Source organism: Lissotriton vulgaris, chromosome 3_1 (assembly GCF_964263255.1).
Source record: "Lissotriton vulgaris chromosome 3_1, aLisVul1.2, whole genome shotgun sequence".
NCBI classification, from domain to species: Eukaryota; Metazoa; Chordata; class Amphibia; order Caudata; family Salamandridae; genus Lissotriton; species Lissotriton vulgaris.
Window position 1 is genome coordinate 175,473,919 of NC_141689.1, and position 72,089 is coordinate 175,546,007.

Genomic DNA, 72,089 nt, shown 5'->3' on the forward strand with positions numbered 1-72,089 from the left:
CGAGCCGACTTAGTGGATGCGTTGCCTGCACCTTTTTCCTTGGTTCTGGCTCCTCCACTGGCTCCCCCACTCCCTTTTGCACCTCCTATTGTCGCGTCTGGGTTGAGTTTGCAGTAAATCATTCAAGGAGCAGGTTCAACGGCAGGTCTAATGGCTGGGGGAGGTACAGGCACTGCCTACAACGCAACCCATGTTTCGAATACGGATTTGGTCACCACACTTCAGGCTTCCTTTCAGGCAATGTTTTCAACTTTGGCTGCAGACATTAAAAAGGGCTTTGAGACCTCTGCATCAAATCAAGCTGATATCCGCTGCTTTTGTGAATCTCTTGATAATAAGTGCTCCCTTCCAGTGCCATTACAGTGTGGGGTACCACAGGGTTCTTCCCTTAGCCCCACACTGTTTAATGTGTACATGGCACCTTTAGCAGAGGTAGTAGCCCCCTTTGGAATCCAGTTGGTAAGCTCTGCTGATGACACTCAGCTCGTGGTCTCCTTAAATCAGGTGGAACTCCTTCCGACCAATCTGTGCAGCTGCCTGGAGGCGGTTGCGAAGTGGATGGATGCGTCCCATCTGAAATTGAATGGGGGAAAAACTGAGCTGATGCTACTTGGAAAAAAAGCCACTTTTAATAACTCAACCCTGTGGCCCTCCTGCATGGGGCCCGGGCCCACTCCAAAGCCCGAGATAAAAAGCCTTGGCTTCTGGCTTGATACGGAATTGTCTTTTAAAACCCAGGCAAGAAAGACAGTGGCTATCTGTTTTGGCCTACTGAAGACAATCCGTAAAATCCTTCCCCAGTTACCCGAAGCCGCCAAGAAAACCATAGTCCAGTCCCTTATTCTATCAAGGCTGGACTATGGGAATGCGCTCTATCTAGGAGCCCCCATCTCAGTCACTCGACAACTCCAGATTGCCCAGAACTCCGCAGCAAGGTTACTTACTGGTACCAGCCGCCGTGCATCAGCTGCACCTTCGTTAAGGACCCTGCATTGGCTTCCAATAAAGGAGCGGGTCCACTTCAAGACCCTTTGTCTGGTCCATAAAACTCTCTATGGGAAGGGCCCTCCCATTCTAAATGACATGGTCAGACCATATAAACCATCTAGGGATCTCCGTTCAAACCAGCAAAACCTTCTAATAATCCCCAGGACCAACAGGGCCCGAACAGGGGGCTGTCTCTTTTCGCAAAATGCGGCCAAGTTGTGGAATGCTCTTCCTTTACCACTCTGTCAAGAACCTAACCTGCTCGCATTTCGCAAAAAGTTAAAAACAGCACTGTTCCCTAAGATTTAGATAAGCTGGTCCGCTGTACTTTAGGTTTCTGATGTCTATTTTCCTCTGTTTAATATCAAGCGCTGGGATGCTTCCGAGTAGCCATGCGCTATAGAAAAACCTTTACAATTACAATTACAATTACAATAAGCTTGGCTTCCTTACCACTAGGACAGAAGTCCTTGAGGATACGGTTACAGAAGTGACCACCAACATGGACGCTACAAAGGCGGAAATAGTGGGCCTTAGACAAGAGAATCAGAGTTTGTCCGATAGGATGGAGATGTTAGAAAATAACGCCCGGAGGAACAATTTGCACATTCTGAATATTCCAGAGGAGAAAGAGGGATCAGATATCAAGCAATTTGTGGTTTCTCTGCTAAGGGAAGCACTGCGACTAGACCTGACCGAACAGGAAATAGCCTTAAACATCCAGCGCTTTCATAGAGAGCCTTTCCGAAGGAACCCCCAGAGGGTAAAACCTAGAAAGGTTCTGGTTAACTTTCTTACCTACTCTGTCAAAGAATCCATTTTGAATATTGCGCTGAAACAGAAGGTAGTAAACGCTAAAGGGTTCAACTTTCAGATCATATCGGATTTATCCAGAACCACACTCGACAAACAATGGGAGCTAGGCAAGAGATTGGAGGCCTTTAGAAGCCATGGGGCTGTTGCTCAGTTGGTATTTCCAGCTGCATTAAGAGTTATGTACAAGAATACCATGCATAATATAAGATCAGTGCAGGCTGCAGATGAGCTTTTACAGACCATGAGTAGGGGGTCGGGGCCAGCTAAGTAGCCTGGGCTTTTTCATATCTACCTTGCTGGGTCTCTTGCAGCTTTTCTTCCTTCTTTTTCAGGTTTTGACAGGCGTACTAACATCTATTCTATGATAGATTAGAGGTTAGAGATCCTCTACAGGCACATGACTTAATGAAATAGAAATAGAAAAAAAAAAGTGGGAGATTATCAAAATAAAATGGTGGTGGGTAAAAATGTTTTAAAAAAAAGATAACATACACAATTTAAAAAAAAAATGGGAGGGAAGGGGGAAGAGGGAAGAAAAAAGGAAAGGGGAGAGAAACCCCCCCCCCACATTCTGGTTCGCACCGTGACAGGCTTGGTGGTCGCTCTAACTTAAGGGTCACATCTAGGGGGGGGTAATTTCACTTAGCATAGAGTATTATGTTTTTGGGCTCTAAATGTTTGTTTTGTTGATTCCTTCTTTGGTTATTGTCCCCGGGGTTTGTGGATGGTTTTAGCAGGAGTCCATAGCAGGGTGCTATCTCTCTGGTTTTCCAGATAGATAGGGTGGGGGTTTCCCAAGGGAGGGGGGGTTTGAGTGGGAGGGGTGTTAGGGGGGTGGAAAACTTAAAAATTGTCCTCTAAAACGTCCTCAAAAACATTTTCGAGAGGTGAAAGACAGGTGTAAGCTATTACATAACTTATGTATGGGAGTATGGTAAGATTGGTCATTGGTCCTTGTGATTTTGTTGCTCGGGTGGGAACTCTATCACAATGAATAAACTCCGCATTCTGTCCTGGAACACTAATGGTCTTCGAACTTGTCCAAGAAGAAACAATATAATGCAATATTTACGAGACTCAGCAGCGCAAATAATAGTGCTCCAGGAGACACATTTGGCAGAAGCCGAAATACTAAATCTGTTGGGTAAGAATAGGTGGATAGACTTCGGTGTTGTCACATCACAATCATCACATGTTAGGGGAGTGGCCACCCTTTTAAAAAAATCTATTAGGGCGAGGTTGGTTTCTAAGCAGGTGGACCCATACGGTCGATGGGCCATAGCCTCAGTTAATATCTCAGGTTCGCCATTTACTATAGTAGGATACTATGGCCCGAATCAGGATGATCCATCAGTTCTATCCACACTCTTCTCACAACTATACCTATTCCCAGAGCCGGTTATCTTGGCAGGTGATTACAATGTAGTCCTTGACCCTGTGCTGGATAAATCACCTTCCAATAGGGCCAAAACTTTATCTAAAACTAGGATTTGTTTGTTAGACAACATGAAAGCACTAAATTACAATGATATATGGCGGACACTTCATGGGTCTCAAAGGAGGGGTCACTTTCAGGAACTATAAATTTCACCATCAGTCTCGTATTGATTTCATTTTGATTAGTCATATCTTGGTGAAACAGGTTAAATCAGTGTGTCATTTACCTTTCCATCTTTCTGACCATACAGCCATCCTTCTTGAGCTCGAGGTCATGTCCAGGGCCTCTCTAAGAAACTGGTCCTTCGATAGATCAATCCTTGCCTCATTTGACATTACAGATGCACTAAACCAGGAAGTTAAGTTTTTTTGGGAGATTAATCAGGGTTCTGCCCCACCTGGCATCACATGGGATGCGTTTAAATCTACATTAAGGGGGTATCTAACTAACAAAACTGCATATAAAAACAAGATATACAGGGAATCAGTAGCCTCGCTTGAATTGGAGATTGAGGGAGTTCAAGCAGAAATCGACAGGTACCCAGTAGCATCTGGGGCCACATTAGAGGACTTGCAGGATAAGCTAACGGTTTTAAAAGGAGATCTTTCCTCAGTCTTGAATGTGCGGGTCCTGGAGAGATGGGAGGCCAGCAAATTGGCCCACTTTGAATACGGGGAAGGTGCGGGTAAGCTCCTGGCCTGGAAGGCGAAGACAGACAGGGTCCGAAATACTATTAGTTCCATTAGTAAGGATGGTGTAATACACTCTACTGATGAGGGAATTAGTGGGGCTTTTAGGAGCTTTTTTAGCGAAATATATCGTGAGGACAAGAATGTACAACCAAATCAAGCAATGGAATGGTTGTCAGGGATTTCCCTTCCTGCCTTATCACCAGAACAAAGAAACGCCCCGGAGTGCCCTTTCTCATTGGAGGAAGTACGATCGGCTGTTCTTAATAGCAAAAAAGGTAGGGCTTCAGGACCCGACGGGTTACCATCTGAAATCTATAAAGTAATCTGTTCAACAATTCTTCCCTATCTAACGGACCTGTTTAATAATATCCTGCTGGAAGGTGTTTTTCCCCCCACTTCTTGGGATAAGGCCTCCATAACTTTGATCCTAAAGCCGGGCAAACCAGCAACTAACTGTGGGTCATATAGGCCGATTTCAATTCTCAATACAGATTATAAAATTTTTGCATCTGTGCTAGCAAATAGACTGGGAGCGGTGGCAAATAACATCCTGCACATGGACCTGAAGGGATTTGTAAAGGACCGGCAAATATATGAGCTGACCTATGACCTCATTGGCGCAATAGACATGGCCACGTCTGCATCTCTTCCTCTGGCAGTTCTCACGCTCGATGCCACAAAGGCCTTTGATAGGGTAAATTGGGTGTACCTATCGGAGGTTCTGGGAAAGTTTAACTTAGGTGATAATTTTAGGCGGGCTGTAAAACTTTTATACAAAGACCCTTCCGCCTCATTATTGGTTAATGGGGAACTAACAGAGTCATTTAGTATTACGCGCGGAACCCGCCAAGGGTGTCCCCTTTCCCCTCTTTTGTTTGATTTATATATAGAATAGGCGTGGGCGGAAAATCCGTTCCGCTCGCGGATTTTGCGGATTTTCGGGAAATCCGCAATCCGCGAGATTTGCGAATTTCCCGCAAAATCCGCAAATCCGCGAGCAGCGGATTTTGCTCGCACTGCTCGCACTGTTCGCGTGAGTTCGCGCCCCGCGAATAAGTGCAAAATTGCAGAAATACGATCTTAGCAAAACTGAAAGTAACTACTTACCAGGTTCAAAAGTTCAGGCTCATCATTAGTAGCCATTTCCTGGAGTGCTTCCTGAGGGGCCCCTCCAGAGTTCAGTTGCCAGTTGAAACTATTATGTGACCCTGCTCTGAACCTCAGAATAGTTACACATATGCCACAAAGGTCCTGAATTACAGCTAAGGGAGACAAGCAGGAGCCAGGCTGGAAGTTAAAATCCATTAATCAGCCCCTAATTCATTATTGTCAGTTGGGGCAGGGCAGGTGTTGTAACTAATTTTGCAACAATGAAAGCACTTAGCAAGTGCAAAAGATCACTAATCAGGGCGCACTAAGGAAGCAGGTGCCAGCTAAAAAAATATTCTGTGACACATGAATCAACCCCAAATTAATTCAGGTCACTTGAGGCAGGGAAGGTGTGCTTTGCTTTGCCGAAAATAATGTACACTGGACAACCAGAGGGTGTGGTGATGAAACAGAGGGTGGCATGGGTGGGCCAGAGGGTGGCATGAGTAGTCAGAGAGTGGCAGTGGTGACAGAGAGTGGCAGTGATGAAGAAGAGTGTCCCAAACAGGCTGGACACGTAGAAACAACAAGTTCGCGAAACTTGCGACCCGACAGGTAAGTTCGCAATTTGCGAAAGTGTACAAAACCCTCGCGAACTGGCAGAAACACGGGCGAACACAAAAAAAAAAAAATCCGCAAATTCGCGGGAATTCGCGGATTTTGCGGATTGCGAATCCGCAAATCCGCAAAATTCGCGAACGCGAGATCCGCAAAATTCGCTCATGCTTAATATAGAACCTTTTGCCCAATTAATTCGTGATAACCCTAATATTAAACCTTTTATTTTTGAATGGTGGGAGCGGAAAGTCGCATTATATGCGGATGATGTTCTCATTATCTCATCCGAGTTGAGCTCGGCGTTTCCAACAGCGATAGTCATTGCAGAAGAGTTTGGGGCAGTATCCGGCTATGAAGTCAACGCTTCTAAAACCGATATCATGGTTTGGAATCATCCTGTGCCGGTGGCAGGGGCACAGCCTAGCTCTATCCTGAGGTATTTGGGTTTAAACATCTATGCAGATATTAATAAGATCGTCCCCTTAAATTTCGCTCTCGTGGCTAAGGAGTGTCGTAGGTTGATGAGAACATGGTCAGCTCTCCCTATCTCCCTGTTAGGCAGGTCTAACCTGGTTAAAATGACTATTTTACCTAAGATTATGTTTCTGTTTAGCACTATCCCTCTTTTTTTTGATCCATCCATGATTGCAAAACTCCAAGCCGAAATAAACACATTTATATGGAACCGTCATACACCCAGATTGGCCTGGAAGAAGATAAGACGTCGCCGAGAAAAAGGGGGCCTTGCGGCACCAGATTTGCAGTATTATGGATGGGCCTTTCAACTCTCTCACGTCAGGATGCTTTTAAAGACCCCTAATTGCACTGGGTGTGGGAAACTATTTTCAGCACTTCTTAAAGGGGAAAAAGTTAGGCCTGCAAATTTTTTGTCAAAGTTTGGTGACCCCAAATATTTCAAGAAAGTCAAGCTAAAGGGATTGAGGGATCTAGCTAGAACATGGGGTAATTTTAGACGTGCACTCAGACTTGATTACTATCACAGTAGGGCTCCACTTTGGGATTCTCCGGGCTCTCCCTCTTGGCTCTTGGATAGTCTAGCTCTACCTGTTAGAGAGGCAGGTCTTACATCATGGGGGGACCTGTTTGTCGAAGGCACATTATTTTCATGGGAGGCTTTGAATTCAATAATAGGAACGTGTTTCTCAAGATTTAAATACCTTCAAACTCAGAGCTGGGCTCACGCTCAAAGTCAGGGTAGGGGCAGATTTAAAATAGGTGCTGAGAGTAATCTGGTATCCCATCTGATAGATAAATTACCTTTTAAGAAAGAGATCACATTTTGGTATAACCTTATGATAGACGAGACTGATGGTGAATTTTTGCTCCCCCACTCGCTCTGGGACACATATATCACTAATATTGATACGGAGAGCCTGTGGCTAGAATCGTTTAAAATTCTGGGGGACATTGTGAAACCTTCATGGCTTCGTCACAACCATCTGTTCACATTACATAGGGCGTACTATTCTCCATTACGTTTATCAACATTTCCTAATAACGCTCTGGTTGCTTGTCCCAGATGCAGTTTGGTAGCCGCATCAGATGTACAGATGTTTTTCGAGTGTCCATCCATTCTGGAATGAGATCTGCGTGTCCCTCTCCTTGGCTGTAGGGTCTCAAGTCAGTCCTTGCCCAGTGTTAGTTTTTTTTGGCATTTTCCCAGAGCTTTGTGGCTTGGGTAAAAAATTGGTCTTCTATGGCTGTTTGTTGGCTAGAAGAGAAATATGTAAACGATGGAAAGATAAGGCACCTCCACTTCTAACAGATTGGCGTGCTTCTATGCTACAGACGTCAAAATTAGATATGATCAGAGCGGGGAACCCAAATAAGAGAAGATTTTGGCTTCTATTGAAGTGGTAATCATGGAATATAATAGCATGGTTTTTTTTCCCCCATGTCCTATGATTACGCTGCTTGGAAGGGTCTCCTCAACTGGTCCCCTTTGGCTACACATACCCTACAAGGGTGATTTCGGTTACGAAGTGGGTATTATATAGCAGCATGTTAGCCTAGATGGTACCACGTGACGAATAAGAGGTTGATGCTATGCACTGCGGGGTACTCCGGTAGGAATCGCTAATACCACCAGCCCCCCCCCCCCCCCCCCAGTATATCTGGGTCAGTGTTCCTGTCATCTCCTCTATCTTTCTGTTACTATATGGTCACCAAGGGCGAATATGAGGACAAAAAAAAAGAAAAAAAGAAAAAAAAAGAAATTGTGTTGCCCAATGCAACAACTGTAACTGCTGTACTTAAAAGTCTATTGCCTATTTGCACACTATTTAAACTAAAGTAATTCATTCCGAGAAATTATATTTTGTAACTAAATGTATAATGTAATTATAATGTAATTTAAAAAATAAAACATCTAAAAATAAATAGTTTAAAAAAACATAGTAAATCAGAATCAAAAAAATAAATATAACAACTAATACATTTAAAAATTGTCATTTACAAAATCCTTGAAATTCAGTGAAAAATCCATAGGTTTCAGTCATGTTATAGTTAGGAATTACCATTTAAAAAACCTTTGAAATTCACTGGAAATAAACAGGTTTTAGACATGTTATAGTTAGGACTTAGCATTTAAAAAACCTTAGAAATTCACTGAAAAAAACATAGGTTTTAGGGGTGTTATAGTTAGCTGGACATTTCACTCGTACAAAACCATTGAAATTCCTCCGTTATAGTTAGATCTGCTAACTATAACCCGCCCGCAATCCACTGCTGATGATGTCACATATTACAACATTCAGGACATGGTCAGTGACATCACTGATGACATCACTGATGACATCTCAAATGTAATTTTTTTAAATATAAATCTAGCTTATATGTTTGGCTCTTGGGTGGCTCTAAAAAGAGCCCTTGTATTTATTGGGAGATTTTGGTACCTACAAGTAAGTACCTATGCAGAGTCTAAAGTTGTTGAGAAAAACTCTGTTCCCCTCATCCGTGAAATGTACACCATCTCTCCTGTAGATGCCAACCATATTAAAATGCAGATTGTTGTTGTAAATGGACCCCATCCTATAATCTCTGAGATAAGCAGAAACAGCTTTATTGACATGTTTCCTAGCTTTCTCAATCTGTGGAAAAATTGATTGGACCAGTTCCATTTCTGTCTTTGGCAGATGTTAGAGTAGACAAAGGCAGTTTGGGGGAAAAGTAACATCAATTCTGCAAAGATGTCCTTCATTAGAATTTCCAGACCTACCCCAGTCAAAGTGCCTAGGTCATTGCCACCACAGTGCACGATTATGAGGCCAGGGTGTTGGAGATGCAAAAAGGATTTCACCATTGGCATCAATTGGTGCCACTTTAATCATCTCTGTCCAATCCATTTAATGTCTACATTTTGCAAAGCTAGGTCTTTGTCAATACCTCTGCTTTCAGCATACCTTTTGCGCCATAAAATATAGCTGTGTCCCACAATCCACACTCTAAGCACCTTGAAGGGAAGTCTGGATGCACTCAGAAGATGTGTGAAGCTGAAGTAGGCAGTTTGTAAAATAAGATGTTTCTAAAATGGTGGACAAAATGCAGTTTTAAAAAAAGAAGAGAAATGATTGGCTGATTGAGACCATTATACATAGGATAAAAATAGGGTGCATGTTTCTGGGTATAAAAAGCATGTTTCTTATTGTTTAATAAAAACTGTTTGAAAGGTACATTAGATAAGATAAGCTTGTACATTTGAAAGTCAAGCACACTTGCTGTTTGAATTTGCAACATTGTGTGCTGAACTTGTGACCTGTGTGTTCAGTTGAGTGTTCCATGAACTGTTACTATGGAAACATGCATTAAGGAGAATGGGGGTGTCCTTGGAAGTTACGTGTGGGATTAAAATGTATATTTCTTATTAATATAACAGTAATATGTAATTGCAGTGAGATATCCCAAGTCACTGGTATAGTTAAAAGTAGTGTGTTATGAAACAAAATGGTAACATAATTTATTATATACTTTTGAAGTCTTGTTGTGATCTGCGGTTCCATCGCTTACGGTGCACAGACCAGACGTGACTCCCAAAAATTCCAGAAGCAATTTTGGTTCAGTTAGAAGTCAGTTGGCAAGGGTTGATATGGGTTCCTATAGAAATGTGTATTAGAATTTGACTAACCTGGGAAGCAATGTGATTTGATATTTACATGTATATGTGTGCAAAATGAGAGGGAAAGTTTGCAATTGTTTGGTTATGCTAAGGGCAGTGCACTACATTCATTGTGTGCATAAGAACATCTGGTGTGTGATTCAGATGCTTAATAATCTATAAATCAATTTGAAAGGTGAGTAATTAATTTGTGAGGTGTTCTATGTGGTGCTTTTGTTTTTAATCATAAAATGTAATTAATAAAAGTTGTGATATATTTTCTAATAAAGAAATATTTATTTCAGTTTTTTGTAATGTGTTTAAATGTTGTTTAATTTACAGTTTGTATATTATTATGTGTTTTTTGCAATAGGGATTGCTGTTTATGACTGATTGTTTTAATGTGTGCATATGTACATTTGTATTATAGTGCATACTTTTAGGTGTTGATTTGAAATTGGAAATGTATATGTTGAGTTAATGTATTAGTGATGAGAGTAGTTTTTATAAGTGTCTACAGAGGTATAGTTAAGATATGGGACATATTTGTTGGTGTTTGGTTTGGAATTGAAGCTGGTATTGTGAATTTATGTGGTGTAGATTGAGCTCTGTGTAGGTATACTAATTTATGTTTTTCAGTTATATGGTAAGAGTGACTGTAGAGAAATGTGAAAGGTTTCTGATTTGTATTTAGCTACTTGTTATATTAAAAGGTAGGTATAGAAAAGTAAAGTAGAAGTATAGATTCATGCAGTAGTTTGATTCTATAAAGTGTGTGTTTGTTGAGCAGTTATTGCCTTGTTAGTAGTGAAACATTCCTCCAATCACCCATTGAGCAACATATACTTATTCATTCACTGCAGTAATACCTATGTACTTAAACATTCTCTGCACACTGTGTTTGTATACAGTGAAATGTGCACAATGTATGCACTCCCCTAACTCCTTGCGGACTACTGAGTCTCACCTGCAAAAGTCCAGGGAATAGTCATGGCGTCTGGAATCACACTGTGAGTCTGTGTCCACTCCTACAATAATCCTGACAGCAGTATGTCCTTATTTAATCTCTCTGCTGACATATAAGCGAATATAAACTTGTTCTACTGTCAACTACTAGTAGTCTGAGAACCCAGTCACTGTCTATGTACTTGCAGAATGAGTCACGCATTCAGACAAGCAGTGGTATAGTCAAATGTGCACAATGTATGCAGTCCCTAACCCCTTCCAGACAGCTGAGTTTCTTCTGCTAAAGTCCAGGGAATAGTCATGGCTGTCTGGAATCACACTGTGAGTCTGTGCCCACTCCTACAATCATCCTGACAGAAGCATGTCATTATTTAATCTCTCTGCTGACACATAAGTGCTTATAAACGTATACTGCTGTCAACTACTAGTAGTCTGAGAACCCAGTCACAGTCTATGCACTTCCAGAATGAGTCTAGCATTCTGACAAGCAGTGGTACAGGCAAATGTGCACAAAGTATGCGGTCACCGAACCCCTTCCGGACTACTGAGTGTCTTTTGCAAAGGTCCAGGAAATAGTCATGGCTGTCTGGAATTACACTGTGAGTCTGTGTCCACTCCTAGTCATCCTGGCAGACGCATGTCCTTATTTAATCTCTCTGCTGAAACATAAGTGCTTATAAACTTATACTGCTGTCAACTACTAGCAGTCTGAGAACCCAGTCAGTGTTTATGTACTTGCGAATGAGTCAGACAAGCAGTGGTACAGTCAAATGTACACAATGTATGCGGTCCCCTAACCCCTTCCAGACTACTGATTTTTTTCTGCAAAAGTCCAGGGAATAGTCATGGCGTCTGGAATCACACTGTGAGTCTGTGTCCACTCCTACAATCATCCTGAGAGAAGCATGTCCTTATTTAATCTCTCTGCTGACACATAAGTGCTTATAAATGTATACTGCTGTCAACTACTAGTAGTCTGAGAACCCAGTCCCTGTCTATTCACTTTCAGAATGAATCAAGCATTCAGATAAGCAGTGGTACATTCAAATGTGCACAATGCATGCGGTCCACTAACTCCTGCCAGACTACTGAGTGTCTTTCGCAAAAGTCCAGGGAATAGTCATGGCTGTCTGGAATCACACTGTGAGTCTGTGTCCACTCCTACAATAATCCTAACAGCAGCATGTCCTTATTTAATCTTTCTGCTGACATATAAGCGCTTATAAACCTTTTCTACTGTCAACTACCAGCAGTCTGAGAACCCAGTCACTGTCTATGTACTTGCAGAATGAGTCAGGCATTCAGACAAGCAGTGGTACAGTCAAATGTGCACAATGTATGCCGTCCCCTAACCCCTTCCAGACTACTGAGTTTCTTTTGCTAAAGTCCAGGGAATAGTCATGGCTCTCTGGAATCACACTGTGAGTCTGTGCCCACTTCTACAATCACCATGACAGAAGCATGTCATTATTTAATCTCTCTGCTGACACATAATTGTTTATAAACTTATACTGCTGTCAACTACTAGCAGTCTGAGAATCCAGTCACTGTCTATGCACTTGCAGAATGAGTCACGCATTCAGACACGCAGTGGTACAGTCAAATGTGCACAATGTATGAGGTCCCTTAACCCCTTCCAGACTACTGAGTTCTTCTGCTAAAGTCCAGGGAATAGTCATGTCTACTACTATCTACTTATCTTATTACACTGCCAATACATAAGCTCTTAAAATTAACTGTGCACTCTGTTTGCAGCACTGTCATCATTCCATTTACTAGTGCAGTACTTATGGAGTGGCCTAGCCACCAACATAAGTACACATATAATATTCTGTGCACAATCCTTACAAACATCTAAGCACACACATACTATTGGTACACTCCACTAAATACTGAAGTAGTACCGATGAAGCCTAGGATACCTCTTGGCAGTATCATGCACTTTGTCAATCACACATTCAGCACTATGTCCTTAGTGTATCACTCCGTCAATACATAAGTACTTATGGGGCTGATTTACAAGGCCCCAGTGTCACCAATACGTTAGTTTCTGTGATGTAACAATAGCGCCAGGGACTCTTCCATATTTATAAGGAGAGGAAAAGCCACAGTGCGTGGCTTTTCCTCCCCTTGAAAGTATTGCTCATTGAAATGCACCACTTTGTGTTGAAGGGGCGTTTCATGAGTGTTGCTGTGTATGTTTCCACAACATCCATGGAAGAAGACAGATCTTAAGATTTACAAGAAATTGTAAATCTGGAGATACATGTGAATGCTGCGCCACCCTAGAGGTGGTGTAGCGAGATGCAATGAGGAGAAATGTTTTCATTTCTCCTAGTTTTTTTCCTCTTTCATTGCTTGCTGCATTCCACAACACACAATGGAGGAGGAAAATGCCTTTACTGAATATTTTTGTGCAGGAAGGTGTTCTTTCCTGCACAAAAAACAATCTCCCCGCAACACAGACATCCTTACACCATGATGCAAGGGTGTCTGCGCCGGCACTTCACAGCTGTGCAGGGAGAAGCACAGAGTTGCAGTGTATTTATGTAAATATGTCACATCCCTGTGCTTCGGAAATTCCACAGTGCGGTGCAGGTAAAGAGCTTGCAGTGTCATTCTACTGCACTTCCTTATACATCTGCACTTCGACATTCACCATACACTACTAATGCATTCTTGAGCCAATAATGCTCTACACATATATCCAATCAAACTTTCAGACATTACCATTCAATAATAGTTCTTTTTTTAACCAGAGAAGGTAGTTCTGATAAAACCTTTTTTTTTCATCTTTTCTTTGTTTTATATTTTTTCTGAAATTTTTGAACAATTTTGTTTTTTTGGGTGTTTTTTAAAAAAAAACAACAATAAAACAAACAAAAAAAATAGATAACTTTGGGAAGTAAACATTATTCCCAACAAAAAAAAATTAACAACGGTGGTTGCATTGAGCAGCACAAATAGCATCCACCGGCTGCTCTCCGTAACAAACTATTTTTGTGCCCTTGATGCAGTGCTGTCCCAAAAATCCAAATTCAGGCCTTATATCCATCTGTTGTTGCGAAGTAGCTGTTGGATGTAACACAGCTCTCCTTATCTCCTCCCGAGCAAGATTTAGAGGATGGACTGTCTTGTGGTGTTTATACATGCTAGCAGTGCTGCATGAATACTTCTTTTCACTGCCTCTAGACAGTACTCTTTGACATATTTTACATGTCACCTTTGTGGCAGACTACAGATTCTGGTCTATGTTTTCTGGGTCCTTCTTGCAAGAATTCTTCTTCCGAAGATTCTTCAATCTGCTGCTGTTCTCCAGATGTCATTGTTCTTCAGAGTAGCAAAAAAAACAAAAGAAAACCAAACAGGTTGAAGTTGGAGAAGAGATGCTTCTCTGAAGATGCTCTGACAAGAATGATTGAAATGGGTGGAGTCCTTCAATAGTTACAGTGGGATATGTTATGAACCAATCAAATCTATTTTTTTCAGGTCACATGGGATCCGCGCACCCTGCGCTTATGAAGCACGCACCCAACGCGACTTTGTGAAAATATATTTAAAAGTTATATAAGTTTATTTTAAGTTCAAATATATTATTTTCATAAGTATCTTAGATAATCTCTTACCCTAATATGTATATTAAAGATAAATATATATCATTTTACACATTAAAAAAATTTGCGGGAGTTGCGCATCCAGAGCGCACCAGCACATATATGACGTCACGCAGGACCCGCTACAGCGCAAGCGTCATGTACCGTAATACGCATGTGTCACGAATGCGTGGAAGCAGGAGTCGCGGATCCATCGCACATCACGTAATGTTAAATGTATATGACGTAACTGAAAAAACACGAAGCCGTCGTTCAATGTACGCGGATCCTTCACAACTTTTTTTAAATGGCGGCTTGAATCCACACACCCATCGTGATGAGTACGCTTTGGGTGTGTGCTTCCGAAAAAACTGTGAAACATTTTTTAATAATAAACAAAAGAATTGAAATATATTAAATTTGAAAAAGAAAACAAAAAAGTAAGCAATATTTCAGGTTGAATTTTTAAAAAAAACATTTTTTTCAATTTTCATAAAAAATATTTAATGTTATTTAATGATTTTTTTTCTCAAAATAAACAGTTAAAAACTGTAGAAAATCAGTACCAAAAAATAGATATGACTATTATTACATTTAAAAATTATCATTTAAAAAACATTTGAAATTCACTGAAAAAAACGTAGCTTTCAGACACATTATAGTTAGAAATTAGCATTTAAAAAACCTTTGAAATTCACTGAAAAAAACATAGGTTTCAGGGGCGGTATAGTTAGAAATTACCATTTAAAAAACCCTTGAAATTCACTGAAAAAAACATAGGTTTCAGACACGTTATAGTTATGAAATAGCATTAAAAAAACCTTAGAAATTCACTGCAAAAACCATAGGTTTCAAGGGCTTTATAGTTAGCTGGACATATCACTCGTACCAAACCATATAAATTCTCCTGTTATAGTTAGTTCAGCTAACTATAACTTGCGCGCCAGCAATGCACTGCTGATGACGTCACATATTACATCACTTATGACATGGTCAGTGACATCACTGATGACATCGCTGATGACATCTGAAATGACATCACTGATGACATCACTGATGACATCATCCTTGTGATAGAGTGGCCGACCTCCTCTCACCCTAATATAACCTTTGATACACACACGCAAAAATACAAACTAACATTTTCAAAACAATGGACATACCAATACCAGTTACAACACACCCATTCAGTAATTCCAAGATCTACACACACATCCACTCATTCACCAACAGTCCGTATACAGTCACTCATACATGTACTCACTCATCATATGTATTCATACACCTATACATCCTGTTACACACCACCACTCATCCATAGAGTTACTCACAAGCATATTCACACATGCAAAGCTATCAAATATCCATTTACTTGTATATAGTTATACACACACACTACCACACTTACTTCTACAGAAACTTACACATACTTACTCACTTAAACAATCACTTATAGAAACACCTACTTATTTGTACAGGAACTCTTCCAATCTCTCACTTTCACATATACTCACTTATAAACACCAATACTCACATATACTAGTTTAAAACATATGTAGTTACTCATAAAGACACTATTGAGTACATTTTTTTGTTGTAATTGTTGTGTCTTGTAAAGCGCACTGCTACCCGGAGGCCTCGTAGCGCTATAGACCGCTGGGGAACCCGTCCTGGCTTTCCCTGTGAGATAGTCCCTCCTGGGGGTCTCCAAGGTGAAACCAGGCATCCCCGGCGTTTGTGTGGGGCCGTTGTGGAGATGAGGCAAGCTAATGCCCAGAGTTGCCGAGTGTGCTCCCTGGTCGGAGTAGGCACCGATGCGAGAATTATCAGTCCGCTGATCCTGGTCCAAGACCCTGCCGCGTCGGGAATCGAACCCTGGTCCCGGGCCGTTCTCTGCACTCGGGTCTGCCGCCTCTAACCAGTGAGCCACACCTCTCCACTGAGCAGTCATTTACTCACTAACACACCCATACACACACTCATCCACCTATACAGTTCTGAATACATGCTGTCTTCAACACATACAAACAGTGAGTCACTCATTCATGCATCTATACACTAAGTAATACCCCCCACCAAACTATGCAGATACTCAGACACTCATACTGATACTCAAAAAACAACTAATAACCTATATAGACACTCATGTAGCTACTCACCAACCCATTCAGCCACTTATACACAAAGTGAGAGACTGATACAGATATTTACATATTTAAACATTACTCACTAACCCATGTTTTCACTAAGATACACTTAATCAGTCAGTTATACAATCAATTTTACAAAAAAAACATCCATTTAGACAATTATATACCCATTTATTCTTCCATTGACCTTGAGATATACATATATAAAACATATTTAATTTTCAGAAAAACACACATTCACTGGATGATGTCATCAGTGATGTCATCAGTGATGTCATTTGAGATGTCATCAGTGATATCATGAGTGATGACACTGGACCATGTCACGTGTGATGTAATATGTGATGTCATCAACAGTGCATTGCGGGCGCGCAAGTTATAGTTAGCTGAACTAACTATAACGGGGGTATGTCTATGGTTTTATACGAGTGAAATGTCCTGCTAACTATAACGCCCTTGAAACCTATGTTTTTTTCAGTGAATATATATATATATATGTCGATGCTTACATGCTACAGGCTTTAAAGATTAAAGTAGAAGATAACGTTGAGAAAACTCATATGTCATATCACATTATACTGAACTATGCAAAAGGTAAAAATAGAAGCAGATGTATTGAGTATATCTAAAGTTTTGACACACTATCGGAGCGAGATTAAGCAAAGAGGTCCCAAGGATTAAGCAGAACAGATGTGCAATTGAGAATCTCACCTCAAGATACAGTGGGCAGCAAGAGTTCAATATGTGCGGTATTTCAGACAAATTGGTGAGGGAGTACCCACGGTCATGGCACTTGAGACATCATGAAGTAGGAGAGTAATAGACCCATCTGGTTGTACACATGAATACCATGGAAGCAACTAACATTTTACACAATGCTGTGGCACTGGACAAAGGTTTAAGATATTGGAAAATCACATCTCTGAGATCCTTCGCCTATCGCTGGTGTGACAGGCACAGGTAAATCAGTAGTACCGGATGTGTGGGGAAACCAGGGAGTCTGGTATGTAAGGAGTCCCGGGGATTCAAGAGGCAAAACATTACAACATGGCTGAATACAGGTACCTTGTGTAGGCAGTAGTAAGAATAATATTCTAGCATTGCACATTTTTTGTATTCTTGCATAAACTCTCAGTCATCTGATGGTATTCTTTCTAGCTTTTGTGAGAGTTGCTAAGAGCACAAATTTCCAGGGCAACTAATAAGCAGTCTCCAGAGATTCCATGTTTGTTCCTATGTGCTAATTAGAGGCAGAAGAAAGAAAACATGAAATGTCCCGGCTTCTCAGACTCTCATAGTAATTTCCAGCAGCACCTGCTGGGGAGTGAAAGAGCACTGGCCAGTGCTAAGCTACCAGTCACGCCTCTCTTCAATTCCCACCAATACGATGCTGGCCTCATGAGTGTGGTCCATTCCATTCTTTTTTCTTAACGCCAGCTCTCTCGCTAGTAAGGATATCTATTTTCAGACTCTACGAGACATATAAAAGTCTTCACTTATATAAATGCAGTTGGGTACTTATAAAACTTTATTCAACAAAAGGGCAGATGTAGGATGCATTATCAATTCCAATAAAAGATTAAACTGTCCCCTGGAACTTTTATGCGCATTGCTGATAAATAGTCCTATTTTCAATGTTGGAGAGAAAACTCTAGTGGTAATTTGTTTTGTTGTAAGCTACAGTGAAATACCTTTTTTCCTCAATTTACTTCAATTGCAATGTCTTCGTATTGAACAAAATGTATTTGTATGGAACTGTTCTTGCAAAACAATTCACACACATAATTAGAAACCGTAAAAAATGCATTTAGATTCAGCTGGGGTACAGATGTAGAATACATCGAAAGAGCAGCACAATAATCCTATCTGGGCAAAAATAGTTAAGTGCACGTACATTCCTTACCATTGAGGATGAATATGTTCGCTTGACAACTATATATAAATAATTTATAACATTAAAGTTGAACAGTCTTTGAAATATTTGATAATTTTCAAACAATCAATATATATATATATATGTGTGATTTTTTCAACAAAAACACCCTTGAGCTTCGGGAGGGAACGTGAAGTTGGTTCAACCATCTGGTTTCTTGGCCTCTCTGCAGCTCGCCTGCCTCCTCTCCATTCATTACTCTCAAGCCCGACGCATTTCGAGGCTGGAACGCCTATTCCTCATGGGCTATTGCACAGAAGCATCAAGAACTCTCCTGATGATTCATTATATTTATACTGAATCTCGCTACCCTCAGTGGGCGTGGCTCACAGTGCTAGCCAAATAGCATGATGGTCTTTGTGGTCCATTCAGGTGAGTATTAAATTATTTCCTTGAGTAGGTTTGATGCTCTAGTGCACATTAATAATTTCTTTTATGTCCTTTAGTAGGAAGGAGAGTCAGGCGGCGGGTTGCAATTCACCTGGAACAACGTGCTTTGTGGTGAGATGGTTCCCCCTCACAGCCTTTCTGTAGTGTAGAAATGGTTCCCCTCTTCACGGCCAGTTAAGCCGTGTACAGTTATTAATTCATCCAAAACACCCTCGAGCTTCGAGAGGGAACAGGACGTTGGTTCCAACCATCCAGTTTATTGACCTCGCTGCAGCTCGCCTGCCACCTTTCCATTCATTACTCCCAAGCCCGACACGTTTCGAGGCTGGAACGCCTCTACCTCATGGGCTATTGCACAGAAGCATCGATGACTCTCCTGATGATTCATTATATTTACACTGAATCTCGCCACTCTCAGTGGGCGTGGCTTACAGTGCTAGCCAAATAGCATGATGGTCTTTGTGGTCCATTCATGTGAGTATTAAAATATTTAATTGAGTAGGTTCGATGCTCTATTGCGCATTCATAATTTCTTTTATGTCCTTTAGTAGTAATGAGAGTCAGGCGACGGGTTGTAATTCACCTGGAACAACGTGCTTTGTGGTGAGATGGTTCCCCCTCACAGCCTTTCTGTAGCATAGAAATGGTTCTCCTCTCCACGGCCAGGGCAGCCGTGTACAGTTTTTTTTTTCAACAAAAACACCCTTGAGCTTCGAGAGGGAACACAACGTTGGTTCCAACCATCGGGTTTATTGGCCTCGTCTGCCTCCTCTCCATTCATGACTCCCAAGCCCTACACGTTTCGAGGCTGCAACGCCTCTTGCTCATGGGCACAGAAGCATTGAGGACTCTCCTGGTTATTCATTATATTTATGCTGAATCTCGCCACCCTCAGCGGGTGTGGCTGACAATGCTAGCCAAAAAGCATGATGGTCTTTGTGGTCCAATCAGGTGAGTATTAAAATGTTTCCTTGAGTGGGTTAGATGTTTTGTGCACATTAATAGTTTCTTTTATGTCATTTAGTAGGAAGGAGAGTGTATGTCTGTGTATGTGTATATATATATATATATATATATATATTTATCGTTATATGAAAGTTAAAGGATTACTCAGTGCAGAGCCCACCACCTGTTTTGATGCGCATGTAGTACATAAAGCGAATTAATTTAATCAATATTTCTTATTGGTGGATAAAATTAAGGATAACAACATACACAACAATTGCCATATCTCACACCATCCGCCATAGCACCATGTTGTTGCCTTTGTTCTCGTGATCAATTTTTATTTTTTCTATACCTTTGACAAATTGGTGCTCTGCGCCTGGCTGGTAGCTCAGGTTAAGGTACGTGTTGTGCGAGTTGCTAACCGTAACAGGCACATTTCAGTACTTTGACAAGTTTGAGACAGAGCCATAATTCACTTTTACCTGCGTTTCTTTTTCAGTGAATTTCATAGTTTTATTTTTTAGATTTACTTCATTTTCAACCCAAGCTGCCTTTGGCTGTGTACTGTGGGTGTTAGCTCAGACCATGCCCTGTGCCTATCCCACCATGGTGGCTGTAAAAATATATATTCCCTATGAAGTGCCATGTGAACACACACACATATGTCGTTATGAATGCAGATTTTCCACAGTTTTAAGTTTGAATGGGAAGGAAATCATGATTTTATTAAAGGCACGGAGGCTAATATTATGCATATTCCTTTAATGCTCCTCAAACAAAGCAGCAACACCAAACTTAGAATTAGAACTCAATTGAACTCTAGAACACTGAACATGCGTATAACACAAGAACTGGCAGCCATCTTCCTTTGTTTGTTGCTGCTCATACACAGATTAAGTACATTTGAAAATGAACTGGTAGCATGAGTCTATTTTTTTAGAAATTGTTTAAATTTTAAAGTAATAATAATAATCCACATTTGTAAAGCGCAAACAATCACCCGTAAGGGTCTCCAGGCGCTGGGGGCCGTCAGGAAGATTAAGCAAGCTATTGCCCAGAGTCACATGGTGCTGGGCTAACCTGCCGCCAGAGCCGGGGATCGAACTGTGATCCCCAGATTCCAGCGTCAGTCGCCCTTGCCACGGCGCCACACCTCTCCCTATGTAATGCATGTATTGAGTGTTTGTATACAGTGGATTTAGGAACAGGACTGAAGCTTGAGTGTGGAGGAATTGTAAAGAAAGAACAATATATTTTTAACAGACAGGATGCTTTGGAAGCGTAAAATCCTGGAATATAAGAATCAGATTAGGAAATCTAAGGCTGATTATTTCTCTTCCTTGATCTGCAATGCTACTAATAGCTCTAGGAGTATTTTCAACATATTAAATAGTCTCACTAGCCCTGACTGTTCCAAGAACTCCATAGTTCCGTCTCAGGAGCTTTGTGAGAATTTGGCTAAATTCTTCAAGGAAAAAAATGAGGTAATTATCAAGGATCTGGAGGATTCTTCTGAGATTAGTAGCTCCTTGGCCACCAGGCATAGGCCTCCAGAGGACAAGTCTAACGGTCCAGTTTGGCCCCTAGGTGAACTACTATCAGAGTTCACACCTCTTACAGAAGAAGCCTTTAGCAGGTTGGCACAGGGCATTTCATCCGGTTCTCCTTTGGACCCCATGCCACACAAGATTTGGAAGGAGTATGAGGATGAATTATTCCCTACCCTTCGACTGATTTGTAATCAATTGCTTGCCAGTGGTATTGTTCCAGTCCATTGGAAGCAGGCTTTGATATCTCCCCTGCTGAAGAAGCCTTCTTAGACCCTGAATGCTCTAAGAACTACAGACCGATCTCCCTGCTGCCTTTTCCTGCTAAGATTGTCGAGCGCATGGTCAGTCTAACTCTTTCGAAACATCTGGAACAGCATCACTTATTAGAGGATGATCAATTTGGCTTCTGGACGGCTCATGGGACCGAAACGGCCTTGGTTACCGCTATGGATGAGCTTCAAAGGCGTGCAGACAGGGGACAGGCAGCTATATTGATTCTGCTTGACATGTCTGCTGCCTTTGATACGGTTAACCATGAGATATTGTTGAGTCGACTAAGTGATGCTGGGGTGAGAGGTCGCGCTCTGATTTGGTTTCGGTCGTTTTTGCAGGACAGGCAGCAGGCGGTGTCCTTGCCCCCTTTTCAGTCTGTGTTCTCCCCTGTTCTGCACGGAGTGCCACAGGGCTCGACAATTAGTCCTATCCTTTTTAATCTCTATCTAAGAATTCTGATCACGCTTATTAAATCCTACAAGATCAATATAATAAATTACGTGGAGGATAAGCAGATGATCCTCTCCTTCGAGGGAGAGGACTCGACCACAGTGGACGTGATTCACAAATGTCTACGGGATACGTCACGCTGGTTGCAGAATAACTACCTTCAATTCAATGCTGGGAAGACGGAGGTGCTTTTCGGTGCTGGGAATAAGATCTCCTGTCCGTTTCCAAGGAACTTCTGGCCTCCTGAGACAGCGACCAAAGTGCGGCCAGTGGAATCCGTACATAATTTAGGGGTTATGCTTGATAATAAACTTAGCATGGAGACTCAGGTTGCAAAAACGACCTCCTGCTGCTTTGCAATTCTGCGGTCTCTGCGGAAGATCCTGCCATTATTGCCATCTCAGGCGCGCGCCCAAGTGGCAAGATGTACGATCCTTAGTAGGCTGGAATATTGTAACGCCCTACTACTTGAATCTCCAGGCTTCTTGTTGGATAGGCTCCAAAGAATTCAATCAGCGGCTGCGAGGTTGGTATTGGGGCTTCCCAGAAGAGCGCACGCGCCGGCAGCTCTGGCGGAACTTCATTGGCTCCCTTTGAGACAAAGGGTACAATTTAAGTCCCTCTGTCTCGTCTTTAAGGCGCTTCATGGGATTGGACCTTTACCGCTGCAATCTAAATTTGCTCGGTACACCCCAAGTAGCTGCTTCGCTCCTCATCGGCTAGACTGGTGAGAGTGCCTAGGTTTAGGAAGGTTAGATCAGGGGGTAGATTCTTCGAGGTGGCAGCTGCCAAAATATGGAACATGCTCCTGTGCGAGATCAGGCAAGTTAAGGAGCTTCTCCCCTTCAGGAAAAGTGTTAAAACCTGGCTGTTCCCCAAGTAAGGTAATCTGGCTGGCCTGTTCTGACACTCCCCCCTCCTCTTGAGCCATTAGCGCCAGGATGCCTGCAAGGTGATAGTGCGCTTTATAAGTTCAACAAATAAATAAATAAATAAATGAATAATGTTTTAAGTTTTTTTTTAACTTCTTTTCGGGACGCATATTTGTTTGCCTTTCATTATGGTAATCGTGGGCTTTGATTTAAAGTAAATGTGGTGTTTTTGAGAGTAGAAAACTGTTTGAGGAGCAATAAAGGAGTATGCATAATATTGGCCTCCGGCCCTTGCCATAAAATGTATTAGTTAAAAATCAAATATTGATGTTGCCTTCTGTTTGTTCTAAACTTCCTGTAGCACTGAATTGTTTGCTAGACATTTGCAGCCTTAGCAGGCCAGGACGCCAGAGTGTTCAGTGTTGTACTTTACACATTTTCCAAGAGTTTAACCTCTTTTTCAGTCCTGGCAAGGATGCTGTGAGAATAATAGGGCCAGTATTGCACACATGAATGACATCTATCCCTAAGGCCATTCTGCGCTTCCTTGAGGGGAAGATCCTGACACATGCAAATTAGAGTTTTGATAAGAGTAACCACTATTTGTTATGTGGGCATACTCAATTAATTTACATTGAGAGAAGTTGTATATATACTATGCGCATTTTACATAAATTATATCTTTTAGCTTCAACTGACTGTTTTCTAGCAAAAAGGTGTCACCTGCCAAATGATAATACTGGAAAGTAACCACGTCTCAAAAATGATGACAAGAACCAAGCTACATACAACTTCAGGGAGAATGCGACACAAAATGGATACAAAAATTATAATACAAAAAAACAGAATTTCTTAGAAATACTATAAATACAATCAATTTATTTGTCAAGGGATGCATCAAAAAGCAAAATAAACATATAAAGAACAAATATATTATGTGCTGCAAAACATTCAGAAGAACAAAGGAATTTTCTCATTCTTTTTAGGCCATTTCCGAGCCAACACATAGATTCAAAAAATTCAAATATTTAATGCCCACAAAAACAGAGGTATCAGCAATAAAAGACAGACCCCAAAGACATACACAAATGCTCTCATCCTTCTAGCTACATACACATTCAAACTAACTCACATACGACAATGACACAATTAATATATACAACCAAACGCAAAATGAGAAAGGCAGAAACCAAAAAATAAATAGTGGAGTGGGCAATAGTGCATAAGTATTCACAGGGAATTCTTGCCCAATGGTCTCTGTCTTGCACGGTGCCGACGCCCGTTTCTGTGCTGGGCGAACTAGTAGCCATCCCCTTCCCCAGGGCACTGAAAGTATAAAACTCTGTTACTAAACTACACAAGTGGGGGAAACAAGGCAAGGCAGAAACAACTTATATACACATATATTCAGTCGGTGGCACCGATCCAAAGTCAGATATAGTTTGTGTATGGCCGTTCCGTCCAAACTACAAGGCAAAAAAGTATATAAATTATAATTAGACACATTCTCCCTTTGAAAAGGACACAATAGTACTACAACGGTTTTCAAGAATGCCTTCACCTGGTGACAATACAGAGCAAAGAAAGATACGTGTAAAGAGAGTCCTAAATGAATTACAAGTCTGAGGGAAAAGAGTTATACAATAGAATAGCTTACCTTTAAGTATACACAGGGCATGTAAGTTAAATGTCATCTGTGATCAGCAACACTCATTGTGCCTTCCACTGCATTGACAGGGCAAGCATAACTGAGACCGGTCATGTGAAACACAGTGGTGCAGGTTTTAACTGCAAATTTACCTTTGCTAAAATTGCCTCTTTTGATAGGCCAGACCTTCCTTTTAAATATTTATAAGTCACCCCTAAGTAAGCCTTACTGAAAATCAAGGCAGTGCGCATGATATTTAAACGTAGGGAGAGATCCGCTTTGTGGACTGCTGTGTTGAGGGACTCCGTGTCCCAGAGGTTGTAGAGCAAAGAGACCAAGGGAGGAGGCAGCCATACCCTCCTTCATGCTCGAAAGAGCGTTGCGGGCTCCCTTGTCTGCAGTGCTCCTTTTCGTGGACTGCTGTGTTGCGGAACTCCGTGTTCCAGGAGGCTGTACAGCGCAGAGACCACGCCTTAAGACCCTTACGAGTGAGTAGTGCACTCTACAAAATCTTGATTGAGAGACCGGGGGAGGAGGCGGCTACAACCCTCCCCCTCACCCCCCCCCCCTTTGCACTACAAAGTTTGTTGCAGGCTCCTGCTGTGTGGGCCGTGCACCAACAAAGACAGCCACAGAAGGGCACGCTTTCACCTGTCATCATCTGAAGGAGGCTGGGATGCTCCCCCCCCTCATTCATCCCTGATTTGGTAGGATTTTCTGCATTACCTCCTATATTTATATATTTTGTCCCTTTTATTTTGCTCCCTGGTGTCCTATGCTCACTCATATTAATACGCTTATGCCGGCGTCACGGGATAGCGTAAGTTACAATGTTCTAAAGACTGCTAACGTTTCTGCTGCTGGGCCTGCCAATGGTACTACCCTACACTCTTTTTTGGCACCGGCAGTGGGTGTAATTTCAAGAGAAAACTATCTAGCGGAACAGAGACTTGCTTTGGAGGTGGAGGAGGGCCTGAACTGCCTGATTAGGTTACAATCTGCTCAAAACATACACATCAAGCCCACAACTCAAAAGTGGTTGGGAGGTTATCCATAGCTCTCCAACTGTCTCTGCAGGAATCCTGGAGAGTTTGGCGCAGAAGGATTCTTCGGAAACGTTTGATACCAGCATCTGCCCACTGCTCCCCAAAAGGCAGTGCCAGCCCAGTCATCCTGCTGCAGCTAAGCAGAAATCTCATTACTTCAAGAAACAGCGTCTTTATGAAAACCTGGAGTTTTGGGGAGCTGTGAATTTGGACTGGGGCACAGTGCTAAATAGACTTAAGAACACTATTGTGCTATGTGTTACCCCGTCATTGGAAAGGTTGTCCTCAATGGAGCTTGCCGTATATGGTCTGACTAAGATTATAGAGTCTAAGGATATCTTTGGAAATCCTTCCTTAAGTGCTGGTTTTAGATGTATTACTCCCAAAAGTGTACCTAGTAGAGAACTTAGTGGGGTGCCCAGGCCTGATCTTTTAGTTTCTGATTGTGCACCTCCTAATGTGCCATTTATAATGGAGGCCTCTGTGTTGTCCCACCTTCCCCTGTGGAGCAGTACCCTGAAGGCACAGCTAGAATAAGGGGGCCGTATAGCAATATTAATACTCCTACAGTGGATGACCCTATGAGAGTGAGGGGAGATCATCAATTAGCAGCAGAGGTGCCTTATTCGAATCCCCCCTGTCTGCTGTCCCTATGTTGCCATTCTGGCAGGGGTACCCCAAGTTAGGGAAAATGAATCCACTTCCAATTTGAAAAATAAAGTTTGGTACTTGCTACGTCATAATACTAACTTTAATCCTAGGGATTTTAATGACATACTTTTTGTTAGAAGGGTTTGTTGGATGGGGATTGCATAGTAATTAATTGCAAGTCAGTCAAAAAAGCTTTATTATCGGTTAAAAACCATAAAAGCAAAAAATACATAATTACATAAGACAGCCCTTTAACCAACAGTAGACAACTATACAGAATGTACATAATTAAAAATACACCTAAAACATTATATAAATAGCGTTTAAAATAGATAATAACAGGTCACTCGCAAATAGTATTAAAATTCCCTGTGAAATTACAGGGAAGTGCTAGAACAGGGATAGCGGCTTACTTCTTGATTTTGGCTCCTCTAGTACACCACATGGAAAACAGGTATCTAGAGGTCGCAAACACAGTCAAAGGGGAAGAGTCATATTTGAACAATTTAAACAAATCCCGGTAATACCTGAAACCCCTGGCCTTGCATAACTATAGGATCCATTTGGCTCTAGCCTTGGAGTACAAAGGGCAGAAGAGCAGAACATGCAGATCCGTCTCTTCAGCGCGTTCACACCCCGGGCATAGGCTAGGTGCATGATGAGCCATTGACCACTTGTTTGTTACTGCCCTCACTGGGAGATATCCGTGTCTAAATTGGACAGATAATTTCTTCGCCAGTGGGGGCTGAATATCGTCCACAAATTTCTCAAATTGATACCTTGACATCCAGAAAATTACTGGTCAACCTACCCAAAGATGGTTTTGATGCCATCTGATCCATTCGAAATTGGTTGAGTGCTTTGACCAGCATCCTTCTAGGAGTCAAGGCAGAAGAGGGTTCGGGGGAGAGCCACAAGTCTTCCTTCCCCAAGACCTGACATAGCTGTTTAATATGCTTTAGCCAAGGGATTTTTCCCACACCCCTTAACGACAATAGGTGACTAAGATCCTCCCGACAGCTTGAAAGCTCAGGTGTGGACCAGAGTCTCCTCCAATACAATAAGGGACGGTTAGGGATAACTTCATGTATGGGGGGCAGACCCAAGTCAAGGCGTAACAGGATCAAGGGTGTGCTCTGTGGGAGTCTCATTAGGCGCCTGATAAAGCTATACTCAGTGATAGAGAACGAGGTGGCGTTGGCGTGGCCCCATAGCTCTACACCATAGAGTGCCCCACCTCTTGCCTGTGCTTTATAAATTTCTACTGGTGGTCCCAAGATTTTAGATGAGCACTCGTTGTGTACCTTTAGGATACCTCCCACGGCTTGGGCCAACTTCATATTTGCCTTGGCTATGTGGGTCCAACATTCAATCTTATCATTCAGTGTTACCCCTAAATATTTGAAAGTGGAGACTCTTTCAAGCACTGTGCCATCCAGATGAGGGAGGGGGCAGTTGGGCGATTTGGAACTAAAGACCATAAATTTGGTTTTGGAGAGGTTAATCTCCAGATTTCTTAGTCTGCAAAAGGAGCAAAAAGCCTCCAATGTTCGCTGTATGCCCGTTGAAGATTTCGATAACAAAAGGGTATCGTCAGAGAACATCAGGGCTGGTATCTTACAGGCTGCCAAGCTGGGAGAGTCTAGATCCCTCGCACCCCAGAGATGTTTGATCAAACCATTAAGAACCAGAGACAAGAGCGTTGGGGCTAACACGCACCCTGGCCTCACGCCCTTTTCCACCGGAAAAGTGGCCGAAAGCTCCCCATTCCTCCCATACCTCACTCTAGCAAAAGTGACATGATGTAAGCGGGAATGATCTCAGCCCCCAACCAAGTTGGAGGGATTTCCATACCAAGGAGGATGGCGTTAAAATATAGGCAAATGTAAGGAACCCAAACCTTTTGCTTGCTCAAGAACAAATCTCCCGGTATACGGGCCTTCCCTATAGCTAAGCTTTTGAGGGCACACTGAGTTTCCCGCAGGGTAACTGGATAGTAGTCCGGGTCTGTAGTGACCTGTAAATGTAGAGCAGGTACAGCTAAATCAGCTAAGATTGAAGAATTGGTATGAGCGAAGAGGGGCTTAAAGTGCGCTATCCACACCTCTTTGCTCAAATTGGGTGTTATAGCACACGACCCCTCAGGCGATCCTGATCTAACCAAGTTCCAAAACTCCCTATAGTCGCATCCATCAAGGGCATCTTTAATGTTTTCCCATCTTCGGGCCTCCCATGCCAACTTGGACTCTGCGGTAATGCTTTTATAGATGAGCCTACCCCCTCTTATACTCTCGACTGAGCCGGTTTTTACCTCCGTAACAAGAGCACGTTTCGCCTCCCTACAGGGTTTATTAAACCACTGCTCCTGTTTTTTTGGCTCAGCCCTCCTATTAGCTGATGTGTAAAAATAATCGGCTCGGGAGGTAATTAAATTAGTATGGATGAGCTCAAGCGCCCGGAAATAGGAGGAATCATTGGTGGCCGGGAGATTGAAAGCCTCTGCTAAGGAAGAGGCAACTTGTTGATAAAGCTCCGCTACTTTGTCCGGTGCTAATACAAACTTAGCCCACCTGATACGTCTGCCTTCTGCCACAGTGATTATGTTGGGGTTAGAATATGGGTCGTGCTCCCTCACTCCAGGTTGGCTGCCCAGTGCAGAATTTAGTTCTAGAGACAGGAAGTTGTGGTCGCTGTCCACCCTATCAATTACAGTAAAGGTCCTAATTTGAGACCAGAGTTCGACATTGACCATGATGTAGTCAATGGTTGTGGTTTTCCCCGCTTTGTTATAGGTGAACTTCCCTGGAACGTCGGGAGGAAATCTGTCATTGCAGGCTCTAAGGGAGTGAGAGACTAAACGCTTATTAATCTGCAGCGCCAATGGAATCAAGCGCTTAGCTGGATACATGGAGCACTTCTGTATATGCCAGATTGAGTCCTCCTCTACCGTTACAGACGGGATCCCTGCCAGAGGTTCAAAGTGACAATTGAAGTCACCTCCCAATATTCTGTGTGTAAGAGCAGAGTACAGTGAAAGGAGTTCGTCAAGAGCCTCGATCAGAGATAACCCCTCGATTGGGAAATGGGGCGCAGATAAATATTAAATATCACCACTGATGTGGCACCCAGATATTTAAGGGCAATGCACAGGATGTCCTGGGAGTATGAGACGATCACTTTCACTGAACACCCCAAATGAGTAGCCACCCATATGCACAGTCTAACCCTTAGTCCCTGTACAGCTGGTATATGGTAAGAAGCAAAAACCACCCTAAAGGGAACAGATGTCATCCAGGTCTTTTGGAACAAACACCTGTCCTACTGATCCACCAACTCCCCCCATTCTGGGTTCGATATCTTAGAGCCTAGCCCCGCTACATTCCAAGACCCTGTTAATGAACTACATGGCTGTAGCCTTGTGGGATTGAGTGTAGAGGGCGGTGGAATGGCGTTACAGGGGATTCCATCTTGTTTGGCCATCCCAATTCCGTCTCCTTGGGGGCAAGACTTAAGATTTACAGTTGGTAGAGACGTCGAAAAATCCACTTGAAAAGCCCCACCAACAGTCTTGGGAAGCTCCTCCGCTTGCCTCTCACCCTCCTTCGCCACTGGGCACCCAGCTGGATTAAGATCTATATCATTGTGCCAAGGTGGGAAGGTAAGTCAGTCTACATTATTCAGGGAACTAAATCTATTCTCCACAGGTATATTGTAATCTGACCTCTCACCACCATTGTGAAAGGAGGATAGTCTGTGTCCACCGGGGAACCTTTCCTGTGAGTAAATATACCCTAGGGGAAGAGGGATAATTGAGCCCTGTTGTCGGGGGCCGCCCCATCCAAGAATATGGTTAACCACACCAGGATCCCTAAAGTTAATGATCACACAATCCCCTCCAATGTCTTTAGGGTTATTCCCTATCCCGCTAACTCTTCTGGCAAATAAAATTTACCCTTGGCCCGAATTCATTAATGGTCTGGATTTGTTCAGCCAGAATATGATTTTATTCTTTAGCTCGGGAATCATTTCTCCTCGCTCTCCTGACAGCGGGGGAACTCCTGATATTACCACCACATACGGGGAAGCCTCAGGGGGTACTTGGATGCAAGGTAATGGTTGTTTGGGATCATTGGCTGGAGGGGTAGGGATAGACTTTGAGGCACCAACCCCCGGTTTGGCAGATGTTTGCTAATCCCTGTTGAGATTGGTGATGGGATACGAGGGCAAGAACTCGCATTGTTTAGATGCCCGCTTGAGGGAATAGCAGGACGAGAAAGGGTAGGGGCGGTAGTACAGTTGGTCATTGTCGATAGGCCCGGCCCTTGTGTCCGGTTGTCTGGTCGTGGGCCTACACCTTGGCTTAGACCTTGAGATGACTGTTTAATGTTACCTACAGCCGGAGTCGGGGAGATATTCCTAGTCGGCGTAGTTGACTGTGCACTTACACCACTCTTGGTATTTATCATGGAAACAACTTTGTCAATTCTACTCATCAGAGTTTTAAACTGAGATTTATTAAGTTGTTCCATATGTGCTTGCAAGTCAATTGTTAAGTGGGTGGCCCACAAAGGGGGAACTAGAGTGGAGAAGGAGGGCCCTGCATCGGCCTGAGGAATATCTGAGGCAGGTGTAGTCGGCCTAGCGGCTTTTGTTTGTGGCTTAGGCTTCTTTTTTCTAGGGCAATACTTTGGTTCTTTGTTAACTACCTGGGATACCAAAGGGGGAGATGGGTTGCTGCGGGGACCAGCATCTAGCTCAATCTGTGCACATGTGAGCTCCCCAAAGGAGGACGCTAACAACGAATCAGGAGAATTAGCTGTGGCTAAAGAAACATTCCCGGGTGACGTAGGAGGGGGCATGGCAGGGGTCAACGAGAGATGTCTTTCGGTATTTTCTATGGCCGAGGCTACCACCCCTATTGTCTTGTGTAGCATTTTATCAATTGCAGTTAAGCTTGGGAGTGGGGTTGTTAAGCAGCTGTTAGTCGTGTAATGGGGCGAGTGGTTGGAGGATTACTCTTACCCATGACTCTCGTCAAAAGGTTCTCACCAAGTGTAAAAAGTAATACAGAATATATTTAAGGACTAATTAGGCCATCTGTGGCCACCGACGGCCACAGACGGCCCGCCCTTTGCCCGGGCTTAGCCCGGAGCCCGCGCGCGTCTCACGTCGCGGGGGCTAAGTGTGGCTAAATGCCCCAGGTATGGAGGGAGGAGGGGCTGCCGCTCTTCGTGGCGGGTCCGCTATCGTCTGAGATGCCGAGTCCCGATGCCTGCCCCCTTGCCGGTAACACAGTTCGCTTTCACAGAGGCGAAGCGTCTCCCAAGCAGTAATTGTAGTGCCAGGTGAGGAGGGGCTGCCGCAGTTCGTGGCGGGTCAGCTACCTTCTGGGACGCCGAGTCCCGATGCCTGCCCCCTTGCCGGTAACACAGTTCGCTTTCACAGAGGCGAAGCGTAAGAAGTAAGAATCAGTGCAGTAATTAATTGTAGGTTACCTAATTTGGCCAAGCGCTTGATCTATAGCATTATCCCAAATACTTCACATAAGATAAAAATTAGCATTCTTCCTCTTGGTTTTTTCTATCGACATCTGTAATTTTTAACTCCTTACCTATGAATACCAAGAGGTATCATAGTATCCATCAGTTGACATTTCCTACTGCAAATAGGTTTTCTGCCTTAGCCAGCAAACATCAGAATGATTGACTGTGTCCTGCTGATCCTCATCTGAGCAGCATTAAGGGCAGTTCTCCAGCTCTGAGGTTATTATCCATACAGCCAAATGAGTCTCTGGCATCTAACCATACAGGAGCGACAGTTAGTATCATTAGTTGGAATGCTGCAAGGATAAGGGACAAAATACATGACCCAGAATGGCTTAAATGTTGTTACCCAGTTTGATTTTTTTGTGCTGCCGGAGACTTGGGCTCTGGAGTCAGTAGCATGGGATGGGTTCAATAGTTATAATGTAGTAGCAATTGCTTCTCCTTTCCATAGAGCGCGTGTAGGTCTGTCCATTTTGATCCGTATTTCTAAGCAGTTAAAGGTTGTTCCCACCCCTATAGTTATGCAGGGATTCAGATCACATGGGTGGTCTCCTCACAGGATTCACATTTTTTCTTGGTAAATGTTTATAACGCAGTCAGGGAACCTGGTTGTCAGATCAAGGTATTATTCTAAGTATTATCTTCTTAGAAGCCAGATCACTTGCACATCTAAAGTTTTTTAAGGTTGTTTTGGCTGGGGATTTCAATGCTAAATTAGGTACAGAAACAATGGAGGTAAACCATTTACTGTTCGAGATTCCCCTCTTACCACACCTACTTTGGACTGTAGGGGACAGGTGTTATCTGAAGCCCTAGGTAATGCAGACCTGTGTAATGTGATGACGGGAGGCTGTTTGACAAAGGATTTACCCACATTTGTTGTTTGGGGCAAAGGAACGATAATTGATTACGTCTTTATATCGAAGTCTCTTGTGAATTTCGTGAGTCCAGGAGTTGTACATGATACTGGATTTAGTGATCATAACTTTATTGAAATTAGGGTGGCAGTTCCTCCAGGCTTAAGCCCCGATACTGCCCCAGCATGATAGACCTAACAAACAAAGATAAAGGGGAAAGGATTAGGTGGCGTAACCTCCCTATTACAACCCTATTTGAGTGTGTTGTCAGATCCAACTAAAATCTTACTGATGAACATTTGTCAGTTATTGACCCGCCACCTGTAGCAATCCTGGAAGCCTTCCTCCAATTGAATGTTTCAACTAACATCATTATGAGGATACTGATGGATCGGGCCAAGCCGTACAACATGGTTGGTTTGACAAAACCTATTGAGTGGCCAACAACCAACTCTGTGAGGCCCTTAACCGCATCGCTGCAGCGGCTTTTCCCGCTGTGTGCAGCATATTTACAAAAGCCGTGTTACATGACGAGCTCAGCTCGTCATCAGCACACGGCAGGTAAGCCTCATGACGAGCTGAGCTCGTCATCAGCAGGGAAGGGGTTAAAGCAAGGCCTCAGAATCAAGAGGCCATTATAGTGGCAAGGAAGCAATCAATTAAGAAGCGAAAAGCGGAGCTCAAAGAGGCGTCTTGGGAGCGATTGCTGCTTACTTGTGATTCTCAGGATGTAAGGGGCTTTTGGGCTATTGTTAATGGTAGGCAAACAACCCTGACCACTCCAGATGATATTGGCTATTCTATAAGACCAGAACATTGGATATCCCATTTCAAAAAGGTGTATTCTCTTGGTTCCGATGCCCTTTCAGAAATGGATGAGGATATTGATCTTTATCCATTGGAGATCAGGTTTGACCTGGAAGAGATCTATGAAACAATTCAGGCTAGCCCATCTAATAAAGCCCTAGGCCAGGCTGGGATACCTGTGGATCTTTACAAAGTCCAACCCCAGTTCAGGGCCCCCATTGAACAAATGGTCTGAATTCTGTCATGGAAATTGGTCTCCCTTTGTCCTGGAAATCAGCAGTAATTTTACCTGTTTTTAAAAAGGAAAACAGGCAAGATCCTATATATGCCATAGACCCATCTCTTTGCTTACATCTGTAGTGAAAGTGGTGGGTCACATCATATTACAGCATATAGAACTGTGTGCTCAATCACATAACATACTCTGTCCAATCTAGTATAGCTTTCAGGAAGGAAAAGGTAATATGGAACAGTGTCTGAACCTCAATCTCATAATAGGGAAACATGTATTTGCTAAGCAAGAGACTATTCACTTTGTGTTTATGGACTTGAGTAATGCTTTTGACTGGGTGAATAGGTCAAAGTTATGGTCAAATTTGTTGGCATTAGGGCTACCTACACCATTTATTAATTTTTGAAGGGCATGGCAAGCAGATGCAAATGTGTGATGAACTATGGCATAGGTGGGAAATGTTCTGAATCTTTTTAGCTCCCACTTGGGGTTAGTCAGGGATGTGTGCTTGCACCATTGCTTTTTCTTTTATATATCAATGGCCTGAATACTTATTTAGCCACACATAGGAAAGATCTGCCTACGATTAAATCAATTCCTGTACCCTCCCTACTCTACGCGGATGTAGCAGGGATGATGGCCCGAACGGCAAATGGATTAAAACCTCTTGTTGACCTTTTTGTCAACTTTATGGATGGGTTGGAGCTGGAGAAGAAAGCAGTAAAACACAATATATGGTATGTGGAAGGAACAACTCTAAAACTAAATCTGTTCTTCATAAGGGTAATTGGGTCGCTAAGGTGGCCGATTTCCCTTATTTAGGGGCTACTTTTGATTATTTGAATAACTGGCTTAATTGTTTATCAAAGCGTGTTCCTGTTTTTCTTTAGCCTGTGGTGGCCTTTTTTGATTTTCCAAACAGATTCGTAACAAACCCACATTATCACTTTTGCAGATATATAAAATGAAATGCCTACCTGTACTTTTGTATGGTGCAGCCATCTGGGGATATTGCAATGGTAAGGTTTTACAGCAAGAGGAGAATCGTTTTTGAAACACAGCTGCTGGGCTTGGCTCCAAATAGCTTGTCCTTATTTATACATAAAGATTTGGGACTTGACTAAGTGGAGGATTCTGTGAAGCTGGATCTTGTGCTACGGTGGATCTCTGGGTGGTCTGAGGATCACACAAGATTTATCAAGGATGTGAATGAGGACTGCCTTGGGGGTGACCACGGTCTCAGAATTCCATGGCTGAGTTATGTTGAGTCTGTTGCTGGGACCCCGGGCTGCCCGACCTGTTTTAAAAGCTGAAGATCCTCAGTAAGAGTCATAGAAGAATATTTGGGAATCGGTTTTTACAGCATTTAAAGGAACTTAGGGATCCGGAAGTGATGAAAAGGGTGACCTCTTGATCACTTCTATCCCTCCATACTGTGACACGTCCTGAACCCTGTCTCCTCATTGTTGCCTATCCGTGGAAAAGAACACTTTTGACAAGATTTCGGTTAGGGTCCATCCGGTCATCTATTTGTTTTCTTCCGGAACAGTTTGACCCAAATACGATCGAAGTGTGCCCTAGTGATGAATGCTCATCGCAGACTTTGGAGCATTTGGTGCTGTTTTGTAAATTTTAAGAGTTTTTATGACACAAGTATTTAAATCCTGTTTTAAAATTGAGGGGATTTTGACCATTTCAGACTGCCTTTTCACATTTAAAGCTTTTACTTGACCATGTAGTAATCCTGGCTGCCTCTTCTTTTTTAAAACGGCCCTAATAAGATTATAAATTCTTAAAAATGTAATGTAAATCTCTGCTCTGCATGGGTGCACAATGTTGGAGCCTTCTTTTGTATTTATAAGTCTTGTTATTATGCAGCTTTTTATCAGATATATGTTTATGTATTGTGGTTTTATTTATTTCTAAATGTGTCTGCTTTTATGATTATATTGTATAATTGAATAAAGATGTATAAAGCTCTAATGTTAAAGATGAACTTACAGTGAAAAGGCCTTAAAAGCCATTTTCAATATAGAATGGTTAGCTGTTCCATAGGAAAGCAATGAGTACAATATTACATTTAATATTGATATCTCTGCCTAGGAACAGCTAAAGGGATCATTTTATGACTTTTCCAAATATTTATTTTATACAAGCCAAATATTTGGGTAACAGTGGATTTGTAATAAATATTTTAAAAGAGGTAGTTTTAATAATTGCCTGCTACCTACGTAAAGCCTCTAGAAGCTCATTTGCATGAGCTCCCTTCTCCCAGGAGTTTAATAATCCCTTTGATGAGGCTTGTGCATGGGGAGATGTCCTGTTTCTCTGGCAGGCTGACCACCTGGGCTGTGCTCAGGAACATAATTACTTTCAAAGAGACCTAGTCTGCCACAGGCAGCTGTAGCTAGCACAAGGGTCTGCCTCCTTTCCTATGTTCCGTAGCCAGTCATGCATCATGCCCAGTAAGTGACCACAGAGGAGGCGTTGCTCATTTCCCTGGCGCCACCCATAGGTTGGACACATGAGCTCTGTACGGGGAGTGGGGAGTAAGGTTATTTTGTTGTAGTTTTTTAATACGTTTTATTAAACATATGCAGCTTACAATCCATCAGCAATAGACCCGGCAAATTGCATAAATAACGGAACAATTTGTGGCAGAATCATAAATGTCAATCAGGTACAGAATAGCAGTGTTCTGCATAATATGATACGGTATCACGCTCAGCCACGCAGTAATCACATACTCAGTCTTCCAGATTATTTGGGGACTTAGCTTGCTCAACTGACCTCAAGTACTGTAGCAATGGTTCCCAGATATCATGAGGCTCGGAGGCGGTGGGTAGTCACTCAGCATAGAGTACCAAATTGTCTCAGCAGACTGCCAGATCTCGGAGCCACTGTGTTGTCGACGGTCCAGTTGTGTTTTCCCACACCATCTCTACACATCTTTTAGCCATGAGTAGAGCATTTTTTACCAGTTTACCTGGAGCACCCTTCACCGAGGTCACAAGACCCAGCAGATACACATGCAGTGAGCACTGTAGTTAGAGACCATGGGGTAGATGTATCAAGAAATCGTTTTGCACTTCTCTAATAGCGATTGGTAAGGAATCGCTATTAGAGAAGTGCAAAATGGTATGTATGTAGGAATTCTCTATTTTTTAGCGATTCCTTAACATTCCTTAATTGCGATTAGCAAATTGCTAATCGCAATTAAGGAATAATTTTCCCATTCATTTCTATGGGCCAGGAGGCCCATAGGAATGAATGTGCAGTAATTCTCAAATTGCGAATTCGCATTTTGCTATTCGCAATTTGAGAATTATTTCAAGGGTGCAGGGGTGTCTTATGGACACCCTGCTGCACCCCTGAAACTTACATGTGTGTGCATATGGCACACATACATGCCCTATGGGCATGTATGTGTGCCACATGCCACCTTCAAAATAGTGTTATTTTGTTTTTTTAAAGGATTTCGCAAATTAACACGAACCTCAAGTTCGTGTTAATTTGCGAGTCCTTAACCTAAATTCGCTAAAAAAAAAGCTTCATACATGGCATTTAAGGAATCGCACATTTGCGATTCCTTAAATGCTGATGCAAAATAAGGAATCGCAATTTATTGCGATTCCTTATTTTGCTAATCACACATACATCTCAAAAGATGCAAAATTTCAGTTTACGATTCGTTAAGGCCGAAATTCGCAGAATTTCGGCCTTAACGAATCGCAAACTGCTTGATACATCTAGGCCCAATTATTTTGGATAGTGTGCAAGTCACACCCTCCCAGAACAGCGCAACCTTGCGGCATTCCCAAGATAGATGTCAGAAATCCGCAACAGCCGCGCAACACCTCTTACAAGCGTCAGTGTCCCGGAGTCCATATTTGAACAGCTTGTGTGGGGTATAGTACGCCTGGTGGAGATTACCGTTGGATGTGAGTGGGCCCGTGAGCTGGCAGCAATATTCCTATTCCTTAGGTGTTAGCGGTGGGGTCAAGCGACCATTACACTTGTTTAAGCTGTTATTTTGTGGCATTTGTTTCTAATCCCTAGCTGAGTGATATAGTTTGGTGAGAAGTTTGTGACACTTAGGGCTGACCAATAGGGTGTGTAGGGTGTGTAACTGGAAAAAGATCTGCAGGGAAGGTATAGTAATGGGCTTGTATCGCCTTTTTGAGCCTGTGGAAATGGAATATGAATAGAGGTGTTTTATTCTTTATGAAGCTTAAGTCACTGTCAGTCAGAAAGAGCCCATTTGGAAACAGATCTTGCATCTTGACTAGTCCCACTTGCTGCAGAACACGTATAGCACCTGTGCCTTGTCACTGATAAGTTTGAGTGATATGCTATAGTCAAAAGGAGGGAGTACAACAGCAATTTCCCGGCCATACAACCTAGAGCCTGCCAGGCCCCTATTGTGGCATCCACTGTGTTAATTTCTGAGTGTGGAGTCTGTCGTCTGGAGTCTGTCAACATAGAGCCCATCGGGATGGGATGGGAGTCTCCATCCTCCGCTGCTACGTGTGGGATGAATTTATGTGCGTCAAGCCAATAGTGTGCATATTGAGCATGAGCACACAGATAATACAAGCAAAAATCTGGCACGCTAAATCCACCATGCTTGTAATCCAGTGGTAGTGTTTCCCAATTCACGTGGGCTTGCTTGCCTCGCCAGACAATCCTAAGGAACAGGGATCGCACTGTTTTAAAAAAAAAATTGTGAGAGGCTTGTTGCTAAATAGATAAAAAAAATTGGGGTAGCACCACCATTTTGATTAGAGCAATACGGTCGGCTAGCAAAATCAGTAGTTTTACCCATTTGTCTACCTGCTGCTCCAGCTTCGCATATGCAGGGCCATAGTTTTCGCATATAACTGTGTCTGGGTCTCTGTGCACCCACACCCGAGATAATGGGTGTGGGTGCACATTCCAGAGGGAAGTCAATTTTGTGCAGTAGGGTGCATTCCGCCAACGGGACCACCACCGATTTGGACCAGTTAATATGTAGGCCGCAGAACAGTCCAAAGCGGACATATTCTTGTAGTATTGGCACCAGGTAGGTATGCGGATCATGTATAAAGAGCAGCATGTCGTTCGCATATAGTGAAATGCTGATAGGAAGATGCACAAAGCACAGGGCCGGAGGGGGAGAAAGGTTCTGCTACATTGGTTTTGGGCAGAGAAGGGCACTGTGGGATTGTTTGCAGAAACGCATAAAGGAAGTGCTGCAAATGTTCCCCATGGTGCCCCAAGCTCTTCATGCCGTCGACCACTAATACTGTTGCAGTAATCCATTTTTTTTATGGTTTTAAAACCATTTGAAGCAGGTGTTCACTCATCTTGTAAATGGTTTTGCTTTAATCATAAAAAAATCCGCTAAAACTTGGCAATGATTTAGCAGCGGCTATCTATAAAACACAATCATAGGTGAAGCACATAGGTCATTGGTCGGGTATCACAGGCAAAACTACTGGTTTTACCAATACTTGTTGTATTTTGCTTTTCAATAAGAGTAGATGCATCTGAAACTAATATTTCACTGCAAAACATTTACTTGTCCCCCGGAAGCCCAATAGTAATCCCAAATGCATAATTGACTATCGAATCATCATTAATAGAGTAAAAAAGAGGTAGGAGCAGAGCTGAAGCAAAATAGAAGGTGGGAGTACACTGAACCTGGGTGGTGAGGCTGTTTTTGCACTGGAAAAGGCACAGGTCCTGATTCACAAATTAATTTGTACAGCAAGGCGCATATTTATGAGTTTTGTGGCACAGCGTAGCACCTCACCTAGCTGTGCTGCATCGTAGGGAAAGGGCAGGAATGCGCCATATTTTTTGATAAACACATGTTTATTGTTTTTAGCACTTTTTAACAAGTTGCATTGAAAGCAGGAGAAGACACCGAGTTGGGGTTAAAATCATCTTAAGCACAGCAATGACAGGTAAACATCCTTTACGACGCAGTGTTTACACCGCGCGTCCTTTACTACACAGCCATTACAACGCAAGTCGTTACTATGACTTGCTCTGTAGGGTGCTCTTGCTAAAGAAATAGTTTGATTTTCTCTTCCAACACCTTACCTACTGTTATGTGGGCTGGAGTTGGAATAGAAAATTAAACTAATCCACAATCCAGCGCCCTCCAACGCAAGTCGTTGTAACGACTTGCGTTGTAATGGCTGCGTCGTAAAGTACCGCGATCATTTTGATCCCATTGTACTGACGTACATCCCAATGACAGTATGAGGAACCCCATTCATCAATGTGAATATAAATCTCAAGGGTACATTTCATGTTGGGTTCATTACCCCCATTCAAACCATTTATTCCATATTTTGGCATGCTTAAACGAACATCCCTGTGCTTCATACACTGACCTCTCTTGTTGGGCACACCAATCCACCCCCATCTTCCACTGTGACAGCATCGGGGCTTGGGAGATTTGCATTAAGCCACGTTGTCCCGTTTGGCCACCAACAAGGCCGTCCCCAGTAGTGTCTGGTCTGCTCGGTTCCCCTCCACTCCTTCCAGTACCCACAGCAATAACGTCAGTGGGGAGAGCTCAATCTCTAGATCCAAGACCATAGAAAGTTTAGTGGCCACCCTTCTCCAGTACCACTGTATGCTAACACAATAATAATAATAATAATAATCTTTATTCGGTTTTTTAGCATTTGCAAAACCATAAAAGATGACATTCAAACATTCACAGTAAAAATTTGCAGTTGAATATACATTTAAAAGAAGAAAAGTGCCTAGAATTTACGTGACATATAGAATTATCTTTTTAGTTTAAAGATTGTTTCTGTGTCTCATAATGCACTTTAAAAAGTTCAACACATGATACACAATGGTTTCAGAGTCCAGAGATTGAAGTGCTAGCATAGCTGGACGACATTGTCTATAACCCCATTTTTTTAGTAGAGGGATAAGCCATATTTTTCGGTGTGTGTGGAAGAACTTGCAAAACAATATTGTATGCATGGTGGACTGTTGAGAAAGATCATCGCAAGGACACAGGTCCAGCTGAGTTTTCCAGTTATTTTTTTCCGGAAATGTCACCAATCTGAAGAAGAGGTTCATTCTGAACCTTGTTAAAAGCATTTTTTCGTATGCGGTGATCTCTAAAGTCAAATAGAGCTGGATTTTTGGAGACTGCTGTGTTAAAATCGCATGCATGGTAGATTTTTTTGAGATCAATGAAGACAGTCTCAAGGATTCCAAATGGCTCAATGCAGTCTGTTTCAGTTCTTTTTTGGATATGTCTTTTAGGTCTTCTGGTTTATGATAATATTGTTGTAGACCCATGTCGGAAAAGAAGTGTCTTACATAGGAGAGCCAAGCTATTTTGTGGGCATGGTCCAGCCCCATAATGTCCTGTACGATGTTTTTGGTCAGAGTATTCTTTTCCGACAGCCAGACTCGCCTCCAAAGTAAGAGAGGTTGGATTTTAATTAAATCCTCAATATATGATATTCCCAGTTCTATGTGTGAGGCATAGGTGGAGGTGCCTCGTGGTGTTGATAGAAGGAATCTTATGAAAGTGTTTTCCTCTTTTTGAATAGAGCCAGTAGGAATATGACCCCAGATCCCTGCGCCGTATAATGCGATGGATTGGCATTTCGCAGCATAGATCTGTAGTAGTTCTACCTGGGTTTTTTTTCCCAAGTTTGTTTGAGAATTTCATTAATGCCATAATTGCACGTTTAAATAAATGTCTCCTAGCCTCAACCGCCGCTTTCCAATTTAGGGCGTCATCAATCATAACCCCTAGATAGGGATATTGTGAGGTCTTTTCTATTTTTTGTTCTTTCAAGTAAATGGATTTAGGAGCTTTTCTTGGTCCACCGACCACCATGACAAAAGTTTTTTTAATGTTGATGTGCAAGTCCAGAGCACCCATGAAATCTGCATATTTAGATAAGGATTTCTGCAGTTCAATGGGGGTACGCGCTAGTATAACAGCGTCGTCCGCGTATAATAGGGCGGGGATCAGGCGGTCTTTTGCTCTAGGGAGGTCCCTTCCTCCTCTCAGCATGGTCTCTTCTAATCCATTGGTGTACAAGGAGAAGAGGAGGGGGGCCAAAACACAGCCTTGCCTCACTCCCCGCTCTATTTTGAATGGCCTCGTCAGTTCGCCTCTTGTCCCAAACCTCACTTTCGCCGTGGCTTCACTGTACAGCTCTCTTAAAAAGTCCAGAAGAGGGGGATCTACCCCCATTTCGCTCAGCAGTGACCAAAGCTTAGCATGCGAGACACAGTCGAATGCGGAGGACAAATCTACATAAACCATGTAGATGGCACCAGGTTTGGCGTGGGTGTACTTTGATGTTAACAAGCTTAGATTTAAGGCCTGTTCGATTGTTCCAAAACCCTCTCTGAACCCGAACTGCAGGTCCGAGAGGATCTTTTTATCTTCTGACCAGTCTTGTAGTTTTTCAAGGAGGACTCGGCCCACAACTTTGCCCAAAGAGTCAAGAAGCGATATTGGTCGATAGCATTTAGGATCTTGTCGGTCCCCCTTCTTAAAAATTGGTACCATGGTAGAGGAGGACCATGAATCTAACAGACCAAGTTTTGATTGTTGCCATGCACACTCTTGTAATTATTGGTACCCAGAGGTCAGGAAGATGTTTGAATAGATCGACTGGGACCCCATCAGGGCAGGGGGCTTTCTTGCTCTTGCTTAGGGATAGCGCCAGTTCAAAGTCCTGCAAATCCACCTCCAGTGGTATAGGATAGGTTACTACAGTGGTGGTATACTGGGATTCTTCAGTACTAGATGTCAAATTGAAGATTTTCGAGAAATAATTCACCCACGTGTCCTCATCAATAGCCACGTCGATTTTTGGGCCAATGGAATCGGTTAGGAATGGGGTTTTAACTATTTTCCAGAATGCCTGGCTGTCTTTCGTGAGTGCACTCCGATGCAAAGCATTCCACAAGGATTGTTTTAGCTCTTTTTTCCTTGTTTTTCTGACGGAGTTATACTCCCGTCGAAGTGATTGGATATTTAACTTGTCTCTGTTTGGTTTTCCGAGAGCTTTCCTCAGATTAGTATGCGCTTTGGTACAGTCTCGGTTAAACCATCCTGTGGAACTATTTCGGTTAGATGTTTTAGTTAAAAAGTTTTTAATTTGTTCTATTATAATGTTGAAGTTTTCCAATATTTGTTTTGGTTCTGCACAGGGATCGAGACAGATCATTATGTTATCATATGCAGATGTTATTAATTGCTTTGTCAAGATGTTAGGGTCCACTTTTTCCCATCTTATGGTAAATCCGTTCCTTTTGCCCAATTCAAGCCGATTCTGGGTTAGTGCGGATGCCATGGTTGTCATCAATGTTATTGGTTGGTTTGTTCCTAGGTTTAGGCTTATGGCGGAATGGTCGCTGAGGTTATTTTCCAACATTTTGAAATTGTTAGTTTGGGCTTTCAAAGCTTCTGTGCCTATTACATAGTCCACGGTAGTCTTATGGCCCCTTCCTCTGTACGTTGGTTCCAGTGTGTTATTTGGTTGATGGATAGGATTTAAAATTTGCAAATCCAAATCAGACAGTATTTTATTCATGGCTGTCCCTGCTCCTGAGTGGATAAAGTGGACTAAGGGGTTGTCGTGCTCGTCCACCAGACCACAGGTATCGTTGTTGGGGCAAGGATGTAGGTTAAAATCTCCTCCCCATAATATGTGGGCATTTTCCGTTTTCTGTTTAGAGTGACAGTGTTCGGTTATTTTTTCCTGAATTATAGAAAGAATACACAAAAAGTTTTCGTCCTCCAAATTATTGTATATGTTGATTATAGAAATAGAGAGTTTTTTCCCCAGCATGACAGTGAGGATCTGGAAGTTCGATAGTAAGTCTACCTTGAGAATCTTCATATCTGGGATTGTATTTGCCAGGTAGATTACCAGACCCCCTTTTGGTCTGCCTGAAATGCTGGGAAGGGCGGGGGATGTAAAAGTCCTGTACCCTACAAGGTGGAGGGACGCCGTTGCCCAGGTTTCTTGTAGGCAAATGATTTGAGTGTCCTTTAGGAAGCCAGCGGCCGTACCATCCTCGATCTTGTTTCGGAGGCCGGCCACGTTCCAGAAGATCACAGAAAGCTGGGTGGACATATTTTCTGAAGCTGTGTTTTCCATTTGTGGGGGGACTGTGATAAGGACAGGGGAGGTCACAGTTGTTTGTGGGGGCTCCGGGGGTATACTTGTTGGTCAATCGACCATTTCCAGGCCGCTAAACCTGTTCGAGGTTGGTATGCCCATCCAATTTTGTCCGTAGATGTTATCTCTGTAACTGGGTCCATAAGGTTGGTGGGGTGGTCTCTCCCATTGTTCCCAGTTTCTGAATCTATTTTTTGGGCCGATGAGCTGCCATGGGGCCTCTCTCTGCTGATGGTTCTGATTTACTGGCCACCAGCAGTTATTCGGGTCATTAAGTTGTGGTGGTAGTTTGGGGCCAGTAAAGTCTAGCTCCCATGGCTGTGGGATTGGTTTCCGCCAGATGTTATCATTATCACGTAGGTAGTTGTTATTGTTAAACCTTTTTGGATAAAAATACGACAGAGATCTTGTTGCAATCCCTCCTGAGGAGTTATTGTATTCCCAGGAGCAGATATAATCGGCTATGCTGGGGTCCTCAAACGTGATAACTATGCAATCCCCCCGGATGTTTTTTTTCCTGTGACCTACCCACGAGGTACGGGATACTGATGCTATTTTGCTTTTCCAGGGTGGCGGGACGGGCGATTTGTATTCAACCAATACTGGACTTTGTTCTTTAACGACCAGTTAGGTTCTGTCCCCTCACCTGTAAGTTCGGGGACCCCCGTCATAACTACCACAAATAGGGATGCCTCAGGGGGGCAAGTTTAAAATAGGTCTGTGGTCAGTAATCCCCCCCTGTTGACCTTTTGTTTTTGGAGCATTTGCATTTGTTGTAGCGGGAGTTTTAGAAACAGTTGTATTTATTGTTGGGGTATTTACTGTTGGTGTCGGGTGGGAATTGGTTTGTGAGGGAATGGTCAGAGGCTTTGGGATTGTTTTTTGTGCAGTGGGAGGGTTTGTTACTGTGGGAACTTTTACTGCAATTTGTTTTTTGGTCTGTGGTGGAGGTAAAGTTGCGGGTTTCTTATGTACGGGAAGTGTGGTCGTGGGATTTGGGGCTGGTTTAGGCTGGGGTTGTGGGAGTATAGATTTGAGGGAGCCAGAGATTTTTATTAATTGGCTCTCAATATTGCTGAGTCTGGTTTCTAAAGGGCGAATGTAGGAATTTAGGAGGGAGGCTATCTCCTTAATTAGCCTCGCTGATTCCCTGTCTCTACCTGATTGGTGTGGTATAAGGGGTTCTGGTATTAAGGAGTCTTGGAAATCTTGTGGTACATGATGGATTGTTACAATATTATTGTTTGGGGGAACCGTGGAGTGGGATAAAGTTGCCGGGTTTGTATCGCCGACCAAAACTATGTGTTCGGACGGTTTGAGATTTTCGGTGTGCTCTGGAGTTTTCCTAGTTTTCCTTTTCTTTATGGCACCCTCCCGCTTCCCTCTCTTTTGCCTTATTTCTTCTGGGGTTGGGTCAGGGAAGATGTCCGGTGTTTTCTCTAAATCGCTCTCTGTAAAAGTTATAGATAGTTGAGAAGCTGAAAGGTTTACATTATTTGGAAGGCTGAGTCTATTTGCGGTCGCCGAGGTTTGGTTTGGCGCTGACTGTAGTTCTGGGGTTCTTGCGGTTGCTAGTAGCCCCATTGAGGAGCGGCGTGCTATTGCAAGTTCGGATGAAACTCTTCCCTCCATTAGACTTATGCTTTGGTCTATGAAGGAATTTGCTTTAGCTAGAAAGTCATCCATTGGACCTAACAGTTTTTCTCCTATCCCGTTCTTTTTAGATTTTTTCTGCTTGCTAGATCTCGTATTCATTTTTCCGTGATGAGTTGCTAGGAGATCTTTCTAAGCTGTCTGACAGGGTTATTGTAGAAGTCAGAGAGATGATGGTTTCTGTGTCAGGAAGACCAGTGTGTAGTGCTTAGGGATATGGGCCGGACCGGACTCTCACGATCTCGAACGGCCTCAAACGGCCCGCTCTTTGCCCGGTCTTCGCCCCGGCCTGCGTCCCGCGTGCGTCCCGCGCTGCGGGATGGGCCCCTCTTCCTTTACGCTAGAAGGCTGGGGGCGTGGCCGCCGGGGGAAGAGGCAGCAGCTGTGGTGAGCTAAGGCTGCTGGTACTCGCAGTCCCCCGGTAGGCTTGCCGCTCTCTTGACCTCCGCTGTACTCAACCTGGGAGCGAAGATGGCTTTCCACCGACTGTGGATGCTCACACCGGGGAGAACGGAGGCAGGCAGGTGATGAGCGGCACCCGCGAAGCGGGTGTCGCGAAAGGTCAGCGTTGTATGCAGGCAGCAGGTTGTCCTTGCAATGGGAGTCAGATTATGGCCAGGAACACACCACTCTGTGTGCGCAGCTCAGCGCTTCAAGAGGCCGAAGGCTGGGGGCGTGGCCGCCGGGGGAAGAGGCAGCAGCTGTGGTGAGCTAAGGCTGCTGGTACTCGCAGTCCCCCGGTAGGCTTGCCGCTCCCTTGACCTCCGCTGTACTCAACCTGGGAGCGAAGATGGCTTTCCACCGACTGTGGACGCTCACACCAGGGAGAACGAAGGCAGGCAGGTGATGAGCGGCACCCGCGAAGCGGGTGTCGCGAAAGGTCAGCGTTGTATGCAGGCAGCAGGTTGTCCTTGCAATGGGAGTCAGATTATGGCCAGGAACACACCACTCTGTGTGTGCAGCTCAGCGCTTCAAGAGGCCGAAGGCTGGGGGCGTGGCTGCCGGGGGAAGAGGCAGCAGCTGTGGTGAGCTAAGGCTGCTGGTACTCGCAGTCCCCCGGTAGGCTTGCCGCTCCCTTGACCTCCGCTGTACTCAACCTGGGAGCGAAGATGGCTTTCCACCGACTGTGGACGCTCACACCAGGGAGAACGAAGGCAGGCAGGTGATGAGCGGCACCCGCGAAGCGGGTGTCGCGAAAGGTCAGCGTTGTATGCAGGCAGCAGGTTGTCCTTGCAATGGGAGTCAGATTATGGCCAGGAACACACCACTCTGTGTGTGCAGCTCAGCGCTTCAAGAGGCCGAAGGCTGGGGGCGTGGCTGCCGGGGGAAGAGGCAGCAGCTGTGGTGAGCTAAGGCTGCTGGTACTCGCAGTCCCCCGGTAGGCTTGCCGCTCTCTTGACCTCCGCTGTACTCAACCTGGGAGCGAAGATGGCTTTCCACCGACTGTGGACGCTCACACCAGGGAGAAAGGAGGCAGGCAGGTGATGAGCGGCACCCGCGAAGCGGGTGTCGCGAAAGGTCAGCGTTGTATGCAGGCAGCAGGTTGTCCTTGCAATGGGAGTCAGATTATGGCCAGGAACACATCACTCTGTGTGCGCAGCTCAGCGCTTCAAGAGGCCGAAGGCTGGGGGCGTGCTAACACAAGCCCATGGCACATGGAAAAAGTCAGCAGGAGCTTGGTAGCAGTGACAACATGAGAGGCTGGAGAGTAATTTTGCTTGGTGCAACCTGTCAGGGCAGAGATACACACAATGAAGATAATATGTCTGCACCAGGCGCAGCCGTGATGATATGGCATGTACCCTAGGGGCCATCAGGGCGTCTCTCCAAACTGTGTCCTCTAACGGGCCAAGCCAACCCTCCTAGCATGTTTTGAGTGTCATGAAAGTGTCTGGGCTTTAATGATGAGTGTACAATATATTTGGGATATTCCCCCTTTGCCCAGTGCCCCCATCGTAATATTCACTTACAATGAGCTGAATTCTGGGATCAATGTGTCTAGGGGAACATGCACCCTGAGCATGTCGTAAAGTATTTATGGAATTGCTTACCAGACAAGGAGTATGTCTGTTGGAGCTTTTGAAAGGAAGCCATATGCGGACATCTCCAGATATCCCCCAGGAGTGTGAAACCCCTCCAGGGACGATGTCTCCCTCAAGCATGTGCCATGCCATAGGGGAGTTTTCTGCGCAAATTTGGACCACCATCCCGTGTGCCAATTGCCTGCCCTCCAAATGCCAGGTAGGTCACCTCAGGCAGCATGGAGGGAACTGTGTTCCCGTATAACATTGCAAGAATTCCGGAGAAATCAGCCTGCTGAGTCTTAGTTTATAAGCCGGGTCAGACGAGCCGCCACTCAGCCAATCATTAATGACCAGTAAGTGTGACACAAGGTAGTATAAGTATAGGCTGGACATACCCAAGCCACCATCATAAGGGCCATGTTGACAGGTCCCAAAAACTAGCCGTGGTCATGAGTTGTGCCATAGAAATTTGATTGCACCGAATCCATCACATGAACTCAACAGCGAGGAATTGTGGGAAAAATTTGGGAAACGATAGAGGAATCATGGCAGTATCATCATTTTGTATCACGCTATTCTCCCCATGACATTCAATGAGAGTGTTTGCCATCTCTTAAGATCCTCCTTAACTTTGTGAATAAGTGGAGTAATATCGAGGAACCGCATCAGTTGTGGATTCAGGGCCACCCTTATGCCCAAGTACCGAAAGATGAGGCGGAGTATAGGGATGGTCATCTGCCCGTCTATACTGGCCCGTAAGGGCACCAGTGGGACCAACACTGATTTGCTGGATTGACATTCAACCCTGAGGCCTCCGCAAGGAGCTGTAAGATCCAAAGACGCCGGGGACCACTGGAGGCCTGATCTGCCAGATATAAAAGTACGTCGTCTGCGTTATAGGGTGATGTGATCCTCATGTCCTTGGGCCCATTCCCATCCCGAACCTGTGCGTCACAACAAATGAGTCTTGCTAAGGGTTCCTCGCCTTATAGGGAATTCATCAGAGACCGCTCCATTGATCTGTATGCTGGCAGTCAGGTTGGAAAAAAGAACACAGACCAGGCTCTGGAACCTGAGTCCAAGTCTGGCTCTCTCTAATACCTTGGTCAAATACACCCAGTCTATGATATTGAATGCTTTTTCAAAATCTATTAATAGCAATGCCAATGGATGTGGCACAAGGTGGCTGTGCATGAGTGCCACATGGAGACGACGCATACAATGCCTTGTGCTCCAAACAGGCATGAAGCTGCATTGATCTGGATGACTGATGGACCAAAGGACTTGGCAAGAATCGCAGGGAAACATTTCACTTCGCATTGATAGGGGAGATGTGAAGGTAGTCAGTGCAGGAAATCGGAATGCGCCATATTTAATTCAATACGGTGCATTCCTGTCCTTTCCCAAGCGCTGGCGCACAATGGGCTGCTAAGCATCAATGCAAGCACCCATGCACAATGATGCAAGGGTACCTGCGTTGCATGCAAGATTGTTTTTGTGCATGAAATGACACCGTCCTGCACAAAAGCAATCCTGAGAGGCATGCAAAACACATAGAAAGAGGAAGTAACAATGATACATGAAGACATTTTTCTTTGTTACATCTCCCCTGAAAAGGTGTATCTTTCGGGTGTATACACAGGTTTACCTGTTCTGGTAAATCTGGGAATGCATAAAAAATTATGGAAGTTGCATAGGAACACCCACGCTACGCCCATTGAACTCCATCCCAAGGCAGAGTAACACAATGCATCAATTTTTGCTGCATTGCGTAAATGCAGATTTATGAAACCACCCAGGGCCACGCAAGGTGGCTTGGTGTATCTTCATAAATGAGATTTTTGAATTGCGTCGCGCTTGTACCACGTTGCATGATGCAAGCGCAAGGCAACAGGGATCGTAAATATACCCCAAAAGATCCGTATGGTGTGCACCAATGTCTTTCATGGCAGGTTGAAAGACAATCGGTAACCCGCACTCCAGGTCTATTTGAAGTTAATCCAATAATTATTTATTTTCATGGTGCTTTCCTGGTGAGAGCTCCGTCCCAAAGCACCAAGGAGTGTTCAAATGTGAAGCTGATGCATGACTATGCACCAGTCCCAGGATGCAAACATCGCCTGGTTAGATGAAGAAATCATCGGTCACCAAAATTTGTCCATTTGACACCATTTTATTAACTTAGTATTCTTTTACTTGTTTGGTAGAGATGGGGATTTCGATTTTCAAATGCTTGTACTATGCCAATCCAGGCCTTTTCTACAGCATGTCTAAATTCCCACTTCTAATGGCATGAAGTTTTTAACCCAATGCATTTCGGGCTTAATGCCCTTCCCCAGGGGTAACTGTGGTATAGAAAGAAATAACAACACGTCAGAATCAATTCAAGTGCCCAATTGTCAATTGTTATAGCTACAAGGCGCCTGTTAAAATGCACAAAACTGAATACGCCGCGCCTCTTGCATCTACCCAATTATCTCACAAAATGTGCCTTCGTGGCGGCCTGTGAATAAACTAACAGAAAGCGAAAAGTGAAAATTAAAATTAAAAGTGAAGACATGCCTTGACTCCAATGAAATCTCCACAGCAAGCACATTCAAAAAGCGTGAGTTTTACTTGTCATAGCGCTTCCAAATCAATGGCACAGAGAAGTCGCTTAATTAGTGGTCCATGTTTGAACAAACAAGTGCGATGACAGCCTGGCTAGAACAGTCCTTGATAGGGTGAACGTTACGCCCATTTTAAAACACGTGTTACTTGACCGCATGCGAGCATGGAAATGAAAGAAATTTGTGAAAGAGCCCTAACATAACATATCATGTGTATTAGTGAAGCACACTTATCACCTGTAGGTCTCAAGATGCTGAATAACAGATGTTTATTGTTACCCAACTCAATAGTACTTATTTTATCGACATCAGATGGATGAAAGGCTGAGTGGACCCACATGGATATGAACCTGTGAACATGAGGTCAAACATAGGCCGCAGCAGTGGATGCATTAGTCCACTAAGCCACCAGACCCAGCTCTGATTACATCATGAGAAAAAAAACTTGAATGACAACAAATGTATTTGTAAATTATACTAAAGTGACTGAATATTAATGAATACACGGGTTGTGAATCTGGTGTTCATATTAGGAACATGAGCATTAACAATTCAAAACAGTAACCCCGAGGGTTATCAGCAATTGTGCGGCTTTCTCAAAGGTTCCAAGATAACTGACATGCTGTAGAAAAGGCCTGGATTGACATAGTACAAGCATCTCTACCCACCAAACAAGAAAAAGAATACTAAGGGGTATATTCACCGGAACATGTGATAACTACCGCAAGAGTAGCGTAACACAACTTTCAGCCATCGCGGGAAAATAACCCTTTGACAACGTGGAATTCACAACACGGAGGTAGCATGCGATAATCTGCCGACAACGCAAACAATGTCCGCGAAACAACCACCGCAACGGAGATAAAAACACATTCCCCAATGCGACAAAACCTGCGATGGATACAAGCTCGATGAGAAAACAGTGAAAACCAGCATGAGGGCAACAATACTCACGCTCAATTCGGGACAATGGTGCAAGACCAGAACACCGAAAATGCAACTGAACAAAAATCATCAACAACAGAGTACGACGAATGCACCTTGGACAAATGCAGAGGACAACATGTACACCACAATAACAAAGCACTGTGGAAGGACAGAACCGACAGGCACACCGCACAAAAGAGACCAGTGGCAGACAGAGCAGAGCTGCAGGAGCGACACACCCACTGTGCAGCATACGCACACAATCAGGAGTGTACCCTGGCAGTGACAACATCCTGGGTCAAACAGCTCCCCCACCATAATTCAACACAGGACACAACTGGTTCAGCAAATGTGCACAACTAGCCAAATCACATCTGGAACGCAGGGAAATGTAACAACAAAATGTATGAGTACAAGCTGAGACCTGCAAAAATGTTTATTCACACATGCAGTGCATTTGGACATTCTCTACCGTCACATGATTGCCAAGGACGGTCACAATGTGACGTGTTCATGAGAAGTAAGTGTCAATAATGGTATTACTAGGGGCCATTCCTGCCGCTGCCGCAGTGGGATGTGGGCCACCTGCCCCATGACCACCATCATGGGCTGGTACCTCCGGAACTGGGATCCATGGGGCCCTGGTGCGAACACAGATGTTGTGCAACACACAACATGCAACGATTAGCTTGCACACGATGTCCGGGCTGTACAGGAGCTTCCCACCTGTGCAGTCCAGGCACCTGAAATGTGACTTCAGTAGGCCAAATGTGCATTCAACGATACCCCAGGTATGTATGTGGACCGCATTTTACTGCCTCTGCTCGGGTGTGTTCGGATCTCGGAGGGGTGTTATCATCTAAGGGCATAGTGCATATCCTTGATCACCTGTGACAGTGCAGGGAGAAAAGAGCTAATACTTGGTTCGGCAAAATCTGAAGGCAGATCCATCAATCCAGTGATGCCTGTGCTGGTTGTGTGTGGGGTGAGTATTCACCAGCCCGCAGGGATGAGCTGATGCTGGCAACTACACCAGCAGACTGTATAGGGTGCAGGGGTAGGCCAGGATGACCATGGTGTGTTGTGGTCGTGTCTGGTATGTGGATGTGTAGTTTGACATGTAGAATATGATTTGGTCACCTGTGCATCCCCACAGTTGTGCATTGTGCTATTGAGGCATTGTGATATGTAGTGGGTTTATTTGGTACACACCAACGAGCAGTCCCGTTCCAAATGTACCATCCTGGAAGCGCTGGTTGATGATGAACTGTCGGAAGATGAAGAAATCATGCACACTGCCTGGGCAGATGACGATGACATTGGTGAAGAGTCCCTGGTGGTCCACTATTGCCTGCACATTGATGGAATGCGTGTGCTTTCTGTTGCAGTAGTGGTGTGCAGTATCCGCAGGGGGCACAAGTGAGACATGTGTGCAGTTGATTGCCCCCAACACGGCTGGGAATCCGGCTATGGCGTAGAAGCTTTGCCTGGTCTCCTGCTGTTCCTGCACATTATTGGGGAAGTGAAGGTACTGGGGTATGATGCTGAGGATGGCATCCAGGACAGGTGTGATGAACTTTGATATGGCTGGCTGTGAGACCCCTCTGATTCTGGCAGTTGTTGGTTGGAAGGTACCAGAGGCCAACAGGTGCAGCACAGCTAGGAGCTTTGTCTGCGGAGCTCTGTTGGGACCGTCAGCCTGTGGGCAATGTGGGTTATGATGCGGTAAATGGTTGTCCTTTTGAGCCTGTAGTGGGCAATGACTTCCTCAGGCGTTAGGTCTATGTGTGTGGTATGTTTCCAGTAGGTCTGCAGTCTTACTCAGCGCTTCCTCTGTGGTGGTCGGGAGGGGCGGGTCCAGGTCCAAGGGGTTGTGGCGGTCCTGGGGGTGGTGGCTGTGGGTGTTGTGGCCCTGTTGGGCCTCCGTGCTGCATGATGAGTAGCTCCATGGCGTTGTTTGACATTCAGATGTGGCTGTGTGCGGGGCTTTGTTGCCTACTGCAGATAGTCGTCCATCTTTACACCTGCTTGAGGCAGGTGTTACATACCTGCAGCTAACGCGGCTTATCGCGTGTTTTCGGTTCACTTCGCGGATCTGTAGGTTTGTTGTGAAAGTGGTGTTGCTGTTTTTTCATGTGGTTCTGCACAGGAATGCCTACTCTGCATCTCACTAGCATTAGTTGGTGGTGTCCGCCGTGGTGTTAGGTTTTGGGGATGTTATTACGGGAATTCTGGCGATATCTGCAGTTTGCACCGGCTTGTGAATGGGGTGTTAATTTTATCACCACTTTTGAGCGTTAAAGTGGGTATAATTCGGACATAAATCCTTGTGAACATGCCCCAAAGTTATGAAAATGGTGTCAAATGGACAATTTTTGGTGTACAATGATTTCTTCATCTAACCAGGTGGTGGTTGCATTTTGGGAGTGATACATAGTCATGCATCAGCTTCACATTTAATGACAAGTTCACATCCATAGTTGCAGTTGAAAAAAGGATAATTTTGATTTGTACACATAAGATATTGCTAAGATATTGCAAATAATATATTGCAAATAATATATTGCACCAAAATTATTTCATATTACACAAGAGTCAATCTGCTTCTTGGCGCTTAGAGCATGAGTTTAAAGGAGAAAATTGCCCACAACCCTATGGGCTTCAATGAATTCACAAACTTTTGTAGATACAATTGAATATGTATTTGCTCATGGGCAGTGAATCTGTATCTATGAATCGGGCACATCCTAAAAAGGGGGCGAGGTGTGGAGGAAGTCATTTTACATTGATAAATATATCTTACCTGTGGCGAAAAAAGTGAGGTAGTGTAATTGGTGTTTACCATGCGTAAATGTATCTCATGTGAAATCAAGCGAGCACTCCTGGGATGGTCTGGCCCTTTTAGTTAATCCTAGACTACTACTGCGGTTTCTTGCTAATTGCACAAAAATATGTACATTTTCTCTAAATAGAGGTGTAAACCGACAGTTTAAAAAAAAAAATGTTTCTGAAATGGACATACAGTATTGCATGTCTTTTAGCTTTCTCTATAATTTTGCATTGTATTCCATGCCATGTTTACAGATGCTAGGTGCATTAGGGTTAGCGGTGCCGGCTTTAGAACTGGGGATCAAGGGGGCATATTATCAAGGACCGGTGTTAAAATTATCGCCGTTTTATCGGCAGGAAACTGCCGATAAAACTGCGATAATGGGCTTGATAGTACGCCCTTGTTAATTCCCATAGAAGCCCATGTTCTGGTGTTAACATGGGCGTCTATGGGAATTAACAAGGGTGTATTATCAAGCCCATTATCGCCGTTTAAAACGGCGATATTTTTAACACCGGTTCTTGATAATATGCCCCCTGGTTCGAGTCTCTGCGTTAACTCAACATCCTGTGATTCTAGGCAAAATATCTTAAAAAATTAATGCGACTTTTTGTAATCTAACTGGTGCTCATGCAAAGCGCTCCAATATCTTTGGGTCAAGTTGGCGCTACGCAAAATAAAAAGACCGAAAAACCTTATGTAACTCGACGCTGTGAATGTAAATTGCAACACTATAGCGCTTGTTAGGAATGCCACAGTGGAGAGTGCGATATTGATCTACGCTGCAGGGGGCAGAATTGATCAAGTGCAAAAAAATATTTCCCGCATTAGGAAGCTTTTTTCTTTCTGTTAATCATTGTCAGTTTGTGTTTTAATTCCAACAGAGATCTAGATTATATCTGTGCCTGTATGAAAGGAATAATTGAAAAGACAATCCATGAATACGTCACACCATTGCATGCAATGTAATATCCATTGATTCACATTTATTTACAAACAAGTCATTGGACAAATTCTTTACAGACAGCCATGTACCCTCACCTTTAGGGGCATATTTAAGTAAAAATTACACAACAAAGCAAGTCACCTTGCCTCGCTGCGTAAGAGTGAAAGGGCAAAAATGTGCCGTATGTAACATAATGTTTTTTCCCTGCGCAGGCGCATAATGTGCTGCCTAGTGCCAACGCAAGCACCACCCTTGCGTCATGGTGCAAGGGTTCCTGCATTGTAGGCAGGGTTGTTTTGTGCAGGAAAGGGCACCTCCCTGCACAAAAACAATCCTCTGAGGCATTCTCCTCTCTCTATGTGTGCTGCAGAATGCACAGAAAGAGGCAGTAACAAGGAGAAATAAAGGCATTTCTCCTTGTTATGCCTCCCCTGTGAGGCGTAGCATTTTGATGCATTCCCAGGTTTACCACTCATGTGTGCCATCGGTGGATGCATGGTAACAGCAATGCTCCACCCATGGAGTAACGCAACGCAGTGATTTGCACCGCATTGCATTACTCTAGCATTATCAAGCCACAGACGGTGGCCTTGTGTGGCTTGATAAATCTTACTTAAGAGTTGTGTCGCTCTTGCGCCCCCTAGCGTGGCACAAGGGCGATGCAACTGTTTAATAAATATGCCCCATAGTGTTTACAAAGAGGCAGTTTATGCACATACTGTGTATCCTTCAATGATTACATCAAAGCTTTGACACGTAGACACAGTACTGCGTCTGGCCTTTTTTTACCTTGTGTGTGTCTAGTATTTTTACTGATTCTACTGTAGTCTCTAAATGTGAACCTATACAAACAATAAAAATAAATACTTTCTATTAGTTGCAATGTAATTAGAAAACACATATCACTATAACATAGAATCATCATATATTGCTGTCATTTTCTTACCCCGTACAATATTATTTCAAGATGTTTTGCAATCCCTAAATGTGTTAAAAAATCCTATACAATATCAACCCAGGTATTTAAAATGATCAGTCCTTAGTGTAATTATATTGTTTAAATCTATCATACTGAACAATTCTCATCCCTCGAATGCGTCCTAAAAGACTCAGCATATTCCATAACATGTTTTAATATTGTGTATAAATTATGTATCCCTACCGATACCCATATGTAATGATTTTCAAAAATCATTTTGCTGGTTTCACAGTGATTTTCACAACAATGGTCACAATAAACTAATATTACAGAAAACAACTTGAAATAATCATGTAATTTAACCTAGCAGGTTGTTCAGCTTGTTCCCTGTAATAAAAGCAAAGTCAGATCGCGCGATTATGACCAATATTAAGAGCTACTAAAATTGGTTAACAAACATTGAAATTCATGTTGAGGTGAGCAATATTAAGGGCAACTAAAAATGGATGACAAACATGAAATTCATGTTTAGGTGAGCAATATTAACCGATTCCGTGCGGCGCGAATTCCCCGCCCATGCTGACTCCGCCTTGCGCGGGCGGAGTCATGACCGAACGGTTCCATCATCCGCACAGCTCAACCGACGTGCATGACGGAACCGTTCCGTCAACAGCATCGAAGGGGTTAAGGACAACTAAAAATGGAGGACAAACATTGAAATTCATGTTGAGGTAAGCAATATTAAGAGCTACTAGAATTGAATGGCAAACATTGAAATTCATGTTGAGGTGAGCAATAATGAGGGCAACTAAAAATGGATGACAAACATTGAAATTCATGTTGAGGTGGGAAACATTTACTTCATTGAATAACTCTTTATATACTTCTCAGGTTGTCTCCTGTAAACATGGGCGCTCTGAGTAAGGCAGAGGGCTGTTCTGAATGCAGAATAGCTGAGCCCTTGCAGAGCCGAAGGAGTAAAGGGGTGTTCTGATTGGAAGACAGGGATGCTGAGCAGCAGCACATCTTGGCGATGGCAAACAGTGACCTCTACATTTGCAGAGCAAGCTGTCAGCATCGCCTGGGGCGGCAGTGAGACCGGAGGAACAGATGTTGCACATCCATCTTCCTTAAAAGAGGTAAACACAGAATTTTAACTACTGCCAGGGGGATAAATAAAGATCTTCCTATGAAAAATAACCAGAATTTATTGTTTTGCTTCGAGTTGCAACTATAGCAATAGAAAATCCCAGTGCACATACAAGAGTGAAGAATGGTCGGACTCTGCAGTTCAGGGCCACCAGAGGTGCAAGAATGGAGATCCTTTTAGCTGCATGCCATGTCCACAGTAAGGTGAGGGTGTTATAATAAACCATTCCCATTACTAAGAGCACACTGTAATGTGCTTTGGCTACACCTGTACCTGTATACGTGTATGGAAAGGGAACTTTGTGTATAATAAATGATTGATGCTTGAGCTAGTGCTCTGTATTGTAACTCAACCGGTTGATCACTGCTTCCCGGGACTGTCAACTTGTCTGTCAGTGCTCCAGCCCTTCCAATTACCTCTATTTCACCCTAGTGTCAATCTCCAAGTTGTCAGGCATCATCACCCCTTCCTCATTTGTGCAAAGATACATCTCTCACCTTCAGGTTAGCCACACTGGGATCAACGACTGTGCTTAACAGGTGATTGATTGGTTGAGGAAGCAGTCCATTAGCAGTGGGCATGCTATAACAGAAGCTGGGCTTGTTTATTATGAGCACTCTGTGGTGATTCATTTATTATTTTACATAAAGTACTGCCCCTGACTGACAGATTTCATCTTAAGACTTAAACAGGATTAGTTCAATGAAAGAATTGGTCTTTTTACCTGTTAACTCGCAGACCTGTGAAATAAACCGGACCACTTTTGAATATAAAGTTAGTCAATTCACTGGCAGGGCCTTTTGTGCAATGTCCAGAACGTTCTGAGCAACCTGTTTTATAATGTGTATATGTATATTACACAGTCGCCACGGTCCAGTCATAGAAAGGACCAGGCTTCCATAGGAAATTTACTTTTTGGATTTGCTAATAACATTAGTGCCGTTTGACAAATCTTCATAAAACTTTCCAAATAATTAGGTTCATCCACAACAACTACTTTCTGGAAAGTTTCTGGGCAATCTGTCCAACTGGGGAAGAGAAAAGGGGGACCAAACACACATTTTCCCCATGCAATTTCCCATAGGAACTTCAGACACAGCTACAACCAAAATGGCTGAATGGAATTGCACCAGAATTGGCAGAAATCCGCACAACTGCACAACTGGCTCCTGTACTGACCAGACAGGAGCCAGCTTGGCAGCCTGAGAGTAGGTTACCCATGCTGCATATTAGGTTTTAAAAAAATATAAAGTTCTGGGCGCCCGGGGTAACACCAGGGCATCTGAAACTTTAAAAAACAAGAAAAACAGGACACCGCAGTAGGATTTGGCAGAGCTCACACTGCGAAATTCCACTGAGTTACATGAAAATCCAGCAAGATTCTGCGTAGTTCCATAAAAGGGCGGAAATCGGCAAGTTGCCCTGACTGCACTGATTTTCAGTGCCAGGAGCTCATTCTATGGTGAGAGTGAGCAGCACCATGTGGCACGCCAGAAGGCACTGCTGCTCAAGTTGATTTTGCTGACACTCGAGCAGATTCTCTATTTGTGAGGCAGCTTGCTCACAGTGAGTGATCGCTACTGCCCATGACCACCTGCGTTGGGAAAATCTCCCTGGGTGCCCTACTAGTGCCAAAAAATCATGCTAGTGGACAGCAATTCTCACTCGCCAACTTACCATTGGTGAGCCGTGTGTGAGAGAAATCTCCAACCCACAGCAGTTGGCAGGATTTGACAGGTACTTAACGCGGAGTGGCCAAGACTCCACCAATTCTGCCCGGGGAGCAACATTTATCACCCACACCTACACCATAGTAGGCTCCAGCACTGCAGTTAGCTATGTAATAAAGAAAGCTTTGTGTGTTTTGTGTGGGACTGAGCACCCTTCCCCAGGAGTGCTCAATAATGCTTGGTGTGGAATTTCTTTAAACAAATATTGTAATTGTCATGGTGCTCCAAAGGGGGGAAAGAACACCACCAACAATATTTGCAAAAGTATTTTGGGGCTGCTAGGTGCACAGCATCCCCCCAGGATTGTTTAAAAAATTGGTTATTCTTCTCCTGGGTCACGGAATGCATGCCCCAGGAAAGTTTACCACCATTTTGTAAGCACTCCAAGCTGGAGCTGTATGCCTTTGCACTGGAGTGCAGGGACTTGTGGTTGGCCGTACAGCTGTATTTTGTGGCCTGGAGAATGGTAAAGAAAGACTCAAACACATGTTTATGGTTGTTTTAAATAAAAATGCTTTATTTTCAATATTTTTGCCAGCACTTTTGCACTTTAAAATGGTGAATGTTTGTATTGTAACTTTGGTGAACAAGCCTGCTGGTCAGGAGAAAAGCGTCCGAGGGTTGACAAATAAACTCATTTGTCTGGTACATGGTCTCGCCAACGTGTGGTTCTTCTACTCGTTTTGTGGTGATATATATATATATATATATATATATATATATATATATATATATATATATATATATATATATATATATGTCGCTCGAAACTCTCCTCAGTTTGGCAAGAAAGAGGCAGCACTCGCAGACCAAGAGTTTATCCAGGTGATTTATTCTTTATGGGAACAGAAAATCACAGACACGTTTCGGCGTTAGCCTTCGTCAGTGTGTCACTTGTTGATTAGCAAACATCCCATTAAATGAAAAAGTGAATAGGCATTAACATAAACATTGGACTTCACCCCTGTGTGCCACAATGGGCGCCATCTTGAAAAGATGTTATGTCCAAGCAGGGATATAATATAATACATTCGTGAGTTCTCACGTTTGAATTAAGCCGTGGATCGGCTGGTGTCCTATGATAAATTGTGTAATGCCACACATACATACAAGTATTCAAATAGACAACAAAAGCTTAAAGACATGGAGTAAGAGTAATGTGACATAAATACAAAATTCATCAAGAGATTCATCCTAGATTTTCTTCAAAATTAGGCGAGTAAATTGATTCCCTAATAAAATTATCAAGAATCTATCAAATGTCAAAAATTAGTCAAAATTTACTCTAGCAAGGGGATAGCCATCCTAAAGAAAGGAGAAAGAAAGAGAAAAGAGAAAAAGAAAAAGAGAAGAGGGAGGGGGAAGGAAGAGGAAGGGAGAAGGGTAAGGTTAAGGGAGGGGGAAGAAGAGAAAGAGGGAAAGAGAGGGTTAAGGGAGGGGGAAGAAGGAGAGAGAAGAGAATAGAACATGACGTGTAGCATATGTCGACGGAATGTCCAAATCAGACAGAAAGATCAAGAGACTCAAGGCCAATCGGCTTCTAGGGATGCTACATTACGTCAAAGGGCTACTCAGGATTAGTTATCACTATAGCTTTGTGATCCCACAATGCATTGCCCAGTGTGGAAAAACATTCCCCATCGAATCTTGGTCTTATACTGGCAATTTCTCATCGTATATACACTCATTTGCAATATACATATATACATAATTACAACTTTTCCATGACCCGTCAGGATATACAGAGTAGTTAGAGAGAGAAGAAAAAGAAAGAATGAAGAAGATAGTTTTCTCAAGCGAAGAGAGAAGACAAGAAGTTTAGAAAAATGATGAGGACAAAGAAGGTTTGAAAGAAAGGGTAATTCATACACAGGTATATTTTCTAGTTCTTTCCAACATCGAATGGTGAAAGCTTTGGTGTTACCGAAATACAATATATACATTATATACAGATTGCTCCTGGATAGACAGTTTGCAGGAGATATCTTAGAGAGGGAATTTGTCATTGCTACGATCTTACTTTCCCAGATGGCATGACAATTCCTCGCCACTATTCAATCCTCCCGGATGTTTAGTAGACAGGTCTACAATATATCTAGATTCCAGTCTACGGAGTCTCCTCAGCCGGTCACCTCCTCTTACATTGGGCGGAACAATGTCCAATCCAAAGAATCGGAGTTTGGTGCGGTCTTTATTGTGTTCTTCTGCAAAATGCCGGGCAACCGGATACGCGATGTCAACTTTCTCGATTGCCCGTTGGTGCTCCAGGATCCTCAGTTTGAGTTCCTTGATAGTGCTGCCTATGTAGTGTAGGCCACACGGGCACACTAGACAGTAGACTACAAACTGCTGCATGTAATGAACCGCTTAATAGGCACTTGATTACCGGTGTCTGGTATGTTATATGTTAACACTCGTCTACTGCCGGTGCATGCCTTGCAGTGGCCACAAGGAATGAAACCCGCCAGTTGCTTTAGGGAGTTAGTTTTTGGCGTTGGTTTGTCTAAGTGGCTCGAGACCAACATATCACTTAATGATCTCGCCCTGCTGAATGTAATTAAAGGTTGAGCAGGTAAGTCATCCTTAAGTACACTATCGGTTAGTAGTATGTGCCAGTTCTTATTCAGCATTGCTTTCAAGTCTTTGACCCCCGATGAATAAGGGGTAATCAATCTGAATTTACCATTCTTTTTGTTGGATTTTTTATTTCTTCCCACACTAGGATCGTCTGTAGCCAAGAGTGTTGCTCTCTCTATTTTCCTCACTTTTTTAAGAGTGTTTTTTAGTAAGGTGTTACCATAACCCCTCATCGAGAATCTCTCTAGGCATTCCGAGGCAGCCGCCTCGAAATCGGAGTCCTTGGAGCAATTCCTACGGAGTCTGAGTAGCTCTCCGTAGGGGATGCTGTTTTTCAGCTGGGTGGGATGGCTGCTGCTGGCAAAGAGTGTGGAATTGCCAGCAGTGTCTTTTCTGTATAGATTAGTGTGCAGATGATTTCCCTCAATGTACATTTTCAGATCTAAGTACTCAGTTGCCTCCGGACTGACCGAGCCAGAAAAGTGTAGATTGAGGTTGTTGTTGTTAAGAAGTTTAATAAATTCCTCAGCAGTTTCCACCCCTCCATTCCAGACGATAAACAAATCGTCAATATGACGATGCCAGCATATCACATGCCCTGTATCTGTCCCAACTGTGCAGCTCCTGGGTACCTGCTCCTCCCACCAGCCGACGAACAAGTTCGCGTAGCTGGGGGCGAAGCAGGTACCCATGGCTGTCCCTGATGTTTGACAGAATTCAATGAACTCTATAATCATTTCATTATGCCTAGCGTATTTCATTTGGCGATGTTCCAAGGCATGCTTGATAGCTTCGAGACCTTACCTATGGTCTATACAGGTATAAAGACTAGTTATGTCTAAAACCATAAGCAGGTACCCAGGGTCCCATGTTAGCTCCTGGATCTTGATCAAAAAGTCTTTAGTATCCCTTATATAGGATTTTAGCTTTGTTGCTAGGGGAAACAAGATGTTGTCAACAAAGCGTGACATGTTCTCAGTCAAGCTGCCAATGGAGGATATTATTGGACGGCCAGGGGGATGTTCCATGTTCTTATGAAGTTTGGGGAGATGGTAAAAAGTCGGTAACATGGGGGTGTGGTTCCTTGGGAAGAGATTCTCATCTTTGCCAAGCATGTTGAGGTTGTACCATTTTTGTATTAATGCATCATAATGCGTGATGCTTGTTTGGTACACCGAGTTAGTGCATTCCCTATAAAAGTTTCTGTCTGCCAGTTGCCTCAATGCTTCGGCTTTATATTGGTCTCTGCTCATCAAGACCACATTACCCCCTTTATCCGAGGGCTTGATCACCAGGGTTTTATCGTTGATCAAACCTCTCAGAGCTTGGCGTTGAGCTTCGGTGATATTCCTCTCTGAAGTTGGATGTTCCGATTGTCTATACATAACCAGGTCTCTTTTCATGGCTTCCATGAAGACGTCCACTGCGTCCCATGGTGTTTGTGGTACAAAGGTCGAGGTGGGTTTGAACAAGCTTTCCTCTCTTTCTTGCTCTACCCCTTGGAGGACAGCTCGTTGAGCAATGGTTAGACTTTCCAGTTCATTTTCTGAGTCTCGTTCTAATTGCAAGTCCTCGAGTGCCTCAATGGCTGGTAGATCTTTGCTGCTAAGTACATCCATTTCATTCACTCTAGTGCCTTTCTTAGTACTGTTTTTTAAGTGCGGGCGCAGTTTAAAGTGTTTATGGAGCTTCAGCTTTCTAGTGAATCGAAACAAGTCAATTCTTGTCTGTGTATACTCGAGGTCATTGGTAGGACAGAATGTAAGACCAAGGCTTAAGACTTCAGTTTCTGCTTCCGTTAGTTTCTTAGATGTTAAGTTTACTACAGTCAGACTATCCTGACCGGCATTGGCTTGGAAATTAGCATTTATTGAGTCATTCATTGCTTCTTGTTCGCCTGGCGGGTCGTCCATTGGGAGGTTCTCGCATTTCCTCTGCCTCCTCTTGCCGCCGCCTGCCCTCCTCGTCCTCCTCTGGTTGGTGTTGGTGTGGCATCGCCAGTAGGTAGTTATAGTTAGGATTATTTTCAATAGGGAAATCGCAACATTCTATTGTGAATAACTTTGGCGCCAGTTGACGAATCTGCCTGAAAATTTCCTCAAATTTGCCTCGCGGAGCTCCAGTCCTTCCTTGAAAGTTTGGGGGGGATTTGTCAAGCAGGGGCCGAGAAAAAAGGGGGGTCCCAAAACGTGATTTCCCCATGTTAATTTCCATAGGGCGGTCGAACTCACTTTTAGCCCGAACGACTGAATGGATTTCCACCAAACTTGGCAAAATTGTAGGGACTGGTAGCCCGATGTGCCTTTGCTATGTCTCAAGATATGTGCTCCAGTGGTTTTTGAGTAATTTAGGTTAAAAAAAAATATATATCTATAGGCGCGCCCCGGTAAGCGCACCGGGGCGCGTACCGGGCGCGCTACGCGACCTGCGTGCGGAAAGCTGATTGGCTCTCGGGTGTCTGTAAACATTCCAAACAGTCCGGAGCGGCCGCCATCTTGTGTCTCGGTAGGATCGAGACACAAGAGGTGGCTAAAACAAAGGGGGAATTGACCATAATGGGGCAGAGTAGACCCCCCTTGACCCCGTAGGTTTGATGTGGGGGCCATAAAAGGTCCGCGGGGGGAGCGCCCGGTACGCGCACCGGGGAGCGTACCGGGGAGCGTACCACAGGGAAAAAGAATGACAGTTTTAAAAAAAAGTAGCTGTTTTAAAAAAAATGTCTTTTTTTAATATATATATATATATATACATACACATACATATATAAAAATGCATATGCATACATATGCATATATGTGTATATGTGTGCGTGTAGAGAGAGGTAGAGAGGTAGAGGTGTAGAGGTAGAGAGGTAGAGGTAGAGAGGTAGCGGTAGAGAGGTAGAGACTAGTAAAGAGAGAAGTAGAGAGAGGGAGAGAGGTAGAGAGTAGAGAGTGAGTAATAGAGAGTAGAGAGTGAGTAGTAGAGAGTAGTAGAGAGCAGTAGAGAGAGTAGCAGAAAGTGAGTAGTAGAGAGTAGTAGAGTGAATAATAGAGTGAGTAGTAGAGAGTAGTAGAGAGTGAGTAGTAGAGAGTAGTAGAGAGTAAGTAGTAGAGTGAGTAGTAGAGAGCAGTAGAGAGTGAGTAGTAGAGAGTAGTAAAGAGTGAGTAGTAGAGAGTGAGTAGTAGAGAGTGGGTAGTAGAGAGTAGTAGAGAGTGAGTAGCAGAGAGAATAGTAGAGAGTAGTAGAGAGTGAGTAGTAGAGTGAGTAGAGAGTGAGTAGTAGTGTGAGTAGTAGAGACTAGTAGAGAGAGACTAGTAGAGAGTGAGTAGTAGAGAGTAGTAGAGAGAGAGTAGTAGAGAGGGAGTAGTAGAGAGTAGTAGAGAGTGAGAAGTAGAGAGTGAGTAGTAGAGAGTAGTAGTGAGTAGTAAAGAGTGAGTAGTAGAGAGAGAGTAGTAGAGAGTGAGTAGTAGAGAGTAGTAGATAGTGAGTAGTAGGGAGTAGTGAGTAGGGAGTAGTAGGGAGTGAGTAGTAGAGAGAGAGTAGTAGAGAGTAGTAGAGTAGTAGAGAATGAGTAGTAGAGAGTGAGTATTTGAGAGTAGTGGAGTAGGAGAGAGTAAGTAGTAGAGAGTAGTGGAGAATATTCCAAAGTTTGGCACAGCACCACTTGCACAATGAGTCCAATCAAATCATATCACTTAGAGTCCTTATTGAAGCGCTGAATCTTGGTGAATATTCAAATGCTTTTATTTTCCTTAAGTTTATGTACCACAGCCAGCCGGAACGTTTCGTTCTGTACAACAGAACTTCTTTAGGGCGTTCTTATTTCCTTCAAGTTATGTCGGTATCCTGTTGTCATATAACTAGATATTTCTTCCAAATGTTAGACGAGACGTAAGTACATTCTTATTCAAAGTGACTAGGTATCAATTTTACCCACACAATTCGGGCAGACTTGAGTAATTTATAGCATCCTCAAAGTTAGTCTTTCAAAAATTCCAAAGTATAGGACATGATAATCCAAATCCAAATGTTTCTCAAGAAAAGTCATTTTCAATCGTTCGGAATATCGGTGTTTGGGCAGATATGACCCAGGGACCCCCAGTATGCAAGAGGAATTAGTCCCCCCTCTGCAAACGTGCCAGTGGCCTGCATTGCAGAGAGGTGTAAAAAGGGTGTGGCCTCATTACACCTCTCTGCAATGCAGCCCCCTGGCGCATACCGGAGGCTCCTGGTGGGCTAGTTGGCCCCCAGGGATCCCCAGTATGCAAGGGGAATTAGTTCCCCCTCTGCAAACGCGGCAGAGGGCTGCGTTGCAGAGAAGTGTAAAAAGGGGCATAGCCTTATTACACCTCTGCAATGCAGCCCCCTGGCGCATACTGGAGGTTCCAGGTGGGCTAGTTGGCCCCCAGGGGCCCCCAGTATGCAAGGGGAATTAGTTCCCCCTCTTTAAACATGCACGGGGGCTGCGTTGCAGAGGTGTAAAAAGGGTTGTGGCTTCATTACACCTCTCTGCAATGCAGTCCCCTGGCGCATACTGGAGATTCCTGGTGGGCTTTCAGGTCTTATATAGTTAGGAATTAGCATTAAAAAAAACCTTCGAAATTCAATGAAAAAACCATAGGTTTCACACCAGTTATAGTTAGGAATTAGCATTTAAAAAACCTATGAAATTCACTGAAAAAACCATAGGTTTCACACCAGTTATAGTTAGGAATTAGCATTTAAAAAACCTATTAAATTCACTGAAAAAACCATATGTTTCACACCAGTTATAGTTAGCTGAAAATTTTACTGACATAAAACCATTGAAATTCCCACGTTATAGTTAGTTGGACTCACTATAACTTGCGCGCCTGCAATGCACTGCTGATGACGTCACATATTACACCACTCATGACATGGTCAGTGACATCACTCATGACATCACTGATGACACCATCCTTGTGACAGAGTGACAGACCTCCTTTGGGTGTAATGTAACCCTTGAAACACATATTCAAAAATAGAAAAAAAATTGAGATACCCATACCAGTTACAACAACCAATTCAGTAATTCCACCATTTATATACACATCCTCTCATTCAGCAACAGTTCTATATAGTCACTCATACATATACTCACTCATCATATATATATATTCACTGAAAAAACCATAGGTTTTAGCCCATATATAGTTAGGGATTAGCATTTACAAAACCTTAATTTACTCGCACAAAACCATAGAAATTCGCATATATAGTTAGATGCATTAACTATATATCGCGCACCCGCAACCCACTGCTGTTGATGTCACATATTACATCATTCATGACATGGTCAGTGACATCACTGATGACATCACTGATGACATCTCAAATGACATCACTGATGACATCTCAAATGACATCACTGATGACATCACTGATAAAATCACTGATAACATCTCATTTGTCATTACTGATCACATCACTGATCATATCATTCATATGATAATACGATCAACCTCTTCAGACTCTAATATAACCTTAGATACAATCAGTGTAAACAGACTCTCACAGACTGTCACTCATCCATGGAGTTACTCACACACCTAGTCAGTCATGCAAAGAATCAATCACACCTCCATTTCCTCAACTATACAGTTATACACACCTTACTTAATCAAACATATACTAACACATATTTACTCTCTTATACAATCCCTGATACAAGTTCACAATGATCCATACAGCCACTCACACATTCCCTGGCTCTGATGCACAGTTATTTATATATGTCAACTCTTACATGTACTGTGTTTTACATATGTACCTACTTTGACATGTAGCACTGAGAAATCCAATTACTCACCAATGCACTCATGCAGATAGTCAACCGCCCATACAGCTGTTTCCACATGCACTTTAGAACCCATACATCTACTGAATCAACTGCTCACACATCTATGCACAGAGTCACACACCTCCCAGCCACCCCCACACACAAACTCACTCTCCCATACAAATATTTGGGCAACCAATCAATAACCCATATAGTTACTCATATAGCTACTGATCAACACATGCAGCAGTTTACAGAACTACAGTAATAATGATGCACAAATGAAGACAGTTTAGTCACTAACCCATACACTCAGTGAGACACATTTAATCATTCTCTCGTACAGTCAGTCATGCACCTACTAAATCCTTCATCCAAACACTTATACATCCACTCATTCTTCAATATGTAAGACATATTTTAACTTTACAGAAACATACAGTCACTGGATGTTGTCATTTGAGATGTCATCAGTGATGTCATTTGAGATGTCATCAGTGATGTCATCAGTGATGTCACTGACCATGTCATGAATTATGTAATATGTGACATCATCAGCAGTGGGTTGCGGGTGCGCGATATATAGTTATTGCATCTAACTATATATGCGAATTTCTATGGTTTTGTGCGAGTAAATTAAGGTTTTGTAAATGCTAATCCCTAACTATATATGGGCTAAAACCTATGGTTTTTTCAGTGAATTTCAATGGTTTTTTAATAGCAAATATCAAAAGCTGTCAAATGTCAAGTACGTGATAGGTAAAAACATTTTCGTGTTTATGCACGCTGATGTGCTTTGAACGCTGCCCCCCCCCTCTTTTCTCTTAGTAGTACTCTCTCTTTGCAGATAGTGAAGGGTAGTTAACGCAGGCCTTTGCCCCCGTTGTAATCCGTCGTGCCTGCTTGTCTCTCCATTTGATTGATTGTTATCCAAGCATTTACTGTTTTAGAATTGATTTTCTTTGGTTCATTCTCTATTTACAAACAAGCACAAAGTCGCAATACTCTGTTTAGTCTTTGCAGATAGTGAAAAATCGTGTAAAAAAACAAAAGTAATCGAGCAAAATCAGTAGGCCACTAATGGGATCTCTTTTTGACCTCGCTAAAATAGAAACATTAGGAACAACCCTTCATGAGAAATACGAAACTAGTGAGATGAACTGAGCTCCACACCATGATGGCTGCAAGACAGCTCTGCTCCGCCACCCACCCCGCCCAAAATATCTGACCCCATCCTCGAGATACATCTGGTCCCCCTTGATACATCCATGAGGAATAGAATGCAATTTACTTGTACGGAACAACCTACCAAGTTTGTTATTCACTTTCTTAACCGAATGGTTTAAAGCTGACACCGAATTAGCCTCCCGCCATACCTTCCGCGGAATCATATGGGACCATGCAATCGTGCACCCCGGGACCCTTCTCGCCAACCAACTTACTGTGGATAGTATCAATTCGAGAAGTACTCGTCGACCAGTGGTCACCAAATCATTTCCCCCAAGATGCACTATGATTACAGATGGTGGTGACCTTGTCCGCCCTAACAAACCCTCCATAAAAGTTTGAAACTGGTCAATACAGAGCCCGCCCCTTCCGTGGAAGGTCACCCTGTACCCGTATTCCCCAGCCATGTGAACCATGTCACCTGCTTTGAATACGTCTGCGGCACGCCTCACGTATGAGTGGCCCACAACCCACACCACTCTTTCCTCAGCCGGTGATCTTTGACCGCTGGTTCCCAGGTGTCGGGTCGACTGCACAGTCCGCCCCGCCTCGTAAGCTCGCGAAACTGTAAACCAAACAAAAGACAAGAAGCGTGAGTGCATGACATTAGCTTCACAACATGTGCAACCGCACATACCTCTTATAATAATTTGAGGACCAACGTCCCAACCTTTTCACTTTTTCCACACTCAAACCCCTGGCTGTAGCCTCCGTAGCAGCCCCTATCCGGAAAGAGTGGGTCCCAAAATCGCACGGGTTCAAGCCCGCAGCTGCAATTGCCATTGTTAGCACCCGCTGAAACTGAAACCTAGTCAGCGGGGTGGCGTCGGCGTGCCTCAGCAAGCTTCCCCCCCCCATGATGCCGATCTCTGCGCTAAATACTCCTCAACGCATGTTACCGGGCACATGGGGGATCCCGGAATCCGCTGGACTACCACACTGTCCCCGATCGCACCCTGATCGGTCTTGGACCTGGCAAATGAGACTACCATTGTCTCTCCCTTAATTTGAATGTGCTCTCGGCACAGACCCCCCCCGTATCCTGCTTGTTCCTTGCTACCAGTTCGCCAACCCGCATAGCCCCATGGAATGCTAATGCAAAAGCGGCCCGGAATAGCACTGTCTCTGATTGAGATGAACATGTCGCAGGGAGTACGGACAGTAACTGGGCCAACCTTTCCAGACCTATCGGGTGCCTCTCATCCACTCTGCGACCCTCAAGGCGTTGCCACCCACGCAGTGCCTTTTGTACTAGAAAAGACGATGTGGGGTCCTGGATGCCATGAGCCCGTGCCATGAAAGAGATGGCGGCTCTGTGCCTATTGGCCGTAGCCACTGATTTGCCTGCCTGATGTAAAGATAACAGAAAGTTCAGGACATACTCCTCTTGGCCCCAAAGCTCCCCCCTTGCTGAACCCAAAAAGGACCAATAAGAACGGAACGCCCCTTCATATGCCTTCCTTGTCCTGGGTGCTAGACTCTCTCCCACGAGGTTTTGTAATCCGGGGCACCGAGAGACCAGAGAGCTTCGGGAAATGGTGCCGCTACCGGGTCCGCTGAGGGCAGAAAACCCCAGAAGGCCTGCATATGGGAACGAGAAAGTGCATCAGCTGCCTGATTTAGTACCCCTGGCACGTGTCTCGCCCTAAAGTGGACGTTTAGTCTCATACACAGTAGAACAATTTCCTTCAACAATCTCAAGATCCATTTGCAGCGGGCTGCCTGACTATTGATACACTCAACCACGGTCATATTATCAGACCAGAATACCACAGAGCGATCCCGAAACCCCTCAGGCCATGTTTCTAAGGCCACCAGAATAGGGAACAGTTCGAGAAACCCAATGTTACCTGTCAGTCCACTCTCGTGCCACCATGCCGGCCAGGTTCGTGCTGACCAATGATCACCAAAGATGGCGCCAAAGCCCACACTCCCTGCCGAGTCAGTCCACAACCCCAGCTCCTCGGAGGAAACTGCTGGTTTGTTCCACACGACACGGCCGTTGAAATCCACCAGGAAGGCCAACCATATGCGCATGTCCTGGCGAACCTCTGCCGAGAGCCTTGTGCGGTGGTGCCCTTCCCTAAGGCCAACCATGGCTTGAGCAATAGAGCGGGAAAAGGGGCGAGCCATCGGTATAACTCTAAGGGCAAAGTTCAGCTGACCCACAACCTGCTGCAACTGATGCAAATTCACTTTCGTCTTGCTAATACATGTTTCAAGCAATGCTTTAAATTTCGTTACCTTTTCCTTAGGCAAACGGAAGCACCCCTCTTCGGAATCAAGCTCTATTCCAAGAAACTCGAGCGAAGTAGCCGGGCCCACTGTCTTACCTGGTGCCAATGGCACGCCAAAGTGTCTCATGAGATCACAAAATGCATTCAAAGCCTGTGCACATTCTATGTCCCTGGTTGCCCCCAGGAATAGAAAATCGTCAAGATAATGCATAACATGTGTAAACCCCGTTGCTCTTGTGAACGCCCATTGCAAAAAACTACTGAATTTCTCAAAATACGCACAAGATATGGAGCAACCCATTGGCATACATTTATCCATGTAATAGCGTCCCTGAAACATGAAACCAAGGAGACGCTGATCATCTGGGTGTACCGGGAGCAACCGGAACGCTGACTCAATGTCTGATTTGGCCATCAGCGCTCCGGGCCCCAGGCGATTCAAAATGGCGACGGCCTCATCAAAAGATGCGTACCGCACCGAACAAACTCCCGGGTCAATCGCATCGTTCACCGAAAGACCCCTTGGAGCTGACAAATTATGAATCAACCGGAATTCCCCTGGATCCTTTTTGGGGACCACTCCCAGAGGCGAACAAACAAAATTCGCAACTGGCGGCATGTCATATGGTCCAGTAACCCGACCTCGGGCCACCTCTTTCCCAATTTTTGCCTGTACCACTGCTGTATTCTGCTGAACCGACAGTTGGTTCCTACATTGTGCTTTACCCTGAAAATCCCCTGCCGGGATGCGGAAACCATACGAAAAACCATCTCGCAACACCCCAGCGGAGACATGATCCGGGTATTCATTCAGCCAAGGAATCAGTGCCATGATATCAACCGGGGTAGGTAGAGGCGCCCCTCGGACTATTTCAGACCTGTTTGGCGCCTCCTCTACCTCCCATATCGCCAGTCTTGGCTCTGCACATAGTCTCGGGGTGCGAGGAATGCCCGCACCCTGCACATTCATGCCTGAACTTGCAAGACCCCTGTGGCCTAGTACATTTGCCTCTGTTAAAGCTCCAGCAGACCCCTTTTTTACCTGAGTTGCCATTATTCCTTGTGTTCTGATCATTGCTTGATCCCGCCCGAAAGGGCGCCCCTGACGAATGGCGGGAAGACTCGACCCCGTTTCCCCCCAAAGATGGCGACTTCGCCGTGCCTGACCTCTCCATTTTCTGCCAGGAAATGGAATCGAAACAATCCCACGTCAGGGATGAATCGTGCTCCTTGGACTTTTGAAAAATGCTATCGTAACAAAACCATTGACTTCCCCCATATGTTTCAGAAAATTCCATGATACGTGTCTGATACACGGCTAATTCCACCAATAATTCGGGCCTACGTTCCCCCATGATTGCAGTGAACATTCCAAACGCTCTGCCCCAATTACCTATCGATTCATCGACTCTGAAACTGGCCATTTTGGCGCGCCATACACTTGGATGCAAAAACTCTTTTTGATTTTTTACATGCTCAATCTCATAGTGATCGGTCAACAAGGAAAACATGTTTACATATTTATCCGCCCATATCCTTTCCTTTACCTCAATCGGGATATGCTGAACAACTTTTTCCCTCCTCGAAGGTACCGATCCCTCCCCCGCCATCAGCAATGGCTGCTTACCTGAACCGGTAACTGT